General features: G+C 48.7%; 1 protein-coding gene across 2 annotated transcripts; it reads left to right on the top strand.

The window, feature by feature from the left end:
- Positions 1 to 8,064: 8,064 nt before the first annotated feature.
- On the top strand, positions 8,065 to 50,596 carry FBLN7 (fibulin 7; the record flags this gene model as incomplete). 2 transcript variants are annotated; one of them, XM_079720400.1, is made up of 8 exons in its annotated part: positions 8,065 to 8,139; positions 28,901 to 29,060; positions 33,658 to 33,828; positions 43,760 to 43,885; positions 46,599 to 46,736; positions 47,749 to 47,886; positions 48,611 to 48,749; positions 50,192 to 50,596. In XM_079720400.1, 8 exons carry the CDS (start codon positions 8,065 to 8,067, stop codon positions 50,562 to 50,564), a joined length of 1,320 nt encoding a protein of 439 aa, XP_079576526.1. In that variant the 3' UTR covers positions 50,565 to 50,596. The 2 variants fall into 2 exon arrangements, with proteins under 2 accessions (XP_079576526.1, XP_079576527.1); XM_079720401.1 differs by lacking the exon at positions 46,599 to 46,736.
- Between the last annotated feature and the right edge of the window lie 2,134 nt (positions 50,597 to 52,730).

The raw sequence follows: 52,730 nt of genomic DNA, 5'->3' as shown, positions 1-52,730 counted from the left end.
AAGATGCTAAACATCACTAATCATCAGAGGAATGCAAATCAAAACCACAATGAGATATCATTGTCAGAATGATAACCTGTCAGAATGGCTATCATCAAAAATACCACAAATAAAAAATGTTGGTGAGGATGTGAAGAAAAGGGAACCCTAGTGCACTGTTGCTGGGAATGTAAATTGGTGCAGCCACTATGGAAAATAGTACTGAGGTTCCTCAAAAAACTAAAAATAGAACTGCCATATTATCCAGCTATTCCATTCCTGGATATATATTGGAAGAAAATGAAAACAGTATTCAAAGAGATACATGCACTCCTATGTTCATAGCAGCATTATTTACAATAGCCAAGATACGGAAGCAACCTAAGTGTCCATCAACAGATGAATGGATAAAGAAGATGTGGTACATGTGTACAATGGAATACTCCTCAGCCATAAAAAATGAAATTCTGCCATTTGCAACAACATGGATGGACCTAGAAGGTATTATGTTTAGTGTAATATCAAGTCAAAGAAAGAGAAATACTCTGTTATCACTCACAGGTGGAATCCAAAAAATAAAACAAGTGAAAGAATATAACAAAACAAAAATGGACTCACAGATATAGAGAACAAACAAGTGGTTATCAGTGGGGAGAGGGAAGGAGACAAGGGCAAGATAGAGGTAAGGGATTAAGAGATACAAACTCTTAATTATAAAACAAGCAACAAGGATATAGTGTACATCACAGGGAAATATAGTCATTATTTTATAATAATTTAAAATGGAATATAATCTGTAAAAATAACGAATCACTATGTTGTACACCTGAAGCTAATATTGTAAATCAGCTATATTTCAAACTTTTTTTTAAAGTTTTTTTTTTTTTTTTTTTGGTTGCGCTGGGTCTTAGTTGCAGCAGGTGGGCTCCTTAGTTGTGGCATGTGAACTCTTAGTTGCGGCATGTGTATGGGATCTAGTTCCCTGACCAGGGATTGAACCTGGGCACCCTGCATTGGGACAGCAGAGTCTTATCCACTGCGCTGCCAGGGAAGTCCCCTATACTTCAATTTTTTAAAAAATCCAAAACCCATGAAATTTAAACAAACAATAAAGTTAACAAAGCTAAAAGTTTGTTCTTTGAAAAGATAAACAAAATCAATGAATGTCTACCTATACTAGTAAAAAAAAAAAGAAAAGAGATTGATGGGCTTTCCTGGTGGTGCAGTGGTTGGGAGTCCGCCTGCCAATGCAGGGGACACGGGTTCGAGCCCTGGTCCAGGAAGATCCCACATGCCGTGGAGCAACTAGGCCCGTGCGCCACAACTACTGAGCCTGCGCTCTACAGCCCGCAAGCCACAACTACTGAGCCCGTGTGCCTAGAGCCCGTGCTCTGCAACAAGAGAAGCCACCGCAATGAGAAGCCCACGCACCGAAATGAGGAGTAGCCCCCGCTCGCCACAACTAGAGAAAGTCTGCATGCAGCAATGGAAGACCCAATGCAGCCAAAAAATTAATTAATTAAATGAATAAATTTATTTTAAAAAAAAAAAGAGAGAGAGAGAGAGAGCCCTGATTACCAATATCAGGAATAAAAGAGGGGCTATCACTACATATCCAACAGATTTTTAGAAGATAAAAAGGGAATAATACCAATAATTTATGCTAATGAATTTGAAAAATTAGATAAAATGGAAAAAGTTCTTGAATATTCTAATTTACCATAATTGATGTAAGATGAAATTTAAAATTCAAATTTTATAACATACAGACATGCTTCTTTATCTTTTTGAGGTAATTTTAGATTTACAGAAAAGTTACAGAATTAGTCCAGTTCCCTTACTCCTTTCATCCAGCCTCCCCCTTTGTTAACATATAACCACAGAACACTTGTCAAAGCTGTGAATGAAACCTTGATACAGTACCTTTAACTAAAGCACAGCATTTATGCATATTTCATCAGTTTTTCCACTGATGTCCATATTCCATTCTAGAACCCACTCCAGGATCCCACACTGCGTTTACCATGTCTTCTTAGGCACCTCTTATCTGGGGCAGTTCCTTGTCTTCCAGATCTTTCATTGCCTGATAATACCAGTTAGGTATTTTGTAGTATGTCTCTCAATTTGGGTTTATCTCATTTTTTTCTCATGTTTGGATTGATGCTATGCATTTTGGGCAAGAATGTCACAGAAGTGATGTACCTTTCTCTGTGCCTCAGATCAGAGGGTACATGATATTGATGTTGATATGCCTCATTGATCCACTGTAAATTTAAATTTTTCCCTCTCTAATATTTGTAAATATTTTGGGGGAGATACTTTGAAGCTATGCAAAACTCCTGTTTCTGCTTAAATATTTACCCAGTAATTTTAGCATTCATTGGTGGATCTTACCTGCAGCAATGATTACTGTAGTGTTCTAAAGGTGACTTTTCTATTTTTTACATTTTTTCTACTTTTACTGATTGTAATTTTTCTGTAAGGAAGAGTTGTTGTCCCCCCCTTTTTATTTATTTAATCATTTATATATTTATAACCCAATGGACTCATAGATTTGGGTTCCACTGCATGAAACAGAAATCCAACTACCAGTGGCTTAACCAAACAGGGATTTATGTTTCTTAGCAAACAAGACATCTGGAAGTAAGAGGCCCAGGACTGGCATGTCTCAAAGAAATCATTAAGGAAGCAAGCTCCCTCTGCCTTCTCTCTTTCTTTCTTTCTTTTTTTTTTAGTTTATTTTATTGAAGTATACTTGATTTACAATGTTGTGTTAATTTCTGCTGTACAGCAAAGTGATTCAGTTATATATATATATGTTCTTTTTCATTATGGTTTATCACAGGATGTTGAATATAGTTCTCTGTGCTATACAGTAGGACCTTGCTGTTTATCCATTCTCTATATAATAGTTGCATCTGCTAATGGCAGACTCCCAATCCATCCCTCCCCCTTGGCAACCACAAGTCTGTTCTCCATGTCTATGACTGTGTTTCTGTTTTGTAAATAAGTTCATTTACGTCACATTTTAGATTCCACATATAAGCGATACTCTATGGTATTTGTCTTTCTCCTTCTGACTTACGTCACTTAGTATGATAATCTCTAGGTCCATCCATGTTGCTGCAAATAGCATTATTTTATTTTTTATGGCTGAGTAATATTCCATTGTATATATGTACCACATCTTCTTTATCCATTCATCTGTTGATGGACATTTAGGTTGTGTCCATGTCTTGGCTATTGTGAATACTGCTGCTATGAACTTATGCCTTTTCTCTTTCTAAACTTCCATCTGTTCCTCATGGTCATGGGGTGGCTGCTGCACCTCCAGGCACTGGGCCCATGCTCCAGGCAAGAGGAGGAAGGACACACACCAGTTGAGACTGTTTCTGTTTATCAAGAAAGTGGCTTTCCTGGAAGCCCCACTCACCAGACTTCACTTATATCTCATCAGTCAGAACTGGGTCACGCAGCCGAGGGAGTCTGCATTTAGGGAGTCTGAAGAGGTGGTGGAGGGGTATTTTTAACTGGGTATATTACAACCTTAGACAAAAATAGTATTGTATTAACCAAGGGGAAAGATCGTCAGTAACCTCTTAGGGCCTCGCCCAGAGAGTGTGTGTGCACAAGCTTGATCGTGTGTGTGTGTCACCTCATTTCCTGTTAGAGGCACAATTCTGGAGAAAAAAATTATTTTCAACTTATTGCCAATGGCCACTCTATCAGTCAAAAGCCGAGAGATGGCTTGCTCAAGTTCGTATAATGTGCAGATGATTTATTTACAGGATATGAACAGGATGTACAAACGCCAACCAGGGGAGTGCCCTATCCCAGAGCGTCTAATGCAGGTGCTCTTCCTGTCTCTGGACCAGGAGGATGAGAGGGAGAGGGGCTGCTGGAATCCCAGAGGAAGAGAGGGATGGAGAACAGATTGCCTTGAAAAGAGCAGTGATCTTCTATCGAGGCTTGAGTCAAGCTCGGGACCTCACCGTTCTCTATCTGACCTCCCACTGAGCGCCTCCACCTGCTGCACACAGCCAGAGGACACAGCACCCAAGGGTGTTGACGCAATCCATACAGGTTGGCATCGAGGCAGAGGACAGGCTGGGAACGGGTGCAGAGTGCCTCTGGAGGGACACATAGAGTCATCTGGCAAAGCCGTCCTGTTTTGAACAATATTAAGTATGAAATTCTAGACCCGGGAATTAATTTCAACAATTCCTCGGAGGTTATTGTAATCAGGCCTAATTGTATAGGTGTAATCTCAGTATGCAGTAAAAATGTATCCCTGAAAAATTACTCCCGAAGCTAATTTTGATATATCTGCCTTAGAAGATATCAAACATTGGCCGAGGAGAACAGTGAGCAAAGTCTTGTGTTTAGTTTCTAACGCAGCAGAAAGCATGCTCCTCGGGATCGGACACACCCAAGTGTAAATCCTGTTTCTCCCGATTACTCACCTGATGTTGCTCTTGGGTGATCAAGCATTCTAAGCCTCAGTTTCCCAATCCGCAAAATGGTAATAATAATAGGACCTATTTTGCTGGGTTGTGAGGGAATAAATGAGAACATTCATGAAACGCTTAACAGAGGGCCTGGCATACAGCAGGTGCTAAGGAAATGTTGGTTCCCTTCTTATGTTGTCCCCGTGTGGAGGACCATGAGTCAGTTTAGTCAGAGACTCTTTAACTAAGCACCACTATACGCTAGGCACTGTGTTAGGCACTTTATATTCATCATTTTGAAATCCCTTAATAATTCTTCAGATAAATGCTGTTTCCATACATAGTTGAGGAAACTGAGACCTGCAAAGCTTAGGAGAGTTGCAAGGTCACACTGGCAACATGTAGTGGGTAAGATCCGGCCCAGGTGTGTCTGATTTCAAGGGCTGTGTGTCCTTGGCTGCATCCATACTCTGCCCCTCCCACAGGCACTTGGACTTCACTGTGGAACGGCATTCATGGATTTGCAGCATTTCCTCCTTTTGGCAGATGTTAACTGGTGTTTGGTCTTTAATCAAGGCACAGTTGAATCTGTTTTCCTACAGATTTTCATTTTATAAAATTGGAAACGGTTTTGTAGGGAGGAAAGTCTCTTCTAGCTGTCATGACCTCATACATAAGCGGACAATCTTCAAAGTTCAACACAGGAGTACACGATTTTGTTGGCTGGGGCTCGAGATTTAGTGTGAAAGCCTCCCGTAGCCCCTCACAAAAGGGCCATGCTCGGAGCTGGCACCTGATAAATATTTGCGTAAAGAGTAAATTGGACTAAGTCACTGCACTCCTGCTAGACCGTCCTCCCCCTGTTCCTACCCTGTTATCCTGGCTCAGGCTCACATGCTGGGCTTTGTTCCTGGGCCCCTTTGCAGGTGCTTAGTGGGGGTCGATTACACTTAGAATCACAGATAGAGGTGAGTGAAGGAGACAAAGAGGGAGAAGCAGCTCAGAATGAGATGACAGACAAGATTCAGCCACAGAGAAGCCCGAGAAAGCCGAAAGAGAAAAAGCGACGTGTCAGTCACTGTGAGGGTCCCAGGAAACGGCTCTGGAATGGCTGATTTAGACTGGGTGCTGCTTCTGATCGGGTCTTAAACAGATTTCTACAGCATAACTTCCTCCCCCATTTTGTATTCCCACTTTACACAGGGGATGTGAGTGTATCAGAGAGCACGGAGCCCAGGAGGTGGCAACTGATTCTGCCCAAAGGCTTTAACAATATTTTCTTTAGATATCTAGACCCCCTTCATCCCCTGACATTCCAGAATAGTCTCTTGAAAATGAAATATAGAGGAAACAGAAGAAACAATATCGAGGAAGGCCCATCTTATCAAGTCAAAGGTTGGTTTTCGGAGCCCTGAATAGAGGGCGCTTGGTTTATTCTCACGGTCTGTCTGCTCTTCGCAGCCTTGGCAAGTCTGGCTGTGGAGGGTGTGCCTTGATGACCATAGGTCAAGGGCGGTTGAGGACAGAGAGAGAAGGGACGGTACTGCTGGGGCAGTGGGACCTTAGAAGGTTAATTCGGAGCAGATGCCAGAGCACTAGACAGAAGTCAGCCATAGGACAAGGGAAACAAATGGAAATCGATAATAGGGAAAAAACCTCTGTGTTGAAACTTAGAAATGCTTGAAAAGTAAAAGAAGAAGAAGAAAAGAAGGAGAAGAAGAAGAAAACCAAAAAAAAAAAAAAAAAGAAAGAAAGAAACAGGAAAAACTCTGTTCCTGTAAATAAAATTCCTGAAATCCTATGATTGCATTATTTAAGTAAAATGTGGGATAAGGTAGCCTGTGCTGGAACCAGCCCTGCTCTGGAGACCTTTGGGTTTGCAAACCACGGGCAAGTCACTCAGCCATTCCCGGCTTCAGTTTCTTCACTGGTGAAATCAGGAGTGCCTTCCAGCTTTATGAATCCATTCAGAGGGCTCAAGGGGACAATAGGTCTTGTGCACATCTGTCTGGTTCCAGCACACATCTGTCTGGTTCCAGCACACAGCCGGAACACGCCTGAGAAGCCTTGGCTTTGGGGGCTGCCATGTAAACACAAGGTAGGATAAAATACCAAATAAACACAGCCACAGTGACCAGAAGGAATCCTTCCTTGGGGGTAGGGGTGGGGAGAGTGCAGACAGAGAGGGGGACGCTGGGCTTTGGCCCAGAGAACAAAGGCAGAAAACCACTATTTCCACAGGCCACCCGGGCTCAGGTCACCGCTGCCCAGCGCCCTCCACCTGGACAGGGAAAAGCAATCTTCTGCCCAGGTCTCTCTCAAGCCGTCTCCCCAGGAATGCAGATAAGAGTACCAGACCTGCTCTCCTTCCTCCGGCAGGAAGGTGGAGGGGGCAGCCCAGCAGGATTTCCTGGGTAACTCCTGCCCAGGTGGCCAGGCTGCACCAGGCGCCACCAGTCCCCTTTCCAGGGGACTCCAACTTTCCTTTCCAAAGGAAAACAGTCCCTGCTCTGAGGCTGCAGCCTTCTGAGCTCTGTGCCTTGAGCTCTGAGTGGGCTCTGCTAAGTGAAATTCGGAAAAGGAAAAATAGATTTGAGGCTTGGCCAGACTTGGTGTGCACCATGACATCTGCAGTGTTGCCTTCTGAAAACATTCTTCCAGTAAGAACTTAAATAATGTTTTCCAGGAGCTTGGGGCTGAGGCCATCTGGTTCCTCCCACAGCCCCTGGATGCAAGGACTCAGACTGCTCATGTCTGCCCTTCCCAGCGGCATTTCCCACCCGACCTCAGCAGAGCATCCAGTGTTCCCATAACCCGGCCTCCGGTCCAAACTGAGTTTCTCCTTCCGTTTGGGGAGTGGAGGACAGCAAATGAGGAGGGCTGTCGATTCTGAGTCACCGTGCGTGTGTGTTCTTGTACCCCGATAGCATTGTTTAAAAAGACACTAGTCTGCTCGGGTGGAGAACTTGGTCTAAGTTCATGAAGCCCGTCTCCTGGCCATTCTAGTCCCGTCTTCCGAAGGCCGTGGAGGAAGATGTCCTCACGTGAGCTCTGAAGTTGGACACACCTGGGTTTGAAGCTCCACTTTCTGCTGGGTGATATCAGCCTCAGTATCCCCAGCTGGGAAAGGGGCGGGTCAGGAGCGGCCCGGCGCGGGGTGGGCTCCCGGGATCCCGCACGCACGTGCGCGCCGCCTCGGCCGCCTCCCCCGCCTGGGCGCTGAGGATGCCCGCGCTCGTCCTCGGCGTCACGCCCGGCCTCCTCGGGGAGCCGCGCGGGTTGGGCGCGCTCCCAGGCGCATTCCTGGCCGGGCAGCCCCTCCTCCTCGGCCTTGGCCAAGGGGCTGGCGCCTCCCCGCCTCGCCGCGATTGTCTCGTGCGGGCGGCTGCGGACGCTCCTGGCCGCTGCGGCTGCAGGTCTGCGCGCGGCGCACCTGGACCCGGGACTGCGCCTCCCGAGCGCGGCGGGCCCGGCTGCGCTCCGGGGCTCCCGCCTCCCTCCCTGCCCGAGCCGCTCGGGTCCGCGCGGAACCCCGCTCCCCGCAGGGGCGGCTGCGGCATCGGCTTGGGACAACCTCGGCAGGGAAGGCAGACAAAGTTATTTCCCCTTCCCAAGCAGAAAGGTTCCGATTGGCAAGATGGTGCCCAACTGTCCCCGCGCGCTCTTCCTCCTGCTGCTTTTCCTCGCCTGCCCCGAATCGCAGGCTTCCCAGGTCAGTGTCCCTCCCGCCCCTCCCCTGTCCCGCTTGCAGGGGAGGCCACGCCAAGGCCGGAGGACCTGGGCTCGCCACATTCCACCGGAATGCTCGGGCTGGGGGCTTGGAGCGAGGCTGGAGCTGGGGTTCAGTTTTCAGAGGGAAGCGTGAGGTCCCCCCATCTGTCATCGGATGCATCGCGGGCCGGGCGTCTGGGAGAACCCGGGCTGGTCTAGCCGAGCAGTTTGTGCGAAAGCCTCGGTCCGCTGGGGGGAGGGAGAGAGAGGGCTCCGCGTGAGAACCGTGCGTTGTAGAAAGATTGCCCTGGGATTTATGAGACATTGGTCTTCCTCAGGTCTCCAGAAGAGCTCCCTGCTCACCCAATTAGGGTAGAGGTTGTCCGCTCCCCTCCAACTTCCAACATTTAAATTTCTAACTGAAATATTCTTACCACCACCAACTTTTACATTTATTTATTTTATTTATTTTTGGCTGCGTTGGGTCTTCGTTGCTGCGCACGGGCTTTCTCTAGTTGTGGAGAGCGGGGGCTACTCTTCGTTGCGGTGCGCAGGCTTCTCACTGCGGTGGCTTCTCTTGTTGCGGAGCACGGGCTCTAGGCGCACGGGCTTCAGTAGATGCGGCGGTGGGCTCAGTAGTTGCGGTGCACGGGCTTAGGTTCTCCCGCGGCATGTGGGATCGTCCCGGACCAGGGCTCGAACCCGTGTCCCCTGCATTGGCAGGCGGATTCTTAACCACTGCGCACCAGGGAAGCCCCACTACCAACTTTTAAAGGCTCAGAACTTTCTTAGCAGTTCGCCGCGTTTCCCAGGCAGAAACAGGTGGGAGGTTTCTGAAGCAGCCTCACCTGAGCCTAGGGGAGCTTAGATTTGGGACTGCATTTCTTTCCCACACTTGCAGGCAGCTTGCCGTTTAATTTTTCTCTCCCTGACGTTTGTGTCTGTTGGAGTCCCACTGGATTTATGTGCTTGACCAGATTCACTTTTACATTAAGCAGTAAAAACTCATGGTTAAAATTAAGATGAGAATGCAGATAAAAATGCGTCTTCCAAAGGTGAGACTGGAATTGCTCAATTCAGAGCCAGCTATCACCAGACTGGCTCTGGAAACTGGAGACCCCTCCCTCTGTGACGGCGTGTCCCGTGGGCTGTGGGGCAGCTACCCCAAGAATACCGTCCATAACAATAATAGTAACGGCAGACGGAAAGAAAGCTCACTGAGTGATGAGTGCTGTATTCTTTGCTAAGCATCTTCCAGGCTCTCTATTCTCAGAGCAGCGCTGTGAGTTGGGAACTATTGTCATCCCCATTTTGCAGATGAGGGAGCTGAGACCCAGGGAGATTCTGACTTACTCAAGTTCACATGGCCAGGAAGGAGTGGAGTAAATTTAATCTCTCTCCTTAGTCTCCAAGCCTTTTCCCTTCCCCACAGACTCTCACCCATGGGCTGAATACCTAACAGGCACATCCGTGGCCACCTAGAAGCCCTTGGGGCACAGGAAGGGGTTCCAGGCAGGGATAACTCAGTTCAGACCGAACACGGACCCGTGTGAGTGCAGAATATGGTGAGTTGCCACTGCAGGAAGTCACTCAGCCACCAGGCAGCAGAAGCCTGGTCTAGGACCACAATCAACCCACCCAGCAGAACAGTGGGGTGTCCCACCCATTTTGCAGATTATGTAATAGAACCTGAGGCCCAGAGCTCAAAGCCAGAAGCACAGGTAGGTGCATCCCTAAGCCGGCTCCCCACCCAGCCCAGGAGAGGGGGCAGGGTGGATAGGAAGTGCCAGAGGAAGCTGAGGGGCTCTGCACTGCCATTATCTGATCTCTGAAGGTTACCTGGAAAAGTGGTGACACCTTGGCAGTTCTCAGATGTTTGCAGCTGCTGTTCAAGCAGGGAAGTAAGCTCTCTCAGGCTTTGTTCCTGGGGGAGATCTGGGTCCCATCCCTGCCCTGCCACGTCCAGGCTTTCTCAAATTCCTTCTCCTCTAAGCCTTGGTTTCTTTACCTGTGAGAGCACCTGCCTCAGTGGGCTTTGTGAAGGGGAAAGGGAGCAGAAGGGATCCTCCATAGAAGTTAGTTTAAAAATTCTAGTGAAACTGTCCTTCACCCAAAGTCCTATGTAGTCGGGGGAATCTCACCCCTAATCCTTGTCTGACTTTTCAGCACATCTGCCCTGGGTCACTTTGCAAGATTTCTGTGACCTGCTGTTGGAGAGCCAGTGGTCCTGGGGAAGGAGGGGAGGTTGAGCAATGTGGGGGTCCCGTAAGTGGGGCCCTTTCCCAACACTACTGCCCACTCTGTGGCCTTCCCCCAGGAAGAGAAACCGCCTTGCTGGGGAGACAAGAAAGGGAGAACATTTAACACACCCCACGCCTCACCCTCTTCCCCCACGATGGCTCTCGGCCTCCTCGTTGCCTGTGGGGAGGGGGGGCTATGGTATTTCAGAACGTTTCCCCTTCTCCAAAACCTCTCCTTGTGATCACATGTCACAGGGTTCCAAATTCCACCATTAGAGATTCATTCTTTTGGTTGTCTACTCCCAGTTGATACATTGCTTTTTACAGTTTAATGGGAAAGAAATGTTTTTGGTGTACATTTCCATGCTTTTAACCATAGAACTATGTTCCATATGTGGTACTCACCACCACAGTCAGGAGACAGAACAGTTCCACCACCCCAAAATGACATCCTCATGCCCTGTGTAGTCACACCCTCTGGCCACCCCAGTGCCTGGCAACACTGATCCGTTCTTCAGCATTATAGTTTTTTCATCTTCACAGTGTCATATAAATGGAAGCAAAAAGTACATAGACTTTTGACTCTGACTTCTTTAACTTAGCATAAACCATTTAAGATTCTTCCATATTGTTCTGGGGATGCACAGTTCCTTCCTATTGCTGGGTAGTATTCCATTGTGTGGACATATCACAGCTTTGTTTTTTATCAATTCAGCCATTGAACTGAATGACACCCATGGTATCAGTTCCAGTTTTTGGTGATTATGACTAGAGCTGCCGTAAACATTCCCATACAGCTTTTGTGTGAATGTAAACACTCATTTCTCTTGGCTAGATATCTAGGAGTGGGATTGCTGGGTTATATGGTAAGTGTATCTTTAACTTTGTCAGAAGCAGCCAAACTGTATTCCATATCAGTTGTATCATTTTGCATTCCCACCAGCAGTACATAAAAGACCCAGTTGCTGTGCATCCTCACCAGCACTTAATATTATCGGGTTTGTCTGTTTGTTTCTAAGTCACTCTAATAGGTATGGAATGGTATCTCATTGTGGTTTTAATTTCCATTTCTCTAATAACTGATAATATTGACATCTTTTCATGTGCTTATTTGCCATTTGAATAGTTTACTGGGTGAAGTGTCTGTTCAGGCCTTCTGCCCATTTTCCAAATGGGTGGTTTGTTTTCTTATTGTTAAGTTTTGAGTATTCTTTATACATTCTAAATAGAAATCCTTTATCAGGTGTGTGAGTTGCCAATATTTTCTCCCTATCTGCAGCTTGTCTTTTAAAAAAATTTTTTTATTTTATATTGGAGTATAGTTGATTTACAATGTTGTGTTAGTTTCAGGTGTACAGCAAAGTGAGTTAGTTATACATATTCCTATACCTATTCTTTCTCAGATTCTTTTCCCATATAGGTTATTACAGAGTATTGAGTATAGTTCCCTGTGCTATACAGTAGATCCTTGTTGATTATCTATTTTATATATAGTAGAGTGTATATGTTAATTCCAAACTTGTAATTTATTCCTCTCCCCACCCCACCTTTCCCCTTTGGTAACCATAAATTTGTTTTCTAAGCCTGTGAGTCTATTTCTGTTTTGTAAATAAGTCCATTTGTATCATTTTTTTTTAGATTCCACATAAGTGATGTCATATGATATATGTCTTTCTCTGTCTGACTTGCTTCACTCCGTATGATAATCTCCGGGTCCATCCATGTTGCTGCAAATGGCATTATTTCATTCACTGCAGCTTGTCTAAACAGTGTCTTTCCCAGAGCAAAGATTTTAAATTTTGATGAAGTCCAATTGATCGATTTTTTATTTTTATAGATTGTGGTTTTGGTGTCAAGTCTAAGAACTCTTTGACCCCAGATCATGAAGATTTTCTTGTATGTTTTCTTCTAAAATTTTTGTAGTTTTGCATTTTTACATTTTGATCTGTAATTTATTTTGAGTTAATTTTTGTGTAAAGTGTGAGGTTTATGTTGAGATAAACACTTTGCATGTAGATATCCAGTTGTTCCAACAGCATTTGTTGAAAAGACTTGAATTGCCATTGAATTGTCTTAGCAACTTTGTGAAAAATCAGTGCATCATATGGGTTTATTTCTGCCAGTAACACACTATCTTGATTACTGTAATTTTATTTATTTATTTATTTATTTATTTATTTATTCGGCTGCATTGGGTCTTCGTTGCGCACGGGCTTTCTCTAGTTGTGGCGAGCGGGCGTCTACTCTTCGTTGCCACGCACGGGCTTCTCATTGCGGTGGCCTCTCGTTGCAGGGCACGAGCTCTAGGCGCACGGGCTTCAGTAGTTGTGGTGCGCAGGCTCAGTAGTTGTGGTTTGCGGGCTCTAGAGCGCAGACTCAGCAGTTGTGGCGCACAGGCTTAGTTGCTCCAGAGGCATGTGGGATCTTCCCAGACTAGGGATCGAACCCGTGTCCCCTGCATTGGCAGGCGGATTCTTAACCAGTGCACCACCAGGGAAGACCCGTTACTGTAATTTTATATAAGACTTAAAATTGGATAGATTTTAAGACTTTATTATTCTTTTTCAAAATTGTTTCGGTTATCATAGCTTGTATTTCCATTAAAATTTTAGAATCGGCTTATCTCTATCCACAAAATTCCACTGGAATTTTGATTGGAGCTGCATTAAACCTACTGATCAATTAGGGGTGAATTGGCATCTTAACAATATTGAGTCTTCCAATCTGTGAAAACAATATGTCTTTCCATTTATTTAGATCTTCCTTGATTTCCCTCATCAGCATTTTTTAGTTACCAACATAAACATGTTTTGTTAGATTTATATCTAAGTATTTCATTTTTGGAGCTATTTTAAGTGGTATTAGGTTTTAATTTTTTTCATTTCCAATGCTGTATTACTTGTATATGGAAATTCAGTGGGCTTTTCTGTGTTGACATGGTATCCTGTGACTTTGTGGAACTCACTTATTAGTTATAGGGCATTTTTTTTGTGTGTAGATTCCCTCAGATTTTTTTACATAAACAAGCGTGTTATCTGTGAAGAGGGGCAATTTTATTTCTTCCTTTCTAATCCATGTGCCATATATTTATTTATTTAGCCTTATTACACTTATTAAAACGTCCAGTACTGTGTTGAGTAAGAGAGTGGACATTCTTGCCTTGTTCTAGAACTTGGGAAGAATGCATTCAGTTTTTTAATATTAAGTGGGATGCTAGGCTGTGGGTTTTTGCAGATGCCATTTGTCAGGTTAAGGTTCTCTTCTAGCCATAGTTTGATAGAGTATTCATTATGAATGGATGTTGAATTTTATCACATGCTTTTTCTGCTTCCATTGACATGATCCTGTGGTTTTTCTTCAGTCTGTTATTAAAGTGGATGACTTTGACTGAATTTTAAAATTTATTTTTAATCTTTTTAAATTGAAGTACAGTTGATTTACAGTGCTGTGTGATTGATTTTCTAATTTTGAAACAGCCTTGCATTCCCAGATAAACCCTAATTGATTATGGCATCGTATACATCGTCTATATTTCTGGATTCTACTTGCTAATGTTTTGTGAGAATTCTTGTATCTTGTTCATGAGGGATATGGGTGTATAGCAGGGGTCAGCAAACTATGGTCCATGAGCCACATCCAGTACACTGCTGGTCAAATCTGTCCACACTGATTACTTACATGTCATCCATACCTGCCTTTTGCACTGCAATTGCGGAGATGAGCAGTTGCAACAGAGACCCTATGGGCTGCAAAGATGAAAAATTTGACTCTCTGGCCCTCTTTCTACAGACACAGTTTGCTATCCCTCATCTATGGATTTCTTCTACTGTCTTTACCTGGTTTTCTTACCAGGGTAATGCTGGCTTCCTAAAATGAGTTGTGAGCTGTCCCCTTCTCTTCTGTTTTCTGGAAGAAACTGTGTAGAGGTGGTGTCAGTTCCTCTATCATGTTTGGTAGAATTGACCAATGAAACCATGTGGGCTTGGAGATTTCTTTTCTGGAAGGTTTTTAACCATGAATTCAATTTCTCTGACAGATACAGAACTACTTAGGGTAACCTTTTTCCTCTGGGTGACTTTTGGTAGCTTGTGGCTTTCAAGAAATTGTTCCACCGTCCTCACTCTCTCTTGAGGCAACTGTTTTTAAATGCCCTGGAAATTACTCCCCGTTTCTAAACAATTGATCTCCGGTAACGACAGATGAGTACTTTGTTCCATTGTTCACTGCAGGGCCAAATAGTCTACTATGATTAATTTCCTTTCTTGTGTAACTTTTTGGTTTTCCTCAAGATTTTTCTCTTTTGCCCGGTTCGTCCTCTACATAAGCACAGTTGTTTCCAATAATCTCTTTCCTAGTCCATATTCTGTCGGGCTGCTTTCCCCCTGGATCCCAGTCGTGCTGACCTTTCTCTGGGCTCATGGCCCTGTGGCTACCCAGGGACTTTGGCCTGCGCTGGAGTTTATGTTTTCTAGATCATATGTCTTCCTCTTTCTTGGCTTCTTCCCTTGTTTTTTTGAACACATTCTCAGGAAAATGATGTTTTAATCCGCGATCCTTAGGCCTTCCCAGATCACTTTCCTATGGTAGATGTTACCATTTTTCTACCCTGAAACTTTAAAGCAGCCAGCGGTAGCACCATTATCCCCACGCTGTAGATGGGGAGCCTGATGTGCCTGAGGAAGTGGCAGCTGAATCCTCATATTGGGAGCAAAGCCAGAGGAAGGAGCCAGAGGGGGGGAAATGCCCCCACCCAGTGTCCCCCACTGACTGAGTCGGGAGGGAAGGAGGTGGGGAGGGTTTGAGATCTGTTCCCTGGTCTGAGAACAAATGAGATGAAGAAGGGTGGAAATGTGAAAACCCAAGTATGTTCCTTCCCGGTGTGGTATGGTCAGCTTATCAATTCTACTGCCAGTTTCGATGGATTGGCTGGACTCCAGGTTGACATGGATTGCTGTTTACTTCAGAACTCGGCACAAAAGGATGCCATGCTTGATTAAAGGTATCTGCCGCGCTCGCAGCACCAGGAGTATTTGCTACCCTGCAGCAGGGTTTTATACACCAGCGCCCGTATTATAAGAATACATGGGGGTGAGCGGAAGCTACGGGGACATGTGAATCATCCATTTTGAAAATGGGGCATTTCGTAAAACAAATATTTGGTGACTGCCATGGCCCAGGCTGGGAACAAAACAGACAAGGACCGTGCATTTGGTTTTGAAAGGGCTGCTCTAGATCTGGAGTTGGCCGATCAGGGTGGCAGTCTGAGCTGGGCTCAGCTGGACTGTCCTGCTCACTGGCTCCAGGCTCCGCTCTTCGGGCCTGGGCTCCTCTTCACCTGTGGACGGCTGCCAGGTTAGCTGAGGCTGGTTGGTCCAGGGTGGCTCTGTTCCATGCAGCCTCTCATCCTCCAGCAGGCTAGCCTGGGTTTTTCACATGGTAGAAAGCGGTCAAGGGCCAGGACTAGCAGAATGCCCAAGACTTCTTGAGACACTGTTCTAAAATGAAGCTGGGATTTTGGCTTCCTCCAAGTGTGGTGCGGCCAACAGATCAGGAGACACTGCCGGAAAAGGATAGTGTGTTACTTACAGTTCTCTCGAGGAGGGAGCATGTCGTACCAAGTTGGGCTACAGAGAGAACAGCAGGCAGAGAGAGAGGGAGGGAAACTTCTGGAAAGCCTTTACTGGGGGTTTTGAGGGAAGAAATGGGTGAGACAGGTTAAGGGGACTAACCGGGTTAGGATTGGCTAGTTGGAACAATTGTAGCAGGTTGGTGGTATAGGGCTGACCCTAGTTGTCTGATGCCGATTCCCAGGTTTGTTGGTGGGGACTGGGCAGGTGTTAGTGTCTCACAAGCTTCGGAGCCAGATAAGCAGGCGGATGGGCTCTGGTTCAGTTGGTCTGCTACCAAAGGTGTGCTGGGCATGGGCAGGGAGGGTGTTGCGTTGTTTGCTGCCTCTAGGAATTTGCTGGCCCTGCCACAGAGGGGCATTCTGTGCCAAGTCAGCGTGGCCCCAGATGTCAAAACATCCCATACAGAAACTAGACAATGTGGTTAATCCAGAGCCAGCCTTGGAACTGGTATATCGCTTCCAGTGCATTCTGTTGGCCAAAGCAAGTCACAAGACCCGCCCATATCCGGAGATGGGAAAACAGACCTCCCTCTGGATGGGAAGACTGGCAGAGCCTCCTTGCAGATGGTGTGGGTGTGGGGAGGAAGAGATTGCCATTCTGCAAACCTTCATCAGTAGTGATCCAGGGCTTTACTCCCCCAGAGACAGTGTTCAGATGAAGGGGTGGGGTCAGGGTGAGGATGGGTGACCGGGAGGCCGTCCCGCCATCTTCCACTTTCTCCAGCAGCCCCCACCTTTCCCTGGCACCTTCAGGAGGGGGACTCTCCAAGTCCTGTCCAGGACGGCCCTGATTACAGAGAAGAGTGGAGACCCCTTTGCTCTGTGGGGCAGTTTCTGGCCCCCGGAGGTGTTGGGCAACGAGTGCTGAGGGTGTGGACTGGATGTAAACAGCTGGGGAAGAAGGCAGTGCCCTGGGTTCTCCGGTTGGCCTGGAGTCTTTCAGGCAGGAACCTCTGGCAGTCTGGGCCCCAGACTCTCCAGAGGGAAGCAGCTTAAATGGGAAGCAAAGCCCAGGGAGCTCATCTTGGGGCTGGGTTTCCAAGTTAAGACTGAGACGTGACATCATTCACATCAAAGACTAGAGGTGTGGGGGTGGGATGGCAACTCCAGGGACTCAGGAGACCCTAGGCTGCCCCCTGACCTCCCTGTTGTCATCTGGTTGGCTCCTGACTCAGACATTTCCCTTTATGCCGGGGATTAGGTTACCTGTAGACCCTCAACAGAAGTGGCGCACTGCCAGCTCAGGAGATGCCCCTCCCTCTGCTCCCCTAGGCTGGGTTCCCCGTCTCTGCAGGAGGGGTTGGGGGCAGAGTGTGATGGGTAACTGGGTGCACGGCCCAGGGAGCTGAGAGAATCAGATGATTCTTGGCTGATTTGAAGAAAGGGAAAGTGCCACGGGTGTCTGTAGGCAAAAAAAGACAAAAAGAAAAGCTTCTTCCAGAGAAGCCTCCACACCATCAGTCATTTACACTGTGGTGTGAAAAACATACAAACTTGTCAGTATCACCTCCCAGCGCCTTCTCTGATTGCATAATTAAAGATTTTACCTTCCCAGAAGGAATCTAACTAGTAAGGTAATGTGCTCATCCTACAACTATGTCCTGAGAGCCTCTCCTGCCAGGTGATTTTCTGGGTCTGGCAAGGCAGCAGGGCCCGAGGCAGTGTAGCAAGTGGAGAAGACCCTGAGTGCCTGGTCTGTGTTCTGGCTCCCATGCTTCCCGGCTGAGTGACCTGGGGCAAGTTCCTGCCTCTGTGAGTCAGCCTCCTCCTCTGAGATGCCTGTCTCATGGGGTTGTAGGAAGGAGAAAATGAGTGACATTCAAAGAACAGGTCCAAAATAAGGGCTCAGTACGTGTTAGGGGAGAGAACGATGCGGTGGACACAGACCCTGTTGTCACGTGGCTCACCAAGCAGGCAGAGAAAAACAAGACAAACCTGAAAGTATCTGGAGGCAGACCATGGAAATGGGGTGTTGTGTTGGAGGGTGGCCAGGAGGCTGCTCTGTACTCAGTAGGCAGGTACGGGCTCTTTGAGAAGGGGGCTTCTAAGTGAAAATGGAAAGACAGGAGCCTGGCTTTCAAGGACCAGGGGCAGAATCTGGGCAGAGGAAACAGCCAGTGCAAAGGCCCTGAGGTAGAAGTTAGCTTGCTGAGGTGTGTGGAGAAACACAGAGGAGGTCTGAATATTGGGGCACGGAAGGTGCCTGATCTGGACCCAGTTGGAGGTGGCAGGGCTTGATCACATACGGCTCTGTAAGCAGAATAATGCCCTCTGCCCAAAGATATCTATGTTCTTATCCCAGAAACCTGAGAATCTTACCCTGATGTTAGTCCAGTGAGTCCTGTGCCGGGGTTCTGACCTCTGTCTTTTGGGAAGCTTAGATTGCAGGAGGGCCCGGGAGGACGCAGGGAGAGCAGGTGGGATGCAGCTGCAGGTGCAGGACAGGATAGTTTCTGTCGCACCGTTGCCTGCTCACGGAGAAGCGCTTGGGATTTTTCGCTAGCGAAGGTAGGAAGATCTGAAAGTGCACCACGTATGTCATTCGGCCTTCACAACCATCCAGGTGAACTTCTTTAAGAGTAAGGACTCCAAGGCTCCACCTCGCACGCGTGGCCACGCCTACCGCACTCACCTCATCAGTCCCCTTCATTCTGCCCACGCTGCCCACCAGGACCGGGTCCCCCAGCGCCCTCCGCCTCCTTGGCGTCAGCCCCAGGAGACCTGGTCAGATCCAGATGTCCACTTCCACAAGTCGCAGAAATCTTGGATCATGTGTGAATGTGCACACATGTGGGCTGACGTTCTCTGAAGGGTCCGTGCGTGTATGTTGGGGGGGACAGTGGGGGGACTGAGAGGGTCGGCTAGCACACTGGGGCCTCTGAGCCCCTCGTCCTGGTTCCGTCGGGCTGAAGAGAGAAGAAGAATGTACTTTCCCAGTGGGTGGACTGGGCACAATGTGACTGGTAAGGTAGCCTTGCCATTGACCAACCAGATGCCCTGAGCCTCAGTTTCTCTAGCTGTGAAATGGGGATAACCATGCCTGCCTAGGGGGGCTGCAAGGAGGACTAAATGAGCTAACGATGGCTCCGTTTCTTATGTCAGTGCCTGGCACGACGTAGGATGCTTAGTGAATATTTGTGGAATAATGAATAAATGAATGAATTATGGAATCATTCTGTTGTACATGTGAAACTAACAGAATGTTGTATGTCAATTCTACCGCAATAAAAATGTAATATAAAAAAGAAGAAAAATCAAACAAAAAATGAGTAAGTGAGGAGAAGGTGCAATATACTAAGTTCCTTTTTCTCTTCTTTTCCTCTTTATTTTCTCAACTTCCTGTCTCCTTCTCTACTCATATTGGGTCAAGTCCCAAAAGGAAGTAAGCAAAACATGCCCCATTTCTGCAGCCAGGAGGTCCTCAAGTTATGGAGAGAGATGAGGGGAAGGCCCAGTACCAGGGGGCTCCACAGGGGGTTGTGGCTGGTTTTGTGTGTGTGTGTGTATGTGTGTATGTGTGATATGTGTATGTGGTATGTATATGTGTATTGTGTATGTGTGTATACGTGTATGTGGTATGTGTGTGTATATGTGTATTGTGTATGTGTGTCTGTGAATGTGTGTGTGTGTGAACGGAGCTCCCCACTGGGCTGGGCGTTAGGGGAGATATTTGCTGGAGGTAAAGTGATGCAGTTAAAGGCACAACCAAGTCTGCAGGTGAATGTGGCCACTGGAAGCTTGGCTGGGCAGCAAGCAGGTGAAAGAATATGGTGGATCTGGGGAGTAAGATGAGGAAGCCTGCCCTGGGCTCACACTTACATCTTCCTTCGCGCCTCATTCATCTGTTTTGTTGGTTCGCTCAAATGAGCATCTCGTGTGCACTCAGGTCCTGTCCTCAGTGATGAGGATTCCAAGTTGTCTATAACTTGTTGTCTGCCCTCAGGCATGCAACGGGGCCAGGAGCGAGGTGACCAGAGTTGCCTGTCGAGGGGGTGCTAGAAAAGGAGAGGAGTTGGGAGATGGACAGAGGAGGGCTCCTGGGGGTTCTCCGTGGACCCCCCTGTGAAGTTTCACATCAGGGTCTGGAGGAGGCCTGCTGGGATTTCAATCCTGGATGCGTCACCATGGCCAAGTGACAACTTGGCTTCCTTGCCTGTACGGGGGTGTAATAATGGTGCCCATATCCGGGGGCTGCTGTGAGCATCTAACGAGTTCGCTTGCGTGCGGCGTGGTGGCAGTGCTGCCTCTTGGTTCCCACTGTTGTCATCGCTCCCGTGGCCATTTCAAAAAGTAGACAAGAGTTGAGTTGGGGCGAAAATATAGAATTTTGGGCAGCCGGCATCGTAAGAACCCAAAATGCCCTGAGTACACAAAGGGAGACTCTGCTGGAGGGTTGTGATAGCTAATTTTATTTGTCTACTTGGCTAGACCAGATATTTAGTGAAACACCAGTCTCTATGTTGCTGAGAAGGTTTTTTTTTTTTTTTTCGGCCACATGGTGCGGCATGCAGGATCTTAGTTCCCTGACCAGGGATCGAACCTGCGCACCCTGCAGTGGAAGCGTGGAGTCTTAACCACTGGATTGTCAGGGAAGTCTCTGTGAAGTTATTTTTTTAGACTTGATTAGCATTAAATGGTAGACTCTGAGTAAAGCAGGTTGCCGTCCATAATGTGGGTGGGCTTCATCCCAAAGACTGAGGTCCCCAGAGAGGGAGGGCTTTATGCCTCCAGGCGGCCTTTGGAGCTACAATACCAACTCTTCCCTGGGTCTCCAGCCCACACTTTGCATGAGCCAATTCCTTAAAATAAATCTCTCTCCTTCTCTCTCTCTCTCTCTCTACAGGGTGTGTACAGATATAATTGGTTCTTCTTGGTTCTGTTTCTCTGGAGAACCCTAAGACAAGGGCCTTGGGCACCTCCCCAAGCAAAATTCCCTCACTTCCCCCAGAAGTGTCCTTCCTTTACTCTTCTGTGTGGGTGCTGGGTCAAGGTCACTGGGATGAGAGAAGTTGAGGAGTTATAACCCGCTTCTGATTTGGTCTAAAATTAAAAAAACAAAACAGAACAAAACAAAAAAACTTTCGGAGAAAAAAAATCATGTGCAAATTCTACATGACTCAGATGCAGAGGGCCTTGAGCCTTGGCTAGCAGGCACACACTTGGCAAGTGTGTTCCGTCCTTTCATAGATCTAAAGGCATCAAAACATCTGTGTTCCCATTAACAACATGCTGACATGACACATAGCTGTGGCTTAGGAGAAACCAGAGTGAGATGGCCCCTCCGAGGTCCAAGGGGTCATCCGTGGCTGCCTAGAGGGGTCTGGGGCTCTGTTATCCTTGAGGTGGCTCTCAGAAATAGCCACTGTGCCAAGACTGTCACTGTCAGGATGACCGTCGAGCCAGGTCACGTGAGAATGGAGCCTCAAGGACCCCCCATCCTTGTGCCCCCCCAATGCCTGGGCCCTTCAGGGCTTTGAGAGCTGGGCTTCATTTGTAAACTGAGCCTGGACAGCAAGGAGGCCTGGATGGGGTGGGAAGGTCCGCCTACCGAGTTCTGGCACAGGCGTGGGGTGAGCTGGGGGACACACATCGTCTTTGTCTGTGTCCACCCCTGGGCCAGCAGGTGGGGTCTCAGGAGCTGGTCAGCCTCCCAGGAAGAGGGGTGTTGTCAGCCCTGAGGCGTCTCCATTAGATCCATGTGAGAGGGTGGGTGGGTTGGAGAGAAGACGGACAGGACTTTGCCTGGAGGTGCGGTGGGGTGGATGGAGGATAGTTCTGCGACCTCCCTGCTCCCAGGAGCCTGACCTCCGTCCCAGCTCAGGACGAGCTGGCTGGGGCGACTGCTGTTGCTGCTTCTCTCTCTGCCTCTGCTCTTCTCTGCAGACACTGCCCTTGGTGTTGAGTTCAGGGAAGCAACCAGCCCTCTGAGGCGGAGTTTGATACCAGAAGCGGTAAATCTTGATCTTTTTCCTACTCAAGGGTGGAAGAGTTTCACTGCATGTCTTTTCTTGGTTCCATTACAAATACGTTATTAACTCTAAGAAATGGAAACAAATTTTCATTATTTATTGTCAATGGCATAAGCCAGGCTTGGAGCCAGGTATTGAAAGGATGCAAACTTAGACCATTTGAGGGTCTCTTCTTTGAGAAAAATATTAAAAATGAAGAGTCCTGGAAGGGACTTCCATGGGGGCGCAGTGGTTAAGAATCTGCCTGCGAATGCAGGGGACACAGGTTCGAGCACTGGTCCGGGAGGATCCCAAGTGCCGCGGAGCAACTAAGCCCGTGTGCCACAACTACTGAGCCTGCACTCTAGAGCCCGCGAGCCACAACTACGGAGCCCGTGTGCCACAACTACTGAGCCCGTGTGCCACAACTACTGAGCCTGTGTGCCACAACTACTGAAGCCCGTGTGCCACAACTACTGAAGCCCGTGTGCCACAACTACTGAAGCCCACACGCCTAGAGCCCATGCTTCACAACAAGAGAAGCCACCGCAATGAGAAGCCCGCGCACAGCAAGGAAGAGTAGCCCCTACTCGCCGCAACTAGAGAAAGCCCGCGCACAGCAACGAAGACCCAATGCAGCCAAAAATTAATTAATTGGCAGGTGGGGGCCCTGGTTTGGCAGCTTCCTCTGAGATACGCCTTCCTTCCCCCTGGTATGGAGCCTTCCTCTTCCCAGCCCTTTCCCCCCTCCCCCCCACCCCCCTGCATGGGTTTGACCTTTGCCCAGTCACAGCTTTTGTGAGCCTTCCTGCCCAAGTAGGTGGTTGCTTTTTACAGTTGGGGTCTGGGACCCTGAGATGGGAAGCCAGCTTTCACTGTGGCAGGGCCAGGCTGAAATTCAGATGGGTGACACCTGAGGGTCCAGCCTGTTTCCTGTCCCCCAGCCTCTGAGACCCTGGCAGCCCCTCAAAGCCCCCTCGGGCCGACCTCGTTGACGAGCTATGTTTATAAAGAAGGAAATGATCCATTCCCATGTGTGGCTTCTCTTGGCCCAGAGCAGATGGTGGGTGTGGGAGGGGACGTGGGCAGACAAATGGAGGGGGGCAAGGAGACCCCCTTCTAGGACAGAAAAGGACACAGAGGAACCGAAGTGAAATTGAGGCTCAGGGTCCAACTTTTGCTCTGCTCGTTGACATGGAAATGATGCCACAACCCAGAGTGGAGAGTAAAGAGCTAATGTAGAACCTGCGTCCCTTGGTCCAGCACCTGCAAGGTGATGCTTGTGTGTGTGTGTGCATGTGTATCTAATCCAAAAGTTAAAGCCTCACAAAAAATTAACAGTGGTTGTCTTTGGTCATGGGACTTGTCCTTTGTTCTGATGTGTTTTTCTGCATTTTGAATGGTTTTGCAGGAGGCATGCTTTATCTTTACGATCAAGCAAAACGATAAAGCTTTCTCAGTTTGAAAAGGGGAAACACTTAGGTTCTCAGTCCCCCTGCTATGACGTGATTTGTCCCCATGATGCCCCCTAATGTCCCCAAGGTGCAGACCTCTTGAGCATTTGACTTGGTGCGAAGCTTTCTAGCCTGTCATCCATCTCTGCAGATAAACTCAGTTATGCCCCTGAGGCATATGCTGAGGTCCACTGCAGGTGGTGGATCCTGAGCGTGGCTCCTGTGGACTCCATTTCCAGCACTTTGGGATCGAGGGGCTGCCCTGGTAGTAGCAGCTGCTGCACAGACCCATCAAACCTCGTGTCGAGAGGCACCCTGGCTTTGCTCCTGCCATGCTGGCTTGCCAGGAAGACAAGGATCTTCCTTTTTTTCTTTCCTTGCAAACTTTATGTCTCCCCCCCACTGAGTTTTATTGAGATCTCATTGTATAATATAATATAAATGTGTAATAGCCTTGTATTAGTCCAAGGTATACAACATAGTGACTTGCTCTGTGTATATCTTGTGAAATGATCACCACAGTAAGTCTAGCTAACATCCATCACCTCACACAGTTGCAATTTTTTTCTCGTGATGAGAACTTTTAAAATCTACTCTCTTAGCAACTCCTACATATGCACTATATTGTTGTTAACTATAGTCGCCATGCTGTACATTACATGGCCAGAACTTATTTATCCTATAACCAAACGTTTTTGGTTTTTTTAATACATGTATTTATTTTATTTATTTATTTTTGGCTGCGTTGGGTCTTCATTGCTGCGCGCGGGCTTGCTCTCGTTGTGGCGAGCGGGGGCTACTCTTCATTGCGGTGCGCGGGCTTCTCGTTGCGGTGGCTTCTCTTTGTTGTGGAGCACGGGCTCTAGAAGCGTGGGCTTCAGTAGTTGTGGCACGCGGGCTCAGCAGTTGTGGCGCACGGGCTTAGTTGCTCCGCGGCACGTGGGATCTTCCCGGACCGGGGCTCGAACCCGTGCCCCCTGCATTGGCGGATTCTTAACCACTGCGCCACCAGGGAAGCCCCTAACCAAAAGCTTTGACCTTTTGACCCCCTTCACCCACTTCTCTAACCCCCCCACCCCCTGCCTCTGGCAACCACCCATCTGTTCTCTGTATCTATGTGTTGGGATTTGTTTCAGATTCCATATATAACTGAGATCATACAGTACTCATCTTTCTCTGTCTGACTTATTTCACTTAGCATTATGTCCTCAAGGTCCATCCTGTTGTCACGAATGGCGGGACTTAATTCTTTTTTATGGCTTTTCCTACATTTTCTTTTTGCATTCATCCATCAGTGGACATTTAGGTGGTTTCCATGCCTTAGCTATTGCAAATAACGCTGCAATGAGCATGGGGGTGCATATATCTTTTCGAGATACGATTTTGTTCCCTTTGGAATTGGTAGACCATGTGGTAGTTCTATTTTTAATTTTTTGAGTAAACTCCAATCTGTTTTCCATAGTGTCTGCACCAATTTACATTCCTACCAACAGTGCACAAGGGTTCCCTTTTCTCCACACCTTCACCAATGCTTGTTATTTCTTGTCTTTTCTATAATAGCCATTCTTCCAGGTGTGAGATGATACCTATTGTTGTTTTGATTTGCATTTCTCTGATGGTTAGTGATGTTGAGCATCTTTTCATGTACCTGTTGGCCCTCTTTGGAATATCTTCTTTCGAAAAATGTCTATTCAGATGCTCTGCCCATTTTTAAATCAGATTTTTGTTTGTTTGTTTGTTTCTTATTTTTTGTTATCGAGTTGTATGAGTTCTTTGTATATTTTTCGATATTAACCCCTTATCAGATATTTTGCAGATGACTTGCAGATATTTTCTCCCACTCTGTAGGTTGCCTTTTCATTTTGCGGATGGTTTCCTTCGCTGTATAGAAGCTCTTCAGTTTGATTTAGTTTCACTTGTTTATTTTCTCTTTTGTTGCCTTTGCTCTTGGTGTCAAATCCAAAAAATCGTTGCCAGGACTGACGTCAGAGATCTTACTGCCTATGTTTTCTTCTAGGAGTTTTATGGTTTCAGGTCTTATGTTCAAGTCTTCCATCTAATTTGAGTGGATTTTTTTTTTTCTTTTTTGCGGTACGCGGGCCTCTCACTGTTGTGGCCTCTCCCGTTGCGGAGCACGGGCTCCGGACGCACAGGCTCAGTGGCCATGGCTCATGGGCCCAGCCGCTCTGCGGCACGTGGGATCCTCCCGGACCGGGGCACAAACCCGCGTCCCCTGCATCGGCAGGCGGACCCTCAACCACTGCGCCACCAGGGAAGCCCTTGAGTGGATTTTTGTATGATGTTAAGAGACAGGTCTAGTTTCATTCTTTTGCCTGTTACTGTCCAGTTTTTCCCAGCACCATTTATTGAAGAGACTGTCCTTTCGCCACTGTCTATTCTTGGCACCTTGGTCATAAATTAATTGACCATATATGCATGGGTTGATTTCTGGGCTCACAAGGATTTTCTAACACTTTGCTCTGTTAGAATCACTCCAGTGAGGTCAGAGGCAAGGATGGAGGTTTCCTGACTTGCCCTCAGCAAGTCCGCCCACCACCCTTCCCCCTCCTTCCCCGCCTGGATGTGGCCTTAGTGTGCTTGATCTGGAAGGTTTTTCCACTGTGATTGGAGAGATGAGCACATCTCACCTGTAACGAGCACCTTGAGGAAAAGCCACTGGTGCCTGCCATCCACGGTGCAGGGGTTAGGAGGGCTCGGGGGCAGTGCCCCCACACACAGAAGACAGCCTGCCCGGACCCAGGAGCACCGGGGTTCGACTCACTTGACTGCCCAGAGGCCCCGTGCACTCCACTCCCACTGCCCTCCTTTCTGTACTGACTGGAGCCCCATGTCCCCAACCCCAGGTTCCCGGCAGAGGCCTTGGCATTGATCTCTTGTCCCCTACTTCAAAACTTAGCCCTTCCCTGTCCCCTGGGACAGCCCACTCCCAGCTATCACACCCTGGAGGCAACTGCTGGCCTGGTTCAGTGTGTGAGATTGTCTCCTCCAGCCCTCCCCACTTCCTGTCCCCACTGCCCTTGCTCCCCGGACCTGAAGTCTGGACGGGAGTTAGAAACCCACTCCTGTGGGATGTTTGGCTTGGGTCACAGAGTTATCAGTCCCTAGTGCAGATTAATCAAGAAGACCATTCACCACACAGGGGCATTTGTGAAATGCGCTAGCGCATAAGGCAGCCACTGGGGCAAGGACTGCTTGGCAGGGGCACTGGGGCGGTAGTCAGCAGGCCCCCAGCCTGGCTGTACCGCTCATGAGCCACATGGTTTGGGACAAGTCACCTGACTCTCAGCCTCTGTATCTTGACTGTGGAATAGAGACAATCCCAGGCCTTCTTCACCCAGGGTTGCCGCGAGCCAGTAGTCCTCTTAGAAGTAGGAAGTAGCTTTGTAAACTATGAGGAACTTCAGAAATGTGAATCACACATGAGCCACGAAGCCATCTCTGAAAGCGGCTCTTTTTTTTTTTTTTTTAAGGGAAGGGAGGGCACTTCCCTGGCGGTCCAGTGGTTAAGACTTCACCTTCCAATGCAGGGGGTGCGGATTCAATTCCTGGTCAGGGAGGTAAGATCCCACATGCCTCGTGGCCAAAAAACCAAAACGTAAAACAGAAGCAATATTGTAACAAATTCAATAAAGACTTGAAAAATGGTCCACATCAAAAAAAAAAAAAAAGGAATCTTTAAAAAAGAATTAAATAAATAAAGGGAAGGGAGATGGGTGTGGGAAATCAGAACTGGGTGGATGTCTGTGCTGTGCTGGGCAGGTAGGGGACTGCAGGAGGTCACTGCCCAGGTGCCGAGAACCTGTGTGGGAAGGGCCACAACAAGGGAAGGAGAAGGAAAACAGAACTTCCCAGAAATTGCGTTTGGGGCCAGGCACAGTCAGGCCTTGCTTAGGGTGGAGGCCAAGGAGCCCCCATGGATTAACGAGCTCCGGGGGCAACTGGGGATTCAGTTTTGTCAAAAGCATCCATTGAACCAGGCCAGTGAGTCATCTGTTTGGTGAAATCTCCAAGGTGCAGCGGCCTGGCAGCCTCTCTGGGAGAGAGGCTGCAGCTCTGTTTCCACCGCGGTGGCAGTGCTCCATTGGCGAAGCTGGAAGCCACCCAGGCTGCAGAGGCCACATGCCTGCCTGCCGCCTGCTGACTTTTAGACATTTTTTTCTAATTATAAAACTAATAATCATTGTAGAAAAAAATAAGTATAAAAAATAAAATAAAAAGTGATCCACAAGCCTGTCCCTAGAGAAAGCCATCCTTCTCCTCTCCTTTGTTCCGTGCAGGTCATATGAGTCAGGCTGGACCAGGCTGTGCTGAGGTAACACACAATGCCCATGTGAGCCATGGCCATGGTCCTATAACTGCCCACTGTATTCACCTCTCCTTTCCTCCTGTTCATTTCCTGACTGTTAAAGGCAGTTAGGATCAGAAACCTTCAGATTTTTATCACTAAGCATGATGCTGGGTATTGCTTTAAGTTAGTCTTTATCAGAATAAACACAAGCCTCCTTTTTCTATTTTTTAAGGTTTTTAAAAATTGTCAGAACTCGGTGTTGACTTCTAGTGAATGCTTCTTTACTCTATTGAGTTTTTTCTTATTTGCCCTGCTAGATTTTTGAAAGTATAAGAACCACTGGGGGGCTTCCCTGGTGGCACAGTGGTTAAGAATCCTCCTGCCAGTGCAGGGGACACGGGTTCGAGCCCTGGTCTGGGAAGATCCCACATGCCGCAGAGCGGCTGGGCCCATGCGCTACAACTACTGAGCCTGCGCTCTAGAGCCTGTGAGCCACAACTATTGAAGCCCACGCGCCTAGAGCCCGTGCTCCGCAAGAAGAGAAGCCACCGCAATGAGAAGCCCGTGCACCTCAATGAAGAGTAGCCCCCGCTCGCCGCAACTAGAGAAAGCCCGCGCGCAGCAACGAAGACCCAACGCAGCCAAAAATAAAATAATAAATAAATAAATATTTTTTAAAAAAAGAACCATTGGGGATCCCTGTTTTGCCTGTTTTATATGTTTTATCATCCATCTGCTGTTAAAAATACCCAAGGGAGAAAGAAAGAAAAGGTTCTCTGAGGCCCAGATTTCAGAGCGTTAACTTAGAGTGAAGAATTGCGGGGGGCGGTGCTGGGGGTTCTTTGGGGTCCGACCGCTGATACAAGGCACATTGCGTTCAGGTAACTGTTCCACCGCCCAGTCACTTAGAGTCATCGCTTCTGCCCTGCGCTCTGAAGATGGGACTTTTGTTTTCGCTGAGGGGTGAACTGGGCCTCCGTTAACGTGCACTTGAGGCCGCCTTTTGGTGACCTAACCCGACAGATGTCGGCACGCCTGATGGGGCCACTTTTACCTTGTGCTCAGTGACTATCCAGGGTATTTGGGCCCAAGGGCCGGGTGACTTCCGGAAGCCCACGGGAGGAGGATGGGACTGAACCAGCCCCCATACTGCTGGTGGTGGTGATTTTTTTCTCTCCCCAGAACTGTCTCAACAAACAGCAGCTCCTCTCGGCCATCCGCCAGCTGCAGCAGCTGCTCAAGGGCCAGGAGACACGCTTCGCCGAGGGCGTCCGTCACATGAAGAGCCGGCTGGTGGCGCTGCAGAGCTCTGTGAGCAGAGCGGGCCCGGACACGCCCCCAGGTGGGTCCCCAAGTCACCACCCCGGGCCCCGGGGTCCTCTCCCCGCCCTCATCTCCCTGCCTGGCCAGGGCTCGCAGGGGATTGAGTCGCGGGCCTTCCCCTGCCTCCACTTCTGTCTGGGGCTGCACGGTAGGAGCGTGTGAAGACGGCGTCTGTCAGCCGTCTCCCCCCATCCTCCGAGTGGCCCCCATTTCCTCTTAGACCTTTTCAGTCCAGGCTCAGCAACCCTCACGTCTGCATAGCGTCTCCAGAGAACTGTCAAAAGGCACCACTGGGCTCCCCTGGTGGCGCAGTGGTTGAGAGTCCGCCTGCCGATGCAGGGGACGCGGGTTCGTGCCCCGGTCCGGGAAGATCCCACATGCCGCGGAGCGGCTGGGCCCGTGAGCCGTGGCCGCTGAGCCTGCGCGTCCGGAGCCTGTGCTCCGCAACGGGAGAGGCCACAGCAGTGAGAGGCCCGCGTACCGCAAAACAAAACAAAACAAAAAAAGGCACCACTTGCAGAGCATCACTGCTCTCCCTTCCCTGTCCCTATGCAGGTGGACCCTAGGTAGTTCCTTTTTTTTTTTTTTTTTTAATTTAATAGACTATTTTTTTGAGCAGTTGGCAGTTCATGGCAACACTGGATGCAAAGCACAGAGAGGTCCCACAACACACACCCTCCCGAGCACACACGGCCTTCCCACCATCAACATCCCGCACTCGTGTGACCCGCGGGTACAGCCTATGAACCAACATTGGCTTCCGTTTTCCAGGCATGAAAACAAGTCCTCCCTCCTCCATGAGCCCCCCGTTAGTGCGGTGGGGTGGGAGGGAGGGGCTGCTGAGGGCAAGTCTGTTTGTCTGGTGAGGTTACTGGGGGCCCCCCAGACCCCTTCCCCTGGGGGGTAGGACACTGACAGACACTGGGCCTTTTCCTGGTTGTCCCAGTGACAAGCTTCCATGCTGTCAAGGCCCAGGGGTGGGCGGCTGGATTTCCTCTGGCCTCTCCTCAGGATGATTGATGGGGGTCAGGCGGAAGGTTGTATGTTTGTTCTGAGTCGTGAACCTACGGAGTATCTGACATCATTTACTCAAGACACATTTCTCAAGGGCCTTCTTTGCGATGTGAGATGAAGTTTCCTGAGTTGGGTTTCCTACCTTTTCAGAGACTGTGGTAGCAAATCCAGAGTCTCCACAGCCCTGAGTCGACTCCTGTTTTCCTTGGCTCCACGGGTGCAGAGCTAGACCTGCCGGCCAAACCCCTCACACTTTCCAAGGGTGGGGCTCATCACAGCCGGACTCCGAGAGGCAGGCAGGGCATCCTTCCCTTCTCCTGCAGATGGGGAAACTGAGGCCAAGAGAAGTGAGTTAGCAGTAGTGGGTCCCAGCTCTGGTGATTTTGTCTTCTGCTAGAGGTTCACCCACACAGATCCTTTCGGTTTTCACGGGATCAGAGCTCCTGCCGTTTCTGGGAGTTTCCAAGAAGAACCTGCAGGAGATAATTTCTACAACTGCTCTGTCCACGTTAGAGGTCCCTGTCCACGAGTATATACAGAAAGGTAGCTATGGTTAAATTACTAATCCTCTTGTCACCAGGTTCAAGGTCTTTCTCCTCTGAACCATACAAGATTTTTCCAAGTGGCCAATTCTCTTTTTAAAGAGTTGCTGTCATGCATCCTGTCTCTCTTGTGTGTTGGACATGGGGCTGGCAGCTGTCAGGACTGCCTGCAGGGGATGGGGGCGCCACACAGGTGACGGGGGAAGCCAGAAGCTTGCTCCAGATCAAACTGCACGTAGTGGGAAAATTATCTTTTCCTTTTTTTTAGAAGGGCATTTGCAGGCAGTCAGGAAGAATAATTTCTAGTCCTGGAAAATTCTTGGCCTTCCTCTTTCTGGCTTGTGTTCTAAGTATCTCCCTCCTGTTTTCCTAGGAACATCACAATCCAACAGCTTTAGGGCTTATCTCGGCCCCTCATTCCAATCATGTTCCCAAATCACCAGTAATTTAACCATAGCTACCTTTCTAACCATGGCTACCTTCACTGCCAAGCTCATTCTTACATGTTATCCTCCTTCGGGAAGGTGTAGGTAGCTTCCCTGTGGCCCTGTAGACGCACCAAGACACGATCATGATGAAATGAACCAGCCGAGGGGCACATCTTTCCACCCAACAGAAACCTTCGGCTCCCATTTGGGAAGGGCTTGCTAATTTTTTTTTTTTAAGACTTTTTGATGTGGACCATTTTTAAAGTCTTTATTGAATTTGTTACAATACTGCTTCTGTTTTATGTTTTGGTTTTTTGGGCCACGAGGCACGTGGGATCTTAGCTCCCCAACCAGGAATCAAACCCGCACGCCCTGCATCGGAAGGCGAAGTCTTAACCGCTGGACTGCCAGGGAAGTCCCTGCAAATTGATTTTTAATTAATATGTATCCATTCATTAAGTCTACTGACATTTATGGAGCTGTGTGGAGATACTGACTCCATCCAGTCTGGTACCATTTACCTGTGAGTTGCTCCAGCAGGTAGGTTTTCTTTTTTGAGGGTTTTAAAGATTTCTCTTCCCCAAAGAGACCCTACTCGTTTCCCCCAAAGCATTTTGAATCTTTTTCAGCACAATGCAGTAGTAGATTTTTCAGAGAGAACTATAAAGTCGTGTATTTACAGGGACTGAGACAGCGAGCTGGGAGCGCCCAAGCATTGGGTTGTGGGCTCATCCTGGCTTCCTGCTTACAAGGTCATTACCAAGCAATAGCTCCGTTTTCATCTGTCTAAAACCCTGAAAATATTTTTACAAATGACACTTGGAACCTACTTTAAAACGTGTTAGAAGTGGCTCTGAATTTCCAGCTCAGCTAAGTCCAAACCCGACCTGTCACAACTCGGGACACCCTGTCTTTAGACAAGCGTGGACCACGCGTGGCACTCTGCCGCAGGTGGAGGAGGAACGGGGAGCGTCTCCCCTCTCTCTCCAGCCCACGGTGGTCCTTCAGGAAATCCGATTGCTTCTGCCTTCACAGCACAGCCAGGGTTGAAGCCACCGCTCCTGGCTCCCTGCTCCCGCCCTGGGCTGAGCCGCCCTCATCCTGCCTCTGGCTTCTACCTCCCTGTCCGTCCTCTCGCGCACTGGACATTGCACTCAAGCTGCAGCCAGAGTGATGCTGTTCGCGTACAGGTCGGTCACTTCCTGCCTCTCCTCAGACCCTCCAGAGACCCCATCTCGTGCCAAGAGCCAGTTACATGGCCTTTTCTTTCCTTTTCTGTGCCATGTGACCCTTCTCTCTGTCGCTCCCTGATGCTTCTCTGGCTTCATCCCCAGCTACTGTCCAGCCCATCCTCTCCATTGCAGCCACAGTGATCTCCTGGACATTCCTCAGACCTGCCCGGCACACACCCACCTCAGGGCCTTTGCACCGGCTGGATCCCTCTCTCCTCCGCAGATATCTGCATGGTCACGCCTTCACCTCATTCAACGTTTTGTCCCAGGGAGACCTCCCCGGCCACCATACCCAAATGGAGCCGTCCTCTGGCATCCCCAGCACTATTCCCTACTTTATTTTCTACATGACACTTGTCACCTCTTGTCACTCCTTGCTATTTGCTTGTGGATCTTGCTTATCACGTGTCTCCCCTGCTAGAAGGGCACTTCCCGAGAGCTGGGTTTCATCTGTTTTGTTCACTAAGTGTCAGACTCCTAATATGGTGCCTGGCAGATGGTAAGAACCCAGTAAACAATTTTTCACTCATTCATTTGGTCAAGAATTCTTTACTGGGCACTCATTATGTGCCAGACACTGGGCTGGTGCCGGGATACAGCAGGGACAGGAGGCTGGGCAAGGTCCCTACCCTCTGGAGCTGCGTTCTGAGGGAGAAACTGACAACAAATGTGGAAACAAGCGTCAATAAGATAAGGCCAACAGTTACACGTGCTAGAAGAAAGCAAAGTGAGCTCACAGGGGAGGTTTGAGCAGGACATGGTGGTGAGAGAACACTCTGGGAGGTGGAGGGCATTCGGGTCAAGACTTGGAGAGTGAGAAGCAGCCAGAGATGGGCAGTTCTGGGGAAAGAACATTCCAGGCAGAGAGAAGGGCAAAAGCCAAGGCCTGGAGGTGGGGCTGAGCCCAGCCTGTTCAGGAGAACGAAGGAAACCCCGGGTACGGCTGGGGCTCTGAGAGAGCAGAGCGAGAGGGTGGGCCCTGTGGTGTGGGGGGGTCCCAGCTCCCACCCTCCCAGGCTGCCAGGCCCTGCCCACGACCCTGGGAGTCTCTGAGCTGCGGTCTCCTCATCTGTCACCAAGCGGGCATGCATTACCTGTGCCCAAGAGTGCTTTGAGGGTTCGGTGACACGTGGTATGTAAAATGTGCAGCCCAGGGAATTCCCTGGCAGTTCACTGGTTAGGACTCTGTGCTTCCACTGCTGAGGGCCCGGGTTCGATCCCTGCTTGGGGAACTAAGATCCCGCAAGCCGCGTGGGGCAGCCAAAAGATAAGAAAAAATAAAATGTGCAGCCCAGTGCACAGCCCGGAGCAGGCACTCAACCTCAGGGCACTGAGGGTGAGAAGCCTTGTCATCCAGAGTGATGTCTAAACGGCTGTGGGCCTTCTTTTTTTCCTTACAGTTTCCTGCCCTGCTCTGAGCACCCCTCCGGATGGCAGAAAGTTTGGGAGCAAGTACTTAGTGGATCACGAAGTCCATTTTACCTGCAACGCTGGCTTCCGGCTGGTCGGGCCCAGCAGCGTGGTGTGTCTTCCCAACGGCACCTGGACGGGAGAGCGGCCCCGCTGTAGAGGTACGGTCCTTCCTTCCCAGGGGCCTGTCAGATGGGAAGGGTCATTCCGGGGGACACTTTTCTGCCTGATTCCTCAACCGCAGAACAGCAGCCAGCGTGTCTGATGACCACAGCCTGGCTTGGGCTGGCATCTATCTACATAAGCCCTCACCAGACCCTCCCAACGATTGAGTCTTCTTGTTTTGCATATGGGGAAATGGAGGCACAGAGAGGTGAAGGAACTTGCCCAAGGCCACACAGCTGGGGGACAGGCTGAACTGATTCATACCATACACTCTGACCCCAGAGTTGGGGCAAGAAGTCTTCAGTGGGTTAGGGGAGGGGCAAGAAGAGGTACTGCAGGGAAATGTTCCTCCTTTGGGCTGCTTTGTTCTGGGGTTGTAGTTTACTGGCGAGTCTCTTGGTTGAGGAAATTTCTCAGGTGTCCTTTGTGACTGCTTTGGGACTTGGTGTAGACAGGCTCCAGGAGAGACCATTGGGATGAGAGGGAGGCATGAAAAGGCTTCTTTTCTCTGTGTGAAGCTTGAAAACAGTACTTTCTTGGCACGCATAATTTGTTGGCTTTTTAAAAGTATATGGTCAGGGCTTCCCTGGTGGCTCAGTGGTTGAGAGTCCGCCTGCCGATGCAGGGGATGTGGGTTCGTGCCCCGGTCCAGGAAGATCCCACATGCCGCGGAGCGGCTGGGCCCGTGAGCCATGGCCGCTGAGCCTGCACGTCCGGAGCCTGTGCTCCGCGACGGGAGAGGCCACAGCAGTGAGAGGCCCGTGTACTGCAAAAAAAAAAAAAAAAAAAAAACAACTCAGTGGGCAGAGGTAGGCTCCAGAACTCCAGGATGGAAAACAGCCATTTAGCTTCCTGGATTAGTTCCCTTTTTCCCTTCTTACTCAGAAGAGCATGTTTTTAAGATTTGAAGCTTCCTGAATTGAGGAAATCATAGCCACAGACCTTGTCCCTTTGACAACATGGGTAACCAAAAAACAACACGAGAGAAATAAATACCCTTGTCCCTTACCGCCATGCTGGGAAAAAAGAATTGTTTTCATTCGTCATCCCCACCCTCCCTTTTTTTAAACCTTCATTCATCCATTCATTCAACCAGTTTTCACTGGGTACCAGCTATGCACAAAGCATCGTGTTAGGGATTCAATGCTGAATCTAACAGACACTGCCCACCCTCACAGGGCTCACACTCCAAGCTATAGGCAAGACAGGTCACCAAATCGACATTTGTGGTCGGTGCTTCGAAGGGATCTAACAAGGGACTGGGAATAAATCCCATGGGGTGAGGGACAGTTGAGGGTCGCTCTAAGGGGGTGACAAAAACTGAAAGGATGAGCGGGATCCAGCCATGTGATGATGGTGACTTACGGGCGGCCTGAGGAGGATGCCATTCCAGGAACAGGGGGTGACACATGCAAAGGCCCTGATAAAGGGAAGAATGTGGCATGTTTGAGGAAACGAAAATATAAAATATAGAACCTTGTTGCTGGAGCAGCGTGTGAGCTGAGAGTGAGTGAGTCCAGGTGGAGAGACTCATAGGCCAGCTCTTGTAGCCATAGGGGCCGTGCTGTTGGTGGCGTTTTAGATCCGAGCACAATAAGCAGGTTTAAGAAGAGGGATGTGCTGATTGGATGGGCATGTTGCTGTTGTGTAGACATGCACTAGAGGTGACTAGAAGAGATGGAGGCCGGGAAAGCACTTAGGTGGCTGTTAGCAGGTCCAGGGCAGAGATACAGCCCGGGAGACTGAAAGTAAACTTGGAGACAGAACTGATGGAACTTATGCCACGTGGGATGTGAGCCGGAAAAGGAGGCAAGGCTCCCAGGCTCCCAGACAGGGTGCATGAGACAACGAAGACCCAGCGACACATGTAGGTTTGTTTGGGGTTGTTGTGTTTATTTCGCTATAGTTGATTTATAATGCTGTGTTAGTTTCAGATGTACGGCTTCAGATTCTTTTCCATTACAGGTTATTGCAAGGTACTGAATATAGTTCCCTGTGTTACACAGAAAATCCTTCTTGTTTATCTATTTTATATATACTAATGTGTATCTGCTAAACCCAAACTCCTCATTTACCCCTTCCTTCCCGTATCCCCTTTTAATCATAATTTTGTTTTCTATGTCTGTGAGTCTGTTTCTGTTTTGTGAGTTGATTTGTATTATCTTTTCAGATTCCACATATAAGTGATATCATTTGTCTTTCTCTGTCTGACTTACTTCACTTTGTATGATCATCTCTAGGTCCATCCGTGTGGCTGCAACTGGCCATTATTTCATTCTTTTTTCTCTTGGTGGGAATGTAAATTAGTAGGTTTGTTTTAAACAACCTGTGTGTGGGTTGTTGACAGAATTCCATTTTGGTCACGTTAACATGTCTGTGCAACATCCCAGTAGAGATCCATACATTCAACCCACGGAGACCATCGGGCACAGTGCCGTGCCCTGGTTACCAGTCCCAGTGAGGCTCCAAGCACTTTCTGCCCACTGCATCTCAGTGTTGGTGTCGCCAAGGAAAACACAAAGCAGTCGGGCCCTGGCTGGAGCAACGCTGTCCTCATACAGAGTAGACAGAGCAAGATCAGCTCCAGCCGTGGGCGTCCGTCCCCCAGGGTGGGTGGGTCTCTCTCAGCAGCAGTTGCACAGGGCAGCTCACCTGCATGCAGTGGATGGACCCTCTCCCCGCCCCTCCACTTCCCCAAGGAAGCTGAAACACTGGAGCTGAGGGCGTGCCTGAGGGCCATCGACAGAACAAAAGAGCACTGGTGGAGCAGGAAGCAGGGAAAGATATGGCCACATGAGGTGGTAAACCCAGCATAGGCCGTGGGGATGCTTTATCTCATGTTGAGGGAGTGTGCCAGGCTCAGTGGGGGGCCAAAGACTTCCTTTCCCAATAGAGTTAGGTGGACAGTTGGATGTAAAGTCTGGTGTCAAGGGCAAAGGAGGGTCAGAGAGAAGCAGTTGGGAAATATTAGCATAATGATGGTGTTTTTTTTTTTGGTTTTTTTTGTTTTTTTTTTTTTGTGGTATGCGGGCCTCTCACTGTTGTGGCCTCTCCCGTTGCGGAGCACAGGCTCCGGATGCGCAGGCTCAGCAGCCATGGCTCACGGGCCCAGCCGCTCCGCGGCATATGGGATCCTCCCAGACCGGGGCACGAACCCGTATCCCCTGCATCGGCAGGCGGACTCTCAACCACTGCGCCACCAGGGAGGCCCAATGATGGTGTTTAAATCCATGGACAGTGATAAGAGCACCCAGAGAAGAGGGTAGAGAGAGAAAAGAAGTAGCTCAAGGGACTTCCCTGGTGGCACAGTGGTTAAGAATCCACCTGCCAATGCAGGGGACATGGGCTTGAGCCCTGGTCCGGGAAGATCCCACGTGCCACGGAGCAACTAAGCCCGTGTGCCACAACTACTGAGCCTGTGCTCTAGAGCCCGCAAGCCACAACTACTGAGCCCACGTGCTGCAACTACTGAAGGCCGCGCACCTAGAGCCCGTGCTCTGCAAGAAGAGAAGCCACCACAATGAAAAGCCCGCACACCGCAACAAAGAGTAGCCCCTGCTTGCCACAACTAGAGAAAGCCCGCACGCAGCAACGAAGACCCAACACAGCCAAAAATAAACAAATAAATAAACTCATATCAGATCCTGCCTCTAAAAAAAAAAAAAAGAAGAAGAAGTAGCTCAGGACCCAGACAAAGGAGGGCAAAGGAGACAGGAAGAGCCCACAGAGGCAAACCACAGCGAGACTGCGGAAAAGTAGGGTCGTGCACTGGATTTGGTGTCTGGAAGGTTATCTTGGAGTCAGAACAGAGCACAGCTTCAGTTCCCTTGCCTTCATATCATGAGGCCCTTCCTCAGAGACCTTTAAACATCAATTGAAAGACCTCTGATATAGTAGCCACTTGATAATTAGTTACTGTGAAACTGACTGGCTGGCTGATTTACCGAATGCTTGAGTGAGTGAATGAATGAATGGGGGATTATATTTAGAAACTATGAATTTCCTTCCAGACTTTTATCTAAGCAGATATATGCAAATTTTACATATTCAACATCTTCTGTGTGTAGATATTAACACAAGTTAATCTCCATTAACTCTTCTTTCTAAACATAACTTTTAATGATTATGAAGCACTTCCTCATAAGGGCTATTCTATACTTAACTATTCCTCTGTTGCTTCTATAATCATAACCAATGCTGAGACAAGCAAGCTTTTTTTCTTTTCCATTATGGTTTATTACAGGATATTGAATATAGTTCCCTGTGCTCTACAGTAGGACCACGTTGTTTATCCCTTCTATATGTAATAGTTTGCAGCTGCTAATTCCAACCTCTCATTCCATCCCCCCCACCCACTGCCACAGTGTGGTATTTGTCTTTCTCTGCCTGACTTACTTCCCTTAGTGTGATAATCTCTGGGTCCATCCATGTAGCTGCAAATGGCATTATTTCATTCTTTTTCATGGTTGAGTAATATTCCATTGTGTGTGTGTGTGTGTGTGTGTGTGTGTGTATATATATATATATATGTACCACATCTTCTTTATCCATTCATCAAGACAAGCAATCTTAAAGCATTTTTCATTATGAAAAAATTCAAACATTCAAAAGTAGAAAGAATAGTTTAATGGTTCTCAGCTACTCATAGCCCAGTAATTATCAACACAGCAAATCCCTTAATATCTTGAAATATCTAGTTTCTCCAATTGTCTATTTTTAACACTTTGTTTGAACCAGGGTCCAAATAAGTTCCATACATTGCAGTTGGTTGATGTGTCTCCTACACCTTTTCAATCCATAGTCGTCTTGAAGAAGACAACTCCTCTTCCCCATCTCCCATTCCTTTGCAGTTTATTTGTTGAAGAAAATGGGTTGTTTCCCACAGCCTTGATCTTGCTCACTGCATCCCTGTGGGGTCATTTAACATGACCTGCATTTCTTTGTCTGTGTGTCCAGTTTTACTGAGATATAATGACATACAGCACTGCGTAAGTTTAAGGTGTACAGCATAACTACTTGACTTCCATATATTGTGAAATGATTACCACAAGAAGTTTAGTTAACATTCATCATCTCCTACAGATACAAAAAAAAATGGTTTTTTTTCCCTTGTGATGAGAACTCTTAGGGTTTACTCCCTTTCAAATATACTACACAGCAGAGTTAACCACAGTCATCACGTTGTACATTATATGCCTAGTACTTATCTTATGACTGGAAGTTTGTAAGTTTTTGGTCTCTGTATTTCTTATAAACTGGTAGCTAACTCCAGAGGCTTGATCAGATTCTGGTGAGATTTTTGTACTGTTTGGGCAAAGCGGCGGTACATACTTCTGCTGGGAAGTCCCTGCTATCCGTCATCTCTCTTCCTGTGATGCTGGGCCTTGGTAAGCATCACTGTCCTCATGCTGACCTCTCTCCAGTAGTTCCTTGAAGAGGGACTCAGGGAGGCAATTCCCCAAGTTCTTACACTTTCAAAAAGTGTACAGCTTTACCACCCAACGACTGTTGGATTGGACATCAAATACCTGTCTCACATTTTCTTGAGTATCTTAAATGTGTTCTTCCACGTCTCCTGTTTTAACTGATACTGTTGTTGCTATCATAAGTCTTTGTGCCTGGATGCCCAAAGGATTTTTTAATTTTTCTTGAAAATCCAATAATTATATTGGGATCCGGCTCAGTACTGGCCTTTCTGGGTCAATTTTCTCAGGTGTGGGGTTTATCTTTGCATCAAGAAGTTTCAGTGGCTGGAGCAATCTGGCCCCAAGGATCTCTGGAAACTTCTCACTTCAAAGCTCCAGTGTGGAGGAGACTCGAATAGGAGGAGAATCCAAATTGAGCCCAACAAGGAAAATCGGCGCAAAAAAATGAAAGGGATGGTCCAGGTAAAAGTAAGAGAGAGGATGGGGCGGAGCAGAGAAGGCATGAGCCACCCTGACAAACAACTAAAGGGGGAGATTAAGAGTCAGGAAGTCAGAAAAGCTATGCGGGAAAACTTATTTCCGCTCAATATGAGTAACAGAACAGGACTCTTGCCAAATTCCATACAAATTATTATAAGAAAACAGAGAATAAACCCTCTACAGTCAATGAAGAAATCCCAGAAAGACATGACCATAAAAAAAGATGAAAACTGTAACCTAGCATTTCCAAACAAGTGGACAGAAATTTTAAAAAGATGAAAACGATGAAAGGACAATATAAATAAAAATCAGAAAACCTTAGAAATGAGGTGATTGGAGAAATGGAAAATTTGAAGCAAGATGATAAAACAACAGGAAACAGAAATAAAAGAGGAAAAATCAGCTCATGCATGTAAAACACTTAGCTTAGTTCCAGGGAAACAGTAAGTGCTCAGTAAACAGATTAAAATGGAATTATCATCCATGCTTTTGGCTTTCCAGCCTCTCCATAGTCTCTGCCAGTACCCTCTTTTTTTTTTTTAATTGAAGTAGGGTTGATTTACAATATTGTATTAGTTTCAGGTGTGCAGCAAAGTGATTCGGATATATATATATATATATATATACTTTTTCAGATTATTTTCCATTATAGATATTACAAGATATTGAGTATAGTTCCCCTGTGCTATACAGAAGGACCTTGTTGTTTATCTATTTTATACATAGTAGTGTGTCTATGTTAATCCCAAACTCCTAATTTATCCCTTCCCTGTCCCTTTCCCGTTTGGTAACCATAATTTTGTTTTCTATGTCTGTGAATCTGTTTCTGTTTTGTAAATGAGTTGATGTGCATTCTTTTTTTTTAGATTCCACATATAAATGGTATCCTATAATGTTTGTCTTTCTCTGACTTACTTCACTTAGTATGATAATCTCTAGGTCCATCCATATTGCTGCAAATGGCAATATTTCATTCTTTATGGTTGAGTAATACTCCATTGTTTATATACCACATCTTCTTTGTCAGTTCATCCGTCGATGGACATTTAGGTTGTTTCCATGCCTTGGCTATTGTCAATAGTGCTGCTATGGGGACTTCCCTGGTGGCGCAGTGGTTGGGAATCCGCCTGCCAATGCACGGGACACGGGTTCGAGCCCTGCTCCGGGAAGATCCCACGTGCCGCAGAGCAACTAAGTCCGTGAGCCACAACTACTGAGCCTGTGCTCTAGAGCCTGTGCGCCACAACCACTGAGCCTGCGTACCACAACTACTGAAGCCCGCGCACCTAGAGCCCGTGCTCCTCAACAAGAGAAGCCACCACAATGAGAAGCCTGCGCACCGCAACGAAGAGTAGTCCTCGCTCACCACAACTAGAGAAAGCCCACGTGTAGCAACAAAGACCCGACGCAGCCAAAAATTTAAAAAGTAAAAATAAATTTAAAAAAAATAGTGCTGCTGTGAACACTGGGGTGCATGTATCTTTTCAAATTAGAGTTTTCGTCTTTTCCAGATACATGCCCAGGAGTGGGATTGCTGATCATATAACTCTACCATAAGGAACCTCCATACTGTTTTCCATAATGGCTGCACCAATTTACATTCCCACCAAAAGTGTAGGAGGGTTCCCTTTTCTCCACACCCTCTCAAACATTTGTTATTTGTAGGCTTTTTTTTTTTTGCGGTACGCGGGCCTCTCACTGTTGTGGCCACTCTCGTTGCGGAGCACAGGCTCCGGACGCCTGTGGCTCAGGCCAGCAGCCATGGCTCAGGGGCCCAGCCGCTCCGCGGCATGTGGGATCTTCCCGGACCGGGGCACGAACCCGCGTCCCCTGCATCGGCAGGCGGACTCTCAACCACTGCGCCACCAGGGAAGCCCCTGTAGGCTTTTTAATGATGGCTGTTCTGACCGGTGTGAGGTGGGACCTCATGGTAGTTTTGATTTGCATTTCTCTAGTTACTAGCGATGCTGAACATCTTTTCCTGTGCCTGTTGGCCATCTGTGTGCTTTCCTTGGAGAAATGTCTATTTAGGTCTGCCAGTGCCCTCTTTATAGCTCTGAAGTCGCCATGCATTTAGCTAAATGCCACAGCTTGGACAGATAAGAATGTGATGACAACTGTACCTCAATCAGGTCACAGATGGGGCACCAGAACTGGACATCAGACCATGGAATGCCTGACATTGTATCAAGATAAGAAATAAAGAGAGTCGAATGGAGCCTGTCTAGAAATGAAAATCCTGGGGAACAAGATCCAGACGGGAGCGGGGCACCTCTGCATTTCTCGATCAAGCCAATGATTCCATCCCACCCTATGCACACCCACACCCACACCCACACCAGCCAGGTGCAGCTAGACTCAGTGCCTTCCACTGGAAGCCCAGCAGGGGACAGACAATGGCGCTGGTCACCGCCCCGGGGCCAAACCGAAAGATTCTCGGGTGCACGGTCTTTGGCTCTCTGCCCATAACTTCCCAGCCTAGTGATCTGCCCACTTTCAGACTTCGCTGGGGAGCAATGATGGTGCTGGACAATGGGCAGAAACAGGAATTCCAAGCTCTGGGGCATTTGTGTCGTTCCAGACACATTCCTGGAAACCGGTCATCTGAAAACAGAACATAGAGGGGGCGATCGCTGAGGTTCCCCTCCCCAGGCTGAGGTTACTGAGGAATTGGAATGGCTCCTTCTCCAGGGATAGCAGCATTTGGATGGTCTGGGTCCTTTCACGATTAATAGAATCCACGTAATCGTCTACATAACATCCCAATTACGAGGAGGCTGAGGAGAAGCCAAAGTCCCTGCCAACCCACCCACAGGAAGGCTGCTGTTCTCATCAGGAGCAAAGCACCTTTTCCTCCCTCCTGATAGACACAGCAGGAAAGGATGCTCTTATGCCAACAAGAAGGTACTTCCAGTTTTCTTTCCCAAGATGCTGTGGTCAAGTCAGTGAACTGACAAACCTTTCCTCCCTGGTGGAAACGGCCTGTGCTCTGTGCATTAAAACTGGGCTTAAGGAGCTCACAACAAGCAGATGTGGGCCGAGGGTCTTAAAAAATCATTTTTTCTCATTAGAAAATTTATTGGGGAAAAACGGAAGAGTATAAAAAATAAGCAAAAATTACCTGTAATCTACCACACAGAGAAAAATCTATTAAAACCTATTAAACCTATTAAATTTTTATTTTACTTTATTACTATCATATTTTTTGGCCACGCCACTTGGCTTGCAGGATCCTAGTTCCCCGACCAGGGATTGAACCTGGGCCCCCGTCAGTGAAAGCGCTGAGTCCTAACCACTGGACCGCCAGGGAAGTCCCTAAACCTATTAAAATTTTAAACGTGTTTAATATATCTCTCTATGTATTTCCCACAGGACCATTGTGTATATGAGCAAAGAACATTTCCCTTTTCCGACATTAAAGAAATGTCAAGGTCAAGATTAACTCCTCCCTGGTCGCACAGGAAATAATGAGCACAGGAGGGCGTCTGGGTGGGAATTGGGAAAGAGTTCGTTTTCCCCATCTCTGGACATTCTGATGGGCCACGCCTCTCTCTTATAACCCTCTGAATTGAGTTCTTGTTCAGAAGGTGTTCTACCTGGGAGCTGGTTGATAGGGGCAGAGTTGGGGAGCTGTAAGGCTCGACGCAAAGGCAATGGGGGCACAGGCCACACGTAGTTGCCTCTGCCCCGCTACAGCGTCTACGCTGCAAATTAGAAAATGGTGCCTCTGGGTGGAACACAGCTGGGTGATGGGCCAGCTCCCACAGGCAGAGCTCTAGGTGGGCGCCGCGTGTGCCAGGGTCCGTGGCCTGCTGAATGGAGGGTAGGCTACGTCTCAGCCCCACTGGCCCCCTCCCAGCTCTTGCTCTTGCTGGGAGGGGCCGTGGCATGAGCAGAATGGGGAGGTGACAAACTGGAGTCACCTGCCATGGAAAGAAAGTGACCCCATCTTTGTTTTCTGTTTGTTCATTTTAGAAGTAGAACTCACATACCTGTATTGGAAACGTATTTATTTTCCTAGATATCAGCGAATGCTCCAGCCAGCCTTGTCAGCATGGTGGCACATGTGTGGAAGGCGTCAACCAGTACAAATGCATTTGTCCTCCGGGAAGGACGGGGAGCCGCTGTCAGCATCAGGCCCAGACTGGTACGTAGCGGCTGTGGGGCTGGGGGAGGATGGTCTGCTGCAGAGAGAGAAGTAGGACCCTGGTCATGGGTCACCAAAGGCAGACCAGGCGGGATGTCCTCTGTTTTACATCCAAGGATCCCTCTGGTTCCCTGAAGTGGTTCTTTGGGATGGCGTTTAGTTCTTTTGTGGAACCAGAGTTTTGATCCTTCTTATGGAAGAAAATGCAAGTGGAAGGACTGACCCCACCCTGAAAACCCTCCAGATTGGGAACTTGGCCTGAGAAGCTCCCTTGCCGCCACCTTCACATGGTTGACTTTTCCTCTGCACGTCAGCCAAACAGCTTCTCCTGCAGACGCTCTCATCCCATCCTGCAAAATTCGTAGTTACTGACACAGGCCAAAGTATTTTCAGAGCTGGATGAACTAGACGTTCGACTGGTGATGAGGTTATGATCCACACTTGAGTCTCAACATTTGTCCAGCCTGAAGGTCTAGCTGTCACACTGTGGCTGTTTTTGCAGGTGCCAAGAAAATCCAGTGGTAAGGACTCTATGGCGGATGGGTGGCGGTTCTACACTATGCTGCAGCCAACATTTCTTATACAAGAAAATCAAAACCAGGACTTCCCTGGCGGTCCAGCAGTTGAGACTCCATGCTTCCACTTCAGGGGGTACAGGTTCGATCCCTGGTCAGGGAACTAAGAGCCTGCATGCCATGAAGTAAAACAAAAAAAAAGTCAAAACCTAAAGATGTCTTATTCCTTTGCCAGAAAAGCCTGAAGTGTCCTGTCTGACTGTCTTGATTTCTGAGTGGAATCTTGGTGGGGGGGTAGGAATTGGTGTCCAGAGAGTACAAGCTTTGTCAATACTTGATATCCTCGCATTGGACCCAGCTCAAGGTCAGGTTTAAATGTTGTCCCCAGAGATCTGCTGCTTAATGTGTCTTGATTCCGTTCAGCTGAGTCACCCTGCTGCACTTTCTCAGGAAGAGCCCAGAGGCCCCCTGAGAGCGCCTGTCCCTGGGGCTGCCCTATGTGGAAACAGGGCCTTCTTGGCAGCCTCACTGCTTCTCCCCCTATTTAGAACCAGGAAGGAAAAAGAAATGGCTCCCTTTCAACCCAACTGGGCTGGTCCTGGACACTGAGTGTTCTAAGCCCCAACTGCCAGGGCTTCTGCTGTCGGGACCTTCAGGCAATTGATCCTCAGGCCCAGGGGACGGTTTATATGGAAATTATCCCCATGCCAGGAACCTCTGCGAGGAAGTGGAAGGCAGGAGTGAGCAGGAGCATCGGAAGCCAGTTCACGTCCTCACAGGATCCATGAACAAGGCTTCTTGCTCACCTGGTCCCCCAGCCTGCAGCCTTCCTTCCCACCAGCTCTCCCTGTGTCTTTCCAGCTCCCAGTGGGGAGCCTCTCCGATTCCTTTTTTTAAAAAAATACACTCACCATTTTTTTTCTATTGTAAAATATACATAACATAAAATGTACCATTTTAACCATTTTAAGTGTACGGATGGTTCAGTGGCATTAAGTACATTCCAACTGTGGTGCTACCATCACCACCATCCACCTCCAGAACTCTTTTCATCTTGCAAACCTGAAACTCTGTGCCCGTGAAACAGCAACTCCTCCCCTCCCTTCCCCCAACAACCATCCTATTGTCTGTCTGGATGAATCTGACCACTAAGAACCTCACGTAAGTGGAATCATACAGCAAGAGTCCTCTTGTGCGTCACATTACATTTACCACCGATTCCTTTGCAGTCTCTTCTGACCATACGAGAGCTCTCAATCCTTTGAAAACTTTCAAAAACTAACACTTTTTTTTCTGATAAGAAAATTGATTTATGTCCTTAGTTACAACCAACAAAAAGCTTAGACACTTTAGGAAAGTATTTTAAAAATACAAAAAAGAACCCTGAAAAAGAAGTAGTGTTTTAAGCTCCATAGTTTTTTTTTAAATTAATTTTTACTGGGGTATAGTTGATTTACAATGTTGTGTTAGTTTCTGCTGTACAGCAAACTGAATCAGTTATACGGATACATATATCCACTCTTTTTAAGATTCTTTTCCCATATAGGCCATTACAGAGTACTGTGCAGAGTTCCCTGCGCTCTACAGTAGGTCCTTCTCAGTTATCTGTGGTATATGTAGTCGTGTGTGTATGTCCATCCCAGTCTCCCAGTTCATCCCTCCCCCCTTACCCCTGGTAACCAGAAGTTTGTTTTCTACATCTGTCACTCTATTTCTGTTTTGTAAATAAGTTCATTTGCACCCTTGTTTAGATTCCACATATAAGCGATACCATATGATATTTGTCTCTCGGTGTCTGACTTACTTCACTCAGTATGACAATCTCGAGGTCCATCCATGTGGCTGCAAATGGCATTATTTCGATAAGCTGCATAGTTTTATTTAAACTACAGTGATCACGGCTAGAATTTTGGTGTTTTAAGCCTTTGTAAGTGAAACGCGGATTTAACGTCGCTGTGGTCCTCAGGGTGCAGTTGCGTGGCCTGCTTTTCGTGCGTCGTTCTATTCGGGTGCGTCCCCTGTCCTTCGCCCCTTCCGGTGGGCCCTGGACCGACGGCTGGGTTGCGGTTAATTCCGTGCCTTTCCTCTCCCTACAACAGAGTAAGCTCTGAGAAGGGGCCACGCCCCGATCTCGGGGCTCCTCCAGGGTCAGGCCCAGGTGCGCCGGGCCCGGCCCTAAGGGTGTCTTCTCCCCGCAGTCGCCCTCGAGGGCAGCGAGGCGGGGGACCTCGCCTTCAGCCGCGCGCCGCGATGCGCGCAGGTGGAGCGGACGCAGCACTGCAGCTGCGAGGCCGGATTCCACCTGAGCGGCGCCGCCGAAGACAGCGTCTGCCAGGGTAGGCGCGGGCTCGGCCGGGGGAGGGAGGCGGAGGTGGGGACGCTGGGGTTGTGAGGAGAGGGTCTCCAACCTGCAGCACCCCCCACCGGGCGCTCCCCGCCCCGGCCTAGGGGCGGAGCGCGCGCGGCCGGGCGGCTTCCCGGGCGTGGTCTCAGAAAGGCCCGCCCGCCTTGCGGCTTAGGTAAGTGTGGCGCAGATGGTTGCTAGGACACAGCCAGTGCGGAGACATCAGGAGCGGTCCTAAGAAAGCCAGACTGTAGAGAAAGCAGCCAGGGGTCCCCGGTCTCCCCCCGGACACGCACACCCATCTAGGAGAGCCTTCAGGCCCCTTATCCGCTCCCTCTTGGCTGGGATCGCAGGGCAGGTGGCAGGCAGGAGCTAGAGTCGCTGTGACGTAGACAGCCCCTCGCTCCCCGCACTCCGCCCCCCCGGAGTTGTGCAGGGGACTGGGCTCATTCTCTGGCCCCCTCTCGGCGTAGCTTTACTGACTGGGCCACTTTTGCAAACCTCTCCCGATTATTAAAGTTCCTTTTGAAAACAACTCAAACCATTGGCTCAAACCTAAGAATTGGCCGTTTGGTGCCAACAGCCTCATTTTACAGCAGCAGAAACCCTCCTACACCACTCCTAAAGATGAGGAGGGTTAAGGTGGGGCTGGGAACCAGGGTGGGAGTCTGGGTCTGCAGCCCCACGCCTTCCTCCCTGGGCTGCTGGGCCTGACTTGACAGCCTCTGCAGGGTCTCCCCACGTAGTCATCAGCCTTAGAGGAGCTGGCCTCAGGTCGACCACATCAGCCCCCCCACTCCTCCCTTCAGCCCTCGGGGTCCTTGGCTTGGGACAAAGGGGAGCGCTCCTGCATGCTCTGCCGGGGATAGGGCTTGGTGGCCACACCCGACCCAGCCAGTTAGCCACAGCTGCCAGAGATGGTGACCCAGCAGCCATCCTGGGTCACGGTTAGTGGCCGCCCGCCTGGTGGCTCCTGGAGTCATACTGGGCATTTCTGTCCCCAGATGTGAATGAATGCGAGCTCTACGGACAGGAGGGGCGCTCCCGGCTCTGCATGCACGCCTGCGTGAACACCCCCGGCTCCTACCGCTGTGCCTGCCCCAGCGGATACCGGACCCTGGCCGATGGCAAGAGCTGTGAGGGTGAGTGAGGCCGCGGCAGAGGCAGGTGGTCCCAGACTATGGCTCTCAACTACTGGGGGAGGAGGAGAGGGCACAGGGCTCCTCCATGGGCTGACATGGAACCTGAGAGAACAGGCAGCTCCCCAGTGACGTCCTAGTGGGGCTCCACTGCGGGGCTCAGAGGAGTGGGTCACCTGGGGCTAGAGGGAGAAAGCATCCAGACAGCCATCACCCATCATCCATCCATCCATCCATCCATCCATCCATCCTTCCATCCCACAAGTATTCACGAAGGCCCACGTAGGATTATGCGGAGGTCGGGAAGAAACCCAGCCTCCAGCCCGGGAACTCACGTGTGAAGGGAGCAGAGAACATATAAAGGGCATGACGTGAGCCACGGAGGGCAGAGTCCTGGGCCCTCTGGCTGAGGAGGGGGCAGGTCTGGGAGAAGTGTTGTGACCAGTAGCACTCGTCCGTGCCCTCCAGCACCTCTGTAACCTGTCATGGCCGGGGGAGGAGGATGGGATCCAGGGAGGGGAGTTCCCCAGCACTTCCACCAGGTCTGGATTTCAAATGGTTAAGGGCGACCGGGCTTCCAGTTTGAAGAATCAGTACTGGGTATTTGGAAAGTTCACTGCATGTGGAGCAGCTCATTCCGGTGCCTGTCGGGCCATTCATGTAGTCCCGTCAGTGATGGAGGGGGTGTCGGGGGATCTTCACCCTCATTGAGTGTCCGGTATTTCAGATGTCGATGAGTGTGTGAGCTCGCAGCACGTGTGCCCCCGGGGTACCGTGTGCATCAACACGGGTGGAGGCTTCCAGTGCGTCAGCCCCGAGTGCCCCGAGGGCAGCGGCAACGTGAGCTACGTGAAGACCTCTCCGTTGTGAGTATAGCCAGGGCCACCCATGGCTGAGCACGTACATCCCTCACCCAGGCCTCCTGGGGGCTGGGCTGCATTCTTCCTTCGGCGTTCTTGGGAGAAGGTACAGTTCTGTCTGATGAAAGGCACGGAGCTGGGAGTCTGGCTTCTCAGAGCTCCCATCTCCCTTTAGAGGTTGCACTGAATGCACTGCTGCCCTGTGCACTTAAGAATGATGTTCTGAGCGCTCCCCTGCTGACAGGGTGGCCACTGGAGGGAAGAGGGCCATGGTGAGGCGGCCAGGAGGCAGGTGTATGTTACACAGGTTCAGGATAGGATCATTTCCTTTGTTCACATGGTAACTGTACACTTTGCATTATATTACTCTGCTTTTCCACTGCTACTAGGAAGTTCAATTTCTAGTAACCTCAGCACCTAACAGACTTTTTTTTTCCCCCAAAAGGTGGGAGACAGGCTTTTAAGGAGAATAACTGCAGCTATCACAAAGTACACATGTTTTCTTCTGAGAAAGAGATCACAGGAGCCTTAGATTGTCTTTAGAATGCATTGACCTCACTCGTTTAGCTGCCTGAATTGCTTTTAAGGCTAAAGCAGATTAGAAGCAGCAAGAAAGTCGGTGGCGCTGAAGAGTGGCAGTTATTCACTGAGAGTGAAGATCTTCCTCTGGTGTCACGTAGTGAAGGGACGGAGAGACCTGTATGTCACAGCCTTTGGGGACATCCCCGATTAACATCCGGAAGTGCTATTTGACCTCCTTAACGGTGACGATCTGAGTCACCAGAATCGCTAAATTGCATCTGTCTCTTGCGTTGGACAAGGCAGAAAACTATCAAAGCACTTCCACACCACCCTGGCTCCACATGCCTGAGGAAGACAGGGTGTCCTGCTTTAAGAGTGAACACTGGGGGAACTCCCTGGTGCTCCAGTGGTTAGGACTTGGCGCTTTCACTACCGTGACCTGGGTTTGATCCCTGGTCAGGGAGCTAAGATCCCAAAAGCCATGGGGCGCGCCTCCTCCCCCCAAAAAAAGAACAGACACTGGGTGTTTAGAAAGCCCACCACATGTGGAGAACCACATTCCAGGATGTTGCCAGCTAACTGCTGGGGTCTCAGCACGTGTAGAAGGGGCACCTGGTTTGAATGCCAGCACCGTTGTTATTTAATCTTCCCCGGCTTTATTTTTCTGTAAAAACAGTAGTAATAGCATATATAAACATGCATGCACACCCGGACATACATATACAGGTGAGTCATGGCCAGGCCTGACGCCAGTCACACTCACTGGCCTGTGGCTCTGAAGCGCCCGTGGCGAGGGACCCGTGGCTGGAAGGGTCACTCTGGTGGCCTCTGCTGGAGGGCGGGTGGGCAGACAAGCCCGGTCAGAGCAGCCCCTCCTGACTTCCCCCAAGGCTGACGGCTCCCTACGTTTTGCCTCTCTGCTCCAGCCAGTGTGAACGGAACCCCTGCCCCATGGACAGCAGGCCCTGCCGCCACATGCCCAAGACCATCTCCTTCCATTACCTCTCTCTGCCCTCCAACCTGAAGACGCCCATCACGCTCTTCCGCATGGCCACGGCCTCGGCCCCCGGCCGGCCTGGACCCAACAGCCTGCGATTTGGGATCGTGGGTGGGAACAGCCGTGGCCACTTTGTAATGCAGCGCTCAGACCGCCAGACAGGGGAGCTGATCCTGGTCCAGACCCTGGAGGGCCCTCAGACACTGGAGGTGGATGTTGACATGTCCGAATACCTGGACCGCTCCTTCCAGGCCAACCACGTGTCCAAGGTCACCATCTTTGTGTCCCCTTATGACTTCTGAGGGTGCCATGGGGTCACGGTGTGCAGCAATCTGGGCTCATTTCTCTTCCTCAAAGACTCAGCTGCAGGCGTTGACTGCAGCAGACATCTCTCCCCACCCTGCCCACCGCCCATCTGCCTGTCCCCCACGTTCCTAGGGCAGCGCTGCACTCTGTCCCAGGAAGTGGCACCAAAGCGCAGCCCCAAAACCCAAACTACTGCCATCACACGTTTTTCTGCTTTAAGGCCCTCCCCTTAGATTATGCACTTTTGCAAATTTTTTTTTTTTTTAACAGAGGGTGGGCAGCTTTTCAAAATGCTGTGTTGAGTGGCACTGTGAGCTTGAACTAGCTAGGGAGGGAAGAGCTTATGGCATGTGTCTGAGATGATTGTCCAGCCTCCTGTATTGTTATAGTCAAGCCTTGTTATGAAGTAGTTCTTTCTGGTCATGCTGAGGGTCAAATCATGCCCCTGTGCATGTGGCATGGGATGGGGGGGGCAGGGTTCCCTTCCACGACCCAGCACGTTCTTGTCTGCATTCCCCTCTGTGACACGCCTGCCAGCCTTCTCATCAGAGGGCCGTGGCAGGGCCTGGACCCCGGTGCAGATTCATCCAGATCAAGGAACCAGTGTTCACGTGTAGATTTTGCCTGAATTAGTTCCCTTTCGAGAACTCCTATCTCAAAACGTAACCTGCTATTATAACTGAAGAAATAAAGCCTGTGGCTCATCCCTGCCCACCCTGCCTGTCCCCGAATGTGAGCTAGCCCAGTTCCTCCTAGGAGAGGGTACCTGGTCCTCTTCCTGTCTAGGCTGGACCCACTGGGATAAATGAATAAGAAAACACAGCCCTTTCCAAGTAATACAGTTTCATGTTATTTGGCAAGGGGCTTCTAAAACTTTTTGTAAGGTACCACTGCAAACATATACCAAAGTACAGACAATAGAATGAACCCCATGTCCAAATCACCAGCTTCAACAATCAACTCACGGCCAATCTGGCTTCATCTCTGCTCTCACCCCACCCCACGATGATTTTGAAGCAGATCCTGGACCTCACATCATTTCATCTGTAAATATTTCAGCATTATCTCTAAACCATAAGAACTTTAAAAAAGCATAACCTCAATATTAATCACACCTAAAAAATCAGCAATTCCTTAATACCTTCAAATATTTAGTCATTGTTCAAGTTTCTGAGTGGCTCGTGATTTTTTTGTTTGAATTAGGTCCATGCTCTGTAATTTGTTGATTCACTTCTTCAATCTCTAATCTGTAGCAGTGGTTCTCACGCTTTGGCATATATTGAGATAACCTGGAGGCTTGTTGGAAGAAGCCTCCTTTGTCCTTGTTAGAAGGTCCTTTGTCCTACAGAATTTCTCACAGTCTGGGTTTTCCTGAGTCTGTCTCTGTAGTGTCTTTTTTTTTTTTAACATCTTTATTGGAGTATAATTGCTTTACATTGTCTGTAGTATCTTTTAACATGGTCCTCTGTCCTATTTATTTCTTATATATCAGTAGTTATATTTAGAAATTCAAGCAGACTCCAGTTAGGTTTATTTTCGCAAGACTACTTTATTGGTGGTGATAGGTTCTTCCAGGGGGAGCCGTATCATCTCTAGTTGCCTCTCTTTTCTGATGTTAGCAACTACTGATGATTATTCCATAGATCCACTACTTCTTTAGGGGTTGCAAGTAATATTCTAGTGCTACTGTTTCTTTGTTTATTAGCTGGCATACCTTATAAGGAGAAACTTCCTTTCATCAGTTATTTGGTTACCCTGAGGTTTGGTTTGTACAGGAAAGACTGGGTAAATTTTTGACTTTTTCCCCTTTGTCAGTTTCCAGGGTGGTTCCCTGGCATCTTTCCAAGCTGTCCAGGGAGAGTTGTTTTCTTATTGGATACATTATGAACTCATGGTTTAAACATATTTGATATGTATGTTTCAATCCATTGCAGTTATTATCTTACCTGTCACTCAAATTGTCCTCTTTGGCTCTTGTGAACTGCTTCAAGTTGGCTGATTCTTTTTGACATGACCCTAGTAGTCTTTAAAGAGTTTTGTAGTTATCTTGTATGACAAGATGTTTCAAGCTCATCTTGTATATTTTATGCTCCAGCCCTGAAGTTATCGATTTTTTTGCCCAGGGATCCCTGGTCCCTTTCAGTGGGGAATGGTCATTAGAG

This window comes from Hyperoodon ampullatus, assembly GCF_949752795.1.
Source record: "Hyperoodon ampullatus genome assembly, chromosome: 15".
Classification (NCBI taxonomy): domain Eukaryota; kingdom Metazoa; phylum Chordata; class Mammalia; order Artiodactyla; family Ziphiidae; genus Hyperoodon; species Hyperoodon ampullatus.
Note: the sequence above shows the minus strand (reverse complement) of the source record. Positions and strands in the feature narration are given on the sequence as shown.